At 38.7% G+C, this 72,089-nt stretch overlaps 3 protein-coding genes across 4 annotated transcripts; all 3 read left to right on the forward strand.

Annotated features, from left to right (window-relative positions):
* The first annotated feature begins 2,071 nt into the window (after nt 1–2,071).
* On the forward strand, nt 2,072–30,309 carry kcnk3a (potassium channel, subfamily K, member 3a). The gene is made up of 2 exons (XM_038727300.1): nt 2,072–2,453; nt 27,716–30,309. The coding sequence occupies exons 1-2, from the start codon at nt 2,171–2,173 to the stop codon at nt 28,639–28,641; spliced, it is 1,209 nt and encodes a 402-aa protein (XP_038583228.1). The 5' UTR covers nt 2,072–2,170; the 3' UTR covers nt 28,642–30,309.
* Nucleotides 30,310–48,868: 18,559 nt separating this feature from the next.
* Nucleotides 48,869–56,542, forward strand: slc35f6 (solute carrier family 35 member F6). Its single transcript, XM_038727139.1, has 6 exons — nt 48,869–49,047; nt 51,929–52,001; nt 52,600–52,771; nt 53,177–53,392; nt 53,634–53,744; nt 55,169–56,542. The coding sequence occupies exons 1-6, from the start codon at nt 48,971–48,973 to the stop codon at nt 55,654–55,656; spliced, it is 1,137 nt and encodes a 378-aa protein (XP_038583067.1). The 5' UTR covers nt 48,869–48,970; the 3' UTR covers nt 55,657–56,542.
* A 9,478-nt stretch (nt 56,543–66,020) lies between these two features.
* Nucleotides 66,021–70,078, forward strand: hlx1 (H2.0-like homeo box 1 (Drosophila)). 2 transcript variants are annotated; one of them, XM_038727198.1, is made up of 4 exons: nt 66,022–66,610; nt 67,176–67,355; nt 67,502–67,686; nt 69,166–70,078. In XM_038727198.1, exons 1-4 carry the CDS (start codon nt 66,175–66,177, stop codon nt 69,490–69,492), a joined length of 1,128 nt encoding a protein of 375 aa, XP_038583126.1. In that variant the 5' UTR covers nt 66,022–66,174; the 3' UTR covers nt 69,493–70,078. The 2 variants fall into 2 exon arrangements, with proteins under 2 accessions (XP_038583127.1, XP_038583126.1); XM_038727199.1 differs by lacking the exon at nt 67,176–67,355 and having other exon boundaries at nt 66,021–66,610.
* Nucleotides 70,079–72,089: the final 2,011 nt, after the last annotated feature.

A 72,089-nucleotide genomic window follows, 5' to 3' on the forward strand; every position in this document is an offset into this window, starting at 1 on the left:
TGTACGCCATAGGTTGGCAAAGATACGGTTAAAGATATGTTTTAGGTGGTGAGGATGTTTTTAATTCTTTATAATGGCACATTTTTATTACCCATGAAGAATTTCAGCCTGGTACCATCAAATAGGTGTAGAAATATCACACCAATGACTCACAATGGGTCAAACAAACACAGGACGGAATGCTGTTTATGTCTCATGTGTGACCAAAAGTCAGCGTTATTTTAACTTAAAAGTTAACTATCATGACATATTTAACTTAAGTCAAGTACGTAACGTGACTTAACTTACTTATTTTTACCACAAGCATGATCTTTTCCAAAACCTAACCTAACTAAAATACTGTCTATACGCTATTGTCCTCATGGAATACAAGGCAATGAAATCTGATTGGGATTGCCTTGATTTCTTCATAGCGTTCCACACCAAACAGAGTCTCCATCTCCCACTGACGTACAACACATCAGGGAACCACAGACTGGAAACCAGTGACACTGAAGGTCACCAAATTTGGCCTCAGTTTGACTTTCACTTGACATTTTGTCTCTTTGCGTCAAATCATCATAATCACGTGTTTCTCCTTCTGCTAAACATGCATTCAGTTCAGCTAAATTGCCAGACAGTGTAAACATACAAAATTTTAACAAGGTTGGAAACTTTCATAAGTTTGAAAAAAAAAGCTTCTGTTATTGCCTTGTTGTCTGGGGGAAAGAGAAAGTCAAAGAGCAGACATTTGTGTTTTCCTTGGAACCAAAGTAACAGCTGGATCCTGTAGAAGTTGGGTTGGTGAGTCATGTAGAGAGCATCACTCATAAATGGAGAAGTTTCCTTATTAGAAAAAAAACTAAAAGGAAAACTCTCACAGGAGTGAATGTGAATGAATAACTAGGCTTTTTATTCCCAGCTGCTCTGCTTAAGTAGCTCAGTGGTCACCAGAACAAGGCTGCTGTAGTCCTCATAATCTCATAGGAATTTATTTAATTTCAAAAAGCAAACGATTTTATGTTATATCCACTGAAACGTGACCCCCCTGCTATGAGATGCTTTTTTGTGTTTGTTTTAGGGAGTTGCGATTAGTTAGAAGTCAGTTTAGTCAGAAAATAGTGATAAATGTACACAAAAAAGAGAAAAGCTGCAAATTCTCACATTTGAGACAGGAAAGATTTTGGCCTGAAAAATTAATTAAATGATTAGTTGATTATCAAAATAGTTGCCGATTCATTTTATGTCGATTGACTGATTGATCAATCAACACATTTTTATGCAACTTTATGTGTCCACAACATCTCAGAGACAGATTATGTGCATTTTACTCCACTACATTTGTCTGACAGCTTTAGTTCCTAGTTTCTTTTTTTGGGTGGCAATTTTTCATACTCTGCCTATCCAGCGGAAACCATGTATACCCAACTTTAATGTTTGTTAAAAACTGAACTGACTAAATGTTCCTTTAACGGTTGAGAAAATACTATATATAATAATAATAATTATCTGACAGAGACCATTTTTCTGCAAAATTAACTTTTACTTTTGGTAATATAAGTAAATTTAGTTATTAATACTTAAATGCTTTTCCCCTAGAGACATCAACAAAGTTATCTTCTTCTTAAGTAAGGTTTTGCAGGGTATTTTTACAGTGTTATTGCCACCTTTTCATACCTAAAGGATCTGAGTACTATTTCGTCCACAGCTGATGATGAGTAGGGTTTTAAGCATATTTATCATACTTATCATACTATTTTGAATGTAGGACTGAGAGGGACCTTTACTAGTATTTCTATTTTTACATTGTTGTATTAACATTTACTTTAGTAAAAGATGTGGATGGTTTCTCCATCACTGCCGCTAAAATATGTAACATGCAACCAAGTAAAAAATGAAGGGAGCACTCTGTCCACACAGTATTCTGCACGCAATATTTTGTCTGAGATGGGAGGGCAAAGACAGAGAGATAGAGATGGATGGATGGGTGCAGGGGGAGGATTCCTCCAGTAGGAGGGAGGGAGGTTAAGGGAGGGAGGGGTGGTGCTGAATGAACAGCTCCTCGGCTCATAAAGTAATCAGAGAGCCTGTCTGCTCTGTCAGAGCAGCACAGCCATGAGCCAGCCGAGCTCCCCGTCCTCCAGACCAGCGCTGACACTCCATCCGTCCCCCTGACACACACCACACCACCATGAAGAGGCAAAACGTGAGGACCCTCGCCCTCATCATCTGCACCTTCACCTACCTGATAGTCGGCGCCGCGATCTTCGACGCGCTGGAATCTCGGAAGGAGACGACTCAGAGGAGGGAGCTGGACCTGAGGAAAGCGGAGCTGCTCAGGACGTTCAACTTGTCCACGGAGGACTTTGACGAGCTGGAGAAGGTGGTGCTTCAGCTGAAGCCGCACAAAGCCGGGGTGCAGTGGAAATTCGCCGGCTCGTTTTACTTCGCCATCACTGTGATCACGACCATAGGTAAGAGAGCAACACAGAGATCATCTGTGGGAACTTTGACTTTTATTTTACTGCGGGAAAAAAGTTGATATGTTGGATTATACGTCTGTTTCTGACCAAGCCTTGACTGTAAACCCTTTTGATATGAATTATAGGTTATAGTTATGGGCAAGCATGCATGCTTTGAACAACATCACAGTAAGTCTCTAAATCCTGAAGGGAATATTGTAGCAGACACCGCAAAATAATTTATCTTCATGAACTCACTTTGAAAACCGAGGTCTGAAAATGAATACTTACAGGAACATTATATAATAATTTGAGTAATAACCACAGATTGAGGATATTCGTGAATTATTAAGTACAACAGGTGAAAAGTAACAGGCCTGAATATACAATAGTGAAGGAAGTGTTTAAATAGATACTTAATTATCAGATATCCTATTTACTTAAGTATAAGTAGTAACATTGCAGTGTAAAATACTTAGCAAAATGTACTCAGGAACCAGTAAATGTTTCATTATTACATATTATATTATTTTTGTATTGCTGATGACACATTTGTGTGGAACATTTTACTGTTGTAGTTGGTCCACTTGCAGATAATCTTAACAATTTTATCCACTTGGTATTTAAATTTTTTGACAATGCATCTTAGTTAATAAGATGCATTGAAACTAGTAAGTATAGCTGTCAGATAAAGGTAGTAGAGTAAATAGAGCAATATTTCTCTCTGAAATGTGTAGGAGTAAAAGTACAACATTTACATTTATCTGACGCTTTTATCCAAAGCGACTTACAATTGCTATACATCTCAGAGGTTGCACACCTCTGGAGCAACTAGGGGTTAAGTGTCTTGCTCAGGGACACAATGGTGGATGTCTCTCAGTGGGAATGTAACCCAGGTCCCCCACACCAAAGGCAAATATCTTATCTATGCGCCACCACACAAAATGGAAATACTCACGTAAAGTACAACTAACTTCTTCCTTAACTTCCTGTTTACATGATTATTATATGATTATTATAGTGACAGCAAAGAAGGTTTAAAATACCATAAATGAGATAACCTTACATAATCTAAATATTAAACATACCTGACACAAGGTTTTCATATCAGCATGAGGTGTTGGCGGCATTACTGCAGTATAAACAGTTTGTGTATTGCTTTACACAGACTAAGCAGATAAGCAGATTTTTATTTTAAGAAAAAAAGTGAACACAAAGAAATATGTTCTACAAACGTTGTTACAGCCTTGTCACAGCCTTTTACAATTTTTATTGAATTGCAGCATTGAAAAGGGGTCACCTCAAAGTCAAATCTGCAACAGCCAAAGAGAAGGACGATTGAGGACAAGCTTCTCTCCAAATAGGAAATTCTGCTGCTCATAACTAAGTGTTGTCATTAGAGAAGATGCTCCCGGAAACTTAAGTTATGAGACATACATTTGCCTCTTCTCTTGTGCTCTTACTCATTATTCCTGCTCCAAAAGGCTCTACAACACCACAAGGCCCCCAGCTCTTTATTCACTTAATTGCACAGACTTCACATTTAGCCTGTTTGCTTTAGTGATTTAATTTGAACTCAATTTCGCTTTGCTTATAGCTGCAACTCCAAGCTTAACTTAGCCAGACATTTTAAATTTTGGAAGATGAAGCAAAAAAGAAAAGGATGCATTGTTTACTTCACCTGTACTTGTAAAGCAACACTCATCACCTGCTGCTTAAGAGTGTAACAGCAAACAATGTGGCCAAGTGGTAATTGCAGGACAATGGCACACCACAATTCTCAGTTGCTTTATAGACATTGTTTTAATCTGTGACATCCTAAAATATTGTGTAACAGGAATACAAGTACAAAAAGGGTCATACAGTCAGGCATTGTATTAATTTATTTCAGTTAAATATTGTTAAATATTGTTAGGGTTAGCCAATATTGTTAAATATTGTTAGGATTAGCCAGCCACCATAAGTTGATGGTCATACCAGACCAAGTACGGCGGTGTAGCAAAACACCTGAGTGTATTGCACTGAGAAATTGTTCATTTTATTACTTTTAAATTTAATTTTTGAAGGAGATTTTGATATTTGTTGTCACAAAAGTAACATCTTCTGTTTAGCTTATCACCTTCTCCTTGTCTGAGCCTTCCTTATGTATTTAGTCACCGGGGACCAGTTGTCAGTGGTGACCTGTGACTTGTAACCCTATCAGATGCAGGCAACTAATTGCACACTAACCCAACCCCAGGTGTCTGTAACTGCATTCTGTAATTGTGAGCTCCAACAAGCACAGTGATTGGCGTTCCAGCCTGCCATTAAGTATTAATGACAACACCAGACCCTTGCTGTTCTGGCACACAACATTAACACTGTAGAAACTGTACTGTACATATATTATCATGCAGCCATGACTCATACTATTATCCAAATAATGAGCCACAAAATGTGGGTGCATCTAATTTGTTAAGATTTTATGAAGCTAAATCTGACACAATGCTGGGATTTATAAAAACATTTCTGATGATAAAAGAGACCAACCGAAGTAAAAAGAAATAGATTTAAACCTCTTATTTCCTGTCATATTCTATGAACTTATATTTAAAGTAATTTAAGAAATGAGGACTCAGGACATTTAGATCCAACACAGGACACAGCCAAGGACCAGAGTCCTAGAGTCTGTGAAAACAGCGTTCTCTTTATCAGGCAATGAATCAGCCTGGATTCGAACCATTTTGAAATTCATATTGCATATAACGCATTGACTGTTGATTCTATGAGGACAAATAATATCCTGGAAAGTTATGAATAAATAAACGCTTGAATTCACATCTCTAAGCTGCACATCTGCCAGTGGAAAGCAGCTAACACACGACAAGATCTGGCCCCAGCATGCTCTACTAATAAGAAGAAGGGGGAGAAGCTGCAATCACTAATCAGTCATCACTTTCCACAGAGGAAAGGGCAGGGTGTCCATTTACTCACCCACTGCCAGGGGAAAAGGTTTAAGCAATGTGAGAAACATCACAAGGGGAAAATAAATTAGCTTAGAGCGAGAAAGCACTCTCTAGATGGTGGGAGATTAAGGGAGCTCCTCTGCAAAGTCGGGTAACTGGGTGTGATAAAAAGTCTGGGGCTCAGGGGGTTCTCCTTCTGGGTACAAAAACCCTCACCCACCTCTAGGGGTTTACAGCTTGTCACATGTTGGTGTATGTGACCACAGCACTCACAGCTGCAGTTCAAGGTCATCTGGACCAGGTAGAGGACAAATACACAACATGAAAACACTATGAGACGTGGCTCAGATGCTCTGTGTTTTGTCTGATGTGCTGTATGACATCTGATATGGGCAGGAACATGTGAAGCAGTTGTTGTGTGGGCAGATGCCTTTTATTTATTTATCTTTAATTACATTTTTTAACAAGTTGACAAAGTCTAGTAGTCTAACATGCAATCTGATATCACATTGTGTTTATACAAGTTAAATTAAAGGATCAGCAAATTACACATACAAAAGAAATATATTTTCTCAGTTACGTCTGGTTCATCGAGCCATGCATAAAGTTTTGATTCTATTTGGTCAGGTTTTGAAATTTTTTCTTCCACCTCAAGTCATTAACCTTCCTCTTAGGCTCATAAACAAAACATGACTTTTTAAGAGTACGACCCTTTAAAGTCATCATATGGTTGCAGTTAGAGAAACATTCCTTCAAAATCACCAGCTTTGCTTGCATTTTTATTATTGTGAATCACCTCTTGTTAAATAGTTTTTGTTCAAAGATCATTTGGCCATTTGCCTGTTGCTGATTCAGTAGACATGAGGTCAGTGCTTCACTCATTGTCTGTAGTACATGAACAAATTATGGAATCTGTTGGAGAGAAAGAGAGAGAGAGAGAGAGAGAGAGAGAGAGAGAGAGAGAGAAGAGAGAGAGAGAGAGAATCCAAATGCATTCAGGGCATGCAATCTGTATGAGTCGCTATAATCCCAAAAGATAGCATCCGGTCAGTGTTGGACCTTGGACTGGTGAGGAAAAATCTGCTGCTTGTTTTGCATATTTAAAGTGGCTTGGATCAGACAGCAGAAGCCCTCCCAGCTCTGGTTTAGTTGCTCTGTCACCACCAGTCCATCAGGTGTTGATGTACTGGGAAGCTACCAAGTGTGGAAGCACATTAGTGTGTGAATGTGAAGCAGGCTGTCGCTGAAAAAGAGCAGACGGGCTCAGCAAATCTTCTCTGGGTCAGTGAACCTAATGTTTCTATATGTGGCCTGACAATGAATCAAATTTATAATAATTCTTCTATTTTCATCGCTGACAGAGACTTAGATTTGGCACCAGGCATGAATGCATTCTCAGCCTTTGCATAATTAGAGGACACATCCTGAATTATTAATGGTAATTACTTATATTAGTATCATCAATATTATTCAGTCAGCTTAAGAGGTTAGTGCAGTAAGAGGCTGAGTGCACAAAGAATATAACTCTTACCAGCTATTTCACACGGGCACCTATCATCATCAGACAGACAGAGGGAGATGGATACTTGAGCACTTCTCAGAGGAGAGGTGGGTGAGTGTTGCCATTGCAAATAGATTTAAAAATGTGACAATACAAATAAAGTATTTTTGGTTCCCAGGCAAACAAAACCTGCTCAAAAAGTGAACAAATTGTGAAAATGTTTCATGCAGCCAATCTGTAATGAATCATTTGGGAATGAAGCTTTATAATCAACCAGAGCAGTTTCGGTTTACAGTTTAATTGAATTGGGGGTGAATTGATCCCAGGCCTGCTGCTGAGCTGCTGCTGTGTTTTAAGTGATTTGGGAGATAAGGTAACTGTAACTCTCCCTGGTGCTTGCATAAAAGGGTCCCAAAACAGAGTAAATTAACCTTGCATAACCCAGCGTCGTGATCTGCAGTGAGGCGCTTCCCTCCTCACTCATCATGGAGACACACTGAGATGTAATGTGACATAGAGCTGCTAGCAAAAAAAAGAAGACATTTTTCATGAAAGAAAAGAAAGAAGGTTCTGTTGAAATTTACGCCAGTATATTTCTGAAATTACACAACAGACTTTATAGGTTTTAAGGTCCCGAAGGTAACAGGACAAACTGTGCGTGACATGTGTGCATACTAGCAATGCATTAGTAAGAAAGACTACTGGACTCACGGTCTTTGAGTCACTGCTACCATGGGCTGTCACTGAAAACTTAAAGGACTGAAAGGATGACTAAGCTCTCTTTGTTTGCTTTGCCCAGCACTGTGTCACCAAGGTTACAAGATCACTAAGTTCAAAACAAAGACAGCTATAAGTGTGCAGCTGAATAAGACTGATTGTTGTGGGAGAAAAGGGTCAAGGAGGTTGGTATCCACAAGAAAAAGAAATATAACGTAAAAAACCTCTCTGCAGGTTGTTTGGTAGCTCACCAGGCCTGACAAGTTGACACTCTGGCAGGCCTGGATACCTCAGAAAATATGAAACGTACTGTAATGACGTACTGTAAGGCATCATAAAGAGTAAGTTGTGTTGATAATTGATCTTCTCTCTGGATGGAGTGCTCATCCACTGCTGTTTTAGATTTGTGACCCTTTAAAATGACACAAGTCAACTCACAACCACATTCTGTCTTTCTATGAGATGTGAGCAATTTAAGCAAGAAAAAAATGTATTCCCTTTGAATACATTTGAGGCTTGAAGAGGTAAAACTATGACACTGTCCTCTGGAGGAGAACAACAGCATCAGTCGTTTCACCAAGAAAAATACCCTAGTGGTTGTAGTAAATATGGCAGGAACAAAGGAGGAAGTCAGCTGACGTAGCTGTAGAAGGACAGTCCGCAGAGGGACGAGGTCGGAGCGGTTAAGCAAACATCCGACTACAACACATGAGGTCACTGTTTCCTGATTCAAACAGGGAAAACACCGTTGTTTTTTAAGCATGGCCATTAAGGTCACCTAACCTTAACAAACTACTTATTTTAACCCAAGCCATGATCTTTTCCTAAACTAAAGCAAGTCGTTTAGGTGCCTAAACCTAACCAAACCTTTGCCATATCGTCACATCAACTGTCCTTCCAACAGTTTTGGAAGGCACTGACCTAATTATGTCTTCCTGCCAATAGTGGGGTCAGATCAGAGAACACTTCACACAAAACACACCTGTCGTTCTAGACGGTGTGGACAAACTACATAAAAGAAACATTTTTCTGGATGAGAAAAAATATTCATGTTCATCTTGCAACGTTTCCAATTGATCTTTTGACCCCGTGTGAAACTCTGTAATGACTACTCTTACTTTTTCTGTGTTGTGCCCATTTGGTCATGTTAATACAATATATACAATAAAGTTCCATAATAATCTCGGTGCCTATAATACATGAGCCCTGTTTGCATGCTTGCACTAAAATACAATATGTTATGCAATAGTAGAAAAAGAGATTTACGGTACCGGTGCTTGTAGAGGCCAAAAAAACTCATAGTTCACTACTCATTTCTCACATTTGATATACTAAATAAAAACAACACTATATTACACACTATATTATAAAACTTCCAAATAAGTCCTAATGTTATAAAACTATTTCCCTAATAGCTTTGCTGAGAGGCGCAATGTATTTCACTTCAAAATATTCCTTGCTATGACCATATTAAATCCATGATGTGATTGTTGATACCGGTACCGTAGCTGCATGAATAGATGTGCATCAAAATCCAAGCGGTGGATGGCTTTACAGCGTTTTCACAAACGACGGTTCACTTGAAAACAGGCAAAAATCATTCTACATGCACCAGTGCAAACACAGCATTCTTGCATTTACTAAGACGCCATTGATTTTTCTTGCTCCAGTTCTGTCTTCCCCACAGATTTCAAAACTCCCCTTTACTAACAGTGGATGTTGCCAAGCTGTCACTCCAATCAAGACTGGCCATTCGAGGCTTGTCGTCGGTCCCACCCGCAACATTTTAGATTCGCAAAACCTTTGTATTCACAAACAAAACTTTTGGAAGACATTTTTAACCACAAATTTGTAAACATGGATAGTTTTGCTTTCAATCCTAGTCTTGATAGCATGAAATGTCTAGTGCAACTTTACGAGACTCCTCTGCTCTTGATTTGTTTGTTAAAAGTTTCTTCTAAAGTTTCCGAGTTTGCCAAGTGGACCTGAGGGAGCCACACATTTTAATGAAGACAGCAGCACTTTAGCATTTTAATAGGTTCTTTGTTTCGTAACCGTAATTACTATATTGAAGTTAATGAAAAGGGCAAATATCACAGAGCCAAAAGAAAACACACCTTAACTCATTTACAGTAAATAAATACAGTCAGTCCATAAATATTGGGACATCGACACAATTCTAATCTTTTTGGCTCTATACACCACCACAATGGATTTGAAATGAAACGAACAAGATGTGCTTTAACTGCAGACTTTCAGCATTAATTTGAAGGTATTTACATCGAAATCAGGTGAGCGGTGTAGGAATTACAGTTTGTATATGTCCCTCCCACTTTTTAAGGGACCAAAAGTAATGGGACAGATTAACAATCATAAATCAAACTTTCACTTTTTAATACTTGGTTGCAAATCCTTTGCAGTCAATTACAGCCTGAAGTCTGGAGCGCATAGACATCACCAGACGCTGGGTTTCATTCATTTTCATTCATTCATTTCATTGCTCTGCCAGGCCTCTACTGCAACTGTCTTCAGTTCCTGCTTGTTCTTGGGGCATTTTCCCTTCAGTTTTGTCTTCAGCAAGTGAAATGCATGCTCAATCAGATTCAGGTCAGGTGATTGACTTGGCCATTGCATAACATTCCACTTCTTTCCCTTAAAAAACTCTTTGGTTGCTTTCGTAGTATGCTTCGGGTCATTGTCCATCTGCACTGTGAAGCGCCGTCCAATGAGTTCTGAAGCATTTGGCTGAGCAGATAATATTGCTTGAAACACTTCAGAATTCATCCTGCTGCTTATGTCAGCAGTCACATCATCAATAAATACAAGAGAACCAGTTCCATTGGCAGCCATACATGCCACTACCACCACCATACTTCACTGATGAGGTGGTATGCTTTGGATCATGAGCAGTTCCTTTCCTTCTCCATACTCTTCTCTTCCCATCATTCTGGTACAAGTTGATCTTTGTCTCATCTGTCCATAGGATGTTGTTCCAGAACTGTGAAGGCTTTTTTAGATGTTGTTTGGCAAACTCTAATCTGGCCTTCCTGTTTTTGAGGCTCACCAATGGTTTACATCTTGTGGTGAACCCTCTGTATTCACTCTGGTGAAGTCTTCTCTTGATTGTTGACTTTGACACACAAACACCTACCTCCTGGAGAGTGTTCTTGATCTGGCCAACTGTTGTGAAGGGTGTTTTCTTCACCAGGGAAAGAATTCTTCGGTCATCCACCACAGTTGTTTTCCGTGGTCTTTTGGTGTTACTGAGCTCACCGGTGCGTTCTTTATTTTTTAAGAATGTTCCAAACAGTTGATTTGGCCACACCTAATGTTTTTGCTATCTCTCTGATGGGTTTGTTTTGATTTTTCAGCCTAATGATGACTTGCTTCACTGATAGTGACAGCTCTTTGGATCTCATATTGAGAGTTGACAGCAACAGATTCCAAATGCAAATAGCACACTTGAAATGAACTCTAGACCTTTTATCTGCTCCTTGTAAATGGGATAATGAGGGAATAACACACACCTGGCCATGGAACAGCTGAGCAGCCAATTGTCCCATTACTTTTGGTCCCTTGAAAAGTGGGAGGCACATATACAAACTGTTGTAATTCCTACACCGTTCACCTGATTTGGATGTAAATACTCTCAAATTAAAGCTGAAAGTCTGCAGTTAAAGCACATCTTGTTCGTTTCATTTCAAATCCATTGTGGTGGTCTATAGAGCCAAAAAGATTAGAATTGTGTCGATGTCCCAATATTTATGTACCTGACTGTAAAATAATACAAAGCAAACAAGTCCTTGTGTGTCAAAGTGCTCAGTGGATTTTGCATGTGAAAACATTCAGACTCTTTAATTAAAAGCATCTAATGCATCACTGGCCCCAGATTCACTGAGCTGTAGGTACAAAGTGAGTGAGAAACACTGAAATATCCACAGCTATTATTGGCTGAGAGAGAATTTGTTGCTATTCTGGATCTGAAAAAGTAACGTCTGAGAAAGTTGATCGAAGTGACTCTCATTGCTGCTGCTGCTCCGTTCACATGACCAGCGAATGTTTACCTATTGTACGTCTGCTTTATGCTCCAATGCCTCAATGGAAAGTTGAGTGCTTGCCTGACTCACTAAACAAAACATAACTTTGTATTCATTAGACTTCATAATCTAGCCAGGGCTGACTGGAGTTTAACCAAATAAAATAGTACACAGTAGTGAGATCTGAATCTTGTTTCCTGCTGATTCTCCTTCAGAGTATTAATAGACACTGCATGATGTGTGAAGTCTCAGCTATACTGTAGTAAACTGATTGCTGTGAGGCTTATTTGATCAGAAATGAGGGCTATTTTCTCTGAATGGACGAATGCCTATAATCTCAAGTCCTGGAATATTGAATTATGTGGCTCTCTACAACCCAGAGCTTTTAGTGAGGGACTCAGGCGCTCGATAAATGTCCTAATCCTTCCATTTGAGATTAATTGAGATGTGTCGCGGTGCTCCGGACGCTAAATATGTGTTACAATTCCATCAGCACTGCGTAAAGGAAAAATACTACCTCTGTTTATATGAGAAAGAATATGTAGAATTACATCTTTTAAAAGATAATTCTAGTGTTATTCTATACTTTTCTCACTGTCAATAAATCCTGTGAAAAGAGCAAAACAAACAACGTGCTAGTTTGCCTCTCAACACTTTCTGATCCCCCTACCATGTCTGCGATAGTGCAAACACATTTAGTTCCTACTGAAGACGTGAATCTTTAAAGAATGAGTCATAAATATATAGTTTAACTTTTTTGCTGCTTGTACTTGTAAAGCTACTTGTACGCATTTGTAAAACAGCTGGGTATTGTAGATTTTAGCAAAACACTACTTGAACTGGAGTAAATAGGGCTTTTGCTATTGCTATAACACACATTTGGTGCTCTAGTGAGTATTTACATCAGAGGAATGATGTATATGGGATTAACTGCAAGTAAGATACTTTGCCCATGTTTGTAGTTGTTGAAGGAACATGTCACGTGTTTTTAATGGTGTTTGGACAGCACTGCTCTATGGCACAGAATAAGCTATATCATGCACATACATGTATTGCATACATGTATTTCTATGGTCTATATTTGTGTGCATGATATATTATTTGAAAAACAGCAAGCTTAGTCTAAACCGTCATAAAAAACATTTTTTTCTTTTAAAAAAGATCATCAGTGTCCAAGGACTGACTGAGGCACAAAGGAAAATGAGATATGTAATGTGCACCTTGGTGCAGAGTAGACTGACTGGTTGTAAAAGTGTCATAGGGCTGTCTCTAGAAGAAGGCTGTGTCACTGTGTTTCTCCTCTCTTGACCTGAAAAGGAAAGGTATTGGAAACTTGTTCAGTGCGCAGATAGTTCAGATGGGATGTGATTCCACGAACAATGCTGGTAATAAGGCTGTGGCTATTGTGGCACTTTGTTTTAGCAGTGGAGTATGTGCTGCAGAGAAGGAGGCATTACAGGGAATGTTCAGGATTTATATAAACTTTTTGTACAGACAATGTTGCCAAACTGGAGGATTTCCACCAAAATAAGATATATATACATTTTCCCCTCACGGTGCGACCTCAACAAAAGAGGTTAAAAAAAACACGGTAATAACATGACAAACAGTCTCACTCTGTAGTTTTATTTTCATTCAAATCAAATGCAACTATGCATTATTGTAACCACAGTTTGGGGATTGCCATATACATTTAAAGCAGAAGTGTCTTAGGAACAAACCAAATTTTTTATCTTGCACGTTGAGGGGGTGATTTCAGGGGCCGGATTTCTTCCCAGCACTACAGCACACAACACAATCATGGTTGTTGTCCTGCTGCAGTTCATAGGCCATGAGAGTGTTAATCATCCGCGCAAGCCATTTCATATCAACTGACTGAAAGGACATTGTGTACATTATGCCTTGTACATAATGCAGAAATGGTGGAGAAGGCACTGATAAAAGCTTCTAGAAATTTTCCTCAATGATGCTTAAGAGACACAATGTAATAGCCCACACTGAGCTGCAAATTGCATTCATTTCATCGAGAAATGTCTGAATGCTGATGGGAAGTGTGCACAGAGAAGTGTCCATATGTGTCCATATGTGTGTGGTGTGTGTCTGTGTGTCCTTGAACCCCATTCGATAAGCATCAGAGCTACTGTATAGAGCCACAGTAGTGATGTAGAATGTAATCCCACAACACAACACACAAAAAGCTCAATGTACCAAAGTCAATTCAAGCAAGTTACTCTGAGAACCGATATTTGAAACACTACAACCTGATAAATCACCTGACATTTATCCTTAAATATCAAAGCAAAAAAGCAACTTCACATTGCATATTTAATCAAATAGCAGTTGAAGCTATGTGTAGGCTGCATTGCAGGGCACAAATTACAACTAACCTCTGCTGCTATAAAAAGCAGATACACAGCTAGTCACACGACCACACCAGAAAAACTCTCCCCGAGGAAAACACTATGTCATGAAACGCACTCTCGCGCATTTCTCTCAGACGAGGAGGGGGGGTTATACCAGCCAGCTGACTGTTGATTATGGGCCCAAAAGCGCTGAGCTGTCTCCCCAGTGCCCAGAGATGGTGGAGCCTCAGTAGCCTTAGCATTTCTGCCTCAGTACAAACTATGTGTCAAACAAAAAAATAATACTATTTCCACGTCGAGCTTGGTAGGCTTCTCAGCAGTGTGGCTAACGTCTAAACACCGAGGTGAGGGTGAGAAGCTATTACTGCATGTTTATGGTTCACAGACAAAACGGAGCGCTCTCATTGCCGTCCTAATCATAACAACCTGAAGTGATTTGCTCACAACTCACCGGCTCCTGACGACTTCAACCTTCTCCAAGTCCAGAGAGGGGGACTGTGTTGAATGCTTTGGTAACCCGGGTGTTACATTAGCTTATGCTACTCTAACTGGCTCAGAGCAGTGGAATTATTTGGTCAGACGGCGCCAAGTGACTTTAGCTGGCCTGGCACATATACTGTCTCCCAGGGGAATTTGTTTTCCAATTTGTTTCCAGCATCTGTTTAATCTCTTAACAAGCCAACCTGGATGAAGTGAACTGTCACACACAAGGGCCTAATGATAATAACAATAACAATGATAGGTGAGTCATTTTTACCCCCAAAGGCTGCGTTCGGAACGCGAGCTTATGAGTACACATTTAATATCCTTACAAAAAAACACCCTGTGACCACCTTGGGCTAAAACAACAGCCTGCTAACCTATTTTCTCTGGAATAATCGAAAAATATCAAAGCTGTCAGGGGTGATGTGTCTGCTCCCCATCCACATGGTGGATGTGTGGCGCCGGAAAACAGTGCCAGAGTTTCTTCATGGCAATTTACACCAATGGGAACTGAGGCAATCCAATAGATGCGTTACAAGCATTCCAACTTTGTTGATTGTACCTACAATGACAATGGCAGCCATGTTTTTTTTGTTATCACCAAGTATTGAGTTGTGCTTTCTCCTGTTTACAAAGAAAACCTGGTATTCACTTTACTGTGAAAAAATTGCAAAAGAGTTACAGGATATTTTTTCCTGTGTCCAATTTTGGTCAAATATGATTGAGAAATCTTATATATTTGTTTTTACTACGCTACACTAATGAGGCAGCACCTCCCACTTTGGAGTGATCCAAATACAAAAGCAGGGAGCTTTTGAACTCCTTCTTTGGTGCTGGAACAAAAAGACATTTACACTAGCTTGCCAGTAAATCTACTGGTTATCATTGCAACATTTAAATGTAATGACCAGTGATATTATGGTCTTTGGTTACTGTGCTCTGTGTCACCCATCAGAAGAAAAACAAAACAATTTTGATGTACTCTAGTTTTAGAACTAAAAATGCCAATTTATGAGAAATTCAACCTGCTGCAGGCTTCATGTATGTCCCTATACACAATGACGTTTTTTGCCTTACAGAAACTGAAAACTGTAAAAAAAAAAAAAGAAGAAAAAAAAAAGAACTGCTTTATGTCAGAAGATGAGTTTCACCACTTTATCTTTTGTTTAGTTAAATCGTTATCTAGCGAATCAGTGGGACAGTCTGTTTGGGCTCCTACTGAATATCAGGCTGGAACATAAACTTGAGTGCAGTGACATTTGTGTGTCCTTATAAGAGTAGTTTTATTCTCTGTAGGGTCCAAGATTGTCTGAGTTTGCCACAGTAGAAATATCACTGAACAACACAAAGTTAAGACATCAGTTAAAACAGAAAAAGCCAATTACACGCTGTTTTCTGATACTAAAGTTCACACAAAATTCAAGATAATAAATTTTACTTTTTGTAATAAATGACCTGCGTGGTACATACGTAGGTAAGTAAAATATATCAAAATCAAAAGATGGCACTGATGCAATAAACCTCATCCATCCAATTCTCCAAGTAGGTTAAATCAAATGCTGCAAACGGGTGGATTCGCAGATACTGTGTGACCCAGGTCTGGTAAGGTGAACCTGCAGATTGAGCGGAGGTGGAGCTGATGCTCTGCTCCCTGTCTGTCTGTCTGCTCCCGCCATATGGGCAGCCTGAGGCAGTGGTTACCTCACCAAGGTGACAATGAGACCTGACAAATTGTTAAAACTGAACGGTCATTCAGTAGTTTGGACAAAGTCATAACACTCTACTTGGATTGACTGGGAATTGTTCCACAAGTGCGGCCATTGTTTGCATGTAACATTATGGGCTGAAAGGCGGAAGAAAAAGCAGCCAGGGCCTCAAGGTCACTTCAATAGGAATGTACACTGTGGTGATTAAAATTCTGACCTTTCAGGTGAGGCTCTCTGATGAAACAGCATTAAGTCAAATAGCTTTTTGCTGCTATCATTTTTTTTTTGCACCAGATAAATAAAATAATCAGAAGTTAACAACAGACAACATAATGTGCAGTACAGAGAATCCAGAACAGCAGGCAGTGCAGTTAGGGGTTCATATAACACCTTAATAAGATCCATTACTTGATATAATTGCATCTGGTCATTAAGCCAGGTGCCGGCATTGACATGACATATGATAGCTTTACAACGTGGCAACGAGCCCCGTCGAGACACTGATGGGCACTCATGTCTCCAGTAGAAAGTATTTGTCAAAGGACCACAAACACTCCTGCCTTTGTGAGAGTGTTGATGTGTGCGCTGTGTGTTCTGATGCACCCAAACATCTCCTCATGGGCATGTGTGTGTATCTTCAGTGTTTAATATCGGCCTCCTTTTCTGTAACTTACGCATAGCTAGTCATGTCCTGACTTTGTTAAAAAAAATAGTTTGACATTTAGTGAAGTATACTTGCTACTCTCATAACAGTCCATTATATATGAAGCTACCATGAGGAGACCATTAGCTTATCTTAGCATACAGACTGGAAGCAGAGGTAAACAGCCTGGCTCTATCCAAAAGGTAACAAAATCCACCAGCACCTGTGAAGCTCACAAATGAACATGTTATTTCTTGTTTTTTCATATATTTGATAGAAAAATAAATGATCTATCTCCTGGCTCCAGCTTCATATTTATGTACACACCACACAAGAATGGTTTTAGTCTTTTGATCTAACACTTGTCAAAAAATTTCCCAAAATGTCACACTACCTGTAACCTGATGGTACTGGATTGTTGGGAGTAATACTTGTATCAATATTTGAGAGTTTAAAAAGTTTAGAGTTTTAAAAAAAACAAATCAGATAACAACAATATATTGGGTGATATTTCTTTTAATATGGGCAAATATTTTCTTGATAAGGATCCCTTAAATTTGGTTATAAAAGAACTGTGAGCAAGATATGTGCAATTGAAAAAGAAAATTGTCAGTTTCTAAATGTCAGTTTCTTGTTAATAACTGGATAGTAGATAGAACTGAGGTGGGGGGGCTCTAGTCTGAAAACCTTGACCAATTTTTTTTTTCTTAAAAACATTGGTGAAGGTTCTAAATGACTCTAAATGATAATAAAACCGCTTATCTGTGCAGGGTTGTCAGGGCGCTAGAGCCAATCCCATCTGTAATTGCCGGTCGCATTGCTCAATTAAAATTCTTTGTGTCACCAGGCACGGATGTTTATTTTTGTTCCTCTGTCCTCTCATGTATCCAGGGCATTTCTATATTGTCTTACTTTTTGCTGAGTAAACTGATCTGTGTGTGTTATGTGCCAGCGTTCAGGTGCCACTCCTTCGCCAGCACATGTCATTTTAGGAAAGCATCTGCTGCCTGAGAGCAGCTGAACAAGCTGAAGTGGGGCCAGAGTGTGTAAGCATACATACATCATTGGAATCAGGTGACAGGGGCAGGCGACTGTGCTGCACAGGCTGCAGAGAGAGAGCAAAGACATATCTTTGAATTAGACAGTAAGGGGGCAGAGAAATAGAAAGAGGAGAGGGTGAAAAGTCAAAACTGCACAGAAAATAAATGTGAGTAAGGAAAAAGACATAATCAGAGGAACAAGATAGCAAGACAAGCAGCAGCTATTTTTAAAAAGAGCATTCAACTGAATAAAACATGAGCCTGCTGCAGTCCAAATTACCAGAAATCACAAGGCAGGCGTGAAATAACCATGTCAATCGTAGCAGGCTTGTCACATATGTTTTTGTTTTTAATGACAACAAGCTGGACTGTTTTCACATGCAATATCTCATATGCTGGACCGGAGAGACCCCCCTCCAGTGTGTCAGGACTAACCACCACAAAATTGTTGTTTATGTTCTACAGTGTCAGCTATCCCTTCATCGCCATGTGTGGCAAAAACAAAACTGCCGTTTGGAGTGCAAAATGAATCAAAGTCAGTTAATAGTGTGTGAATTTTAGCAATCGTCTCCTGATTCACACTTGGCCCAGTTCCTAGCCTAGATGTAAGTGTGTCTCTGCTCTTTTTATATTCCACAGAAAATGATCCTTGTCATCCTCACCACCACCACCACCATCAGCAGTGACATCTGTGACTAATTATGTACACTGTAGTCTAGGCAAGTGCCTCCCGACCTTTTCTGTCGTACCCTTGCAGTCCTTTCAGATAAACTCCTTCATTGACACCACGTCATGTTCCTCATTTGTTGTTTTGAATGATTTTAAACTGGATGATTCTTAACTTTTTAAATAATTGATCTCAATATTTAGTTCAGTTTGGTCATGTTTGCTTTGGAAATACAACAACTTAGAGTTTATCCATAAGCCTATACTCGGAGCTTTCTGTTTCAATTGTTTGTACACTACTTTTAGCTATTACAAACAAATATCCATTACTTTTAGCTAGTTCAGCTACTGCTAAGTATATAGCCTATTACATGAATCATTCATTTATTCCAGCAGTCATTGCATGTACCCATTAGCGATTTAAACTGTTAATCAATTACTACTAGTTAACTATTTTACCTGTTTACTTTTTACTGTCTATTATGACCATTTATCTATTAAAAATATAATTTTTTTATCTAAATAACCATTTATCCAATAGTTTTAGCTATACCATTTCCATAACTTTTAGCTAACTAAGATATATCCATTACTTTTAAACAGCTATTTAAACTGCTCGTTCATTATTTTTTAGCAAGCTAAAACCATTAATCTATTTTTTTTTTAGCTAACTTTGGTATTTAAACTGTGTATCCCTACTTTGTCAACCATTTATCTATAACTTTTATTTAGCTTCCCATTAGCTACATTTTACTTTTAGGTATGTATAGCAAATAATCCATTATTGACGTAGCTATTTCAACTAACACTTTAGCTTTCTGCTGTTTTAACCTTTCATCAAATACATTTAGCTTACTGTTTCACATTCCCTTAATGGCAACATGTGGTGTTCAGGTGTTACTGAATATGTGGATTTCTTTTTTAACCTATCATTTTTTTAAGTAGTTGGGCTACTCTTTCCATAGTATCCCCTGGAGTACAAGTATCCCTGGTTGGGATTCACTTATCTTGGCTCAACATAAAGACAGTGGTCAGGTAATAGAGCACATAAGCTCAGCAATATGCCTTTATTCTGTGTATCCCTACTGGTTTTGATGTGTTATCATTCTTGGCAGTGATAGGAAGGTATGTTTTGCTGCCAGTCGTTTACCACAGGGAATGATCATCTCTTCCCTAAAGAAACAATTTCAAATTCAGTATCATATTACACAACATGCTCCCGCTTTCTCTTCACTCTTTCTCTCTTCGTGCCCACACAGGCACACTTTTAAAGCAGATAGCCCAAATGGAGCACTTGAAACAGATACTTCTGTTATGTGAGTTGATCTCCTAAAAGCCCAGAAAGAAATTCCTACATTAGCAATGCCTACGAATGAAAGACAGCTAACCCTTTTTTAACGTTTAATATTCTTGCTTTAAATTTCCCTTTATATTTCATCCATCCTGTCCTCTCCTACCCTTTCCTCCTCTTCCTTGTCCTCCCCCTACTCCCCTGTTGTGTATAGTATCTACATATGCAAACCCCATTTTAGTCCAGCTGTCCAGCTTGTAAGTTTTAAAACAACTCCTTATCAATTGTGTATCAAGTACATAAATCACGTGATTTATTTAATTAGCCAACCCTCCCGCAGATCTCACACTCTGCTTGGAATGCCTTGCTGACTGACCTCATGGAAAACTGCGGCCTGCCAAGGTTTCCTCTCATATCCCCTAAAAAGGAACCTAAGGAGTACTTTTGGAAATAGACCCTGATAGGGATTTTTTTTTCACAGTGAAAGCAAAACATAAGACTAGGGTGGCCGGACACACACTGACACAGACTGGTGCTTTTGAGGGCGAATAAAGTGCTTCTACATATAATGTGTAAATGTTGTGGGTGCATTGAGCATTGATGAGAGGGTTTTACTACAACACAGGTGCATTCAAGGTACAGGCAGCTGAGTCACAGCTGTCCGATCTAACCACTGGTCACTTTGGTCTTCAGGCTTGTGATGCTTTAGTGTTTGGGCCTCAGCTGTGAGCTGGATGAGAGCACATGCTCCCAGGCCAGATTTGGAGCCCACACAGGGGTAACCGAGTTAAAGTGAACCCAGACAGACGCTTTGCCAATGTGCTGTCTCCTCTGGTGTTACATCAGATTGCTTGTGATGAATACATCCTGTATCTTTCTCTGTGTTTCTCTCTCTCTTTTGTTACTGGCTGGACAGGCTCGTTGTTCACTGTCGAGGCATATAATGAAAGTCTGATTAGAGCTATTATTCTTATTATTTTACAGTCTGCTGACAGAAACTACAGAATGATTAAGAAGTTGACATAGCAGAATATACGAAAGTATGTCCTGAAAAGCCAATGTATTTCCAGAGTTATTGATGTCCAATGTCATTTAAACGTATCACCAGTAAAATGTAAGTATCTTAATTTGGTACATGGTGAATAGACTGCATTTATTTAGTGCTTTTATCCAAAGGGATTTACAATTCTTATTCGCCCCTGCACATGCTCACACAATGATGGCAGTGAGCTACCCTGCAAGACATTTGCCCACCCATTCAAACCATGTCAGACAGATTCAAACAGAAGGAGCTTGAGATTGAACCCCCAACCCTGCAGTGGACATTACTCTACCTGTCAATCCATCATTACATGTAATTATATTATAAAAAATCAACTTTAACTGTGCCAAATTGTGGAACTTTTGTGCTCTTTTTGGTGACATTAAACCTGCCCCCTTTAAATGATTAGACTAAACCACCTGCTACATGTTACCATCCATCCATCAATTCCTACAAATATACCCTCCAGAACGACACAAATTAGCATTTTTTGTAGCCAAACGCAACAGGTACCACAATAACATTATATAAGCCATACACATGTTTTCGGACCTGACACACTTATCGGCAGCAACATAAATTTAGTGTCTTAAAGAATTTTCTGATCTGTTAAGCTTTGGTTAGTTTAAAGCTCTTGATTCAGGAAAGATAATGGTTTGGGATAAAATAACTACTTGCCCAAGGTCAGGCAATGATCATCTTCATGATTAAAAGAAACCAAGGTTGACTGATGGTAAGAAACCTTTTTGGGCATTTGGTGAAATGACTGATGCATCGTCTTTCTTGGGACAGTGTTCATCCATCACACGCTTTCTCGCCTTGATTTGGTTAATCACAGTCTAAAAACACCATGTTCGTTTATCTACAGCTGATTAGAAGCTGTCATCACCAGAAAAACAACAGCAGCTTTTTTGTTTAAACACATAACACGTAATACAAAGTGCCATTGTGGTCAAGTAAATAAAGACTGGTGCATTAACTAGGAAAATTTTAATATCCTGAATATGTTAAACCAAGGGTATGATTTTTGTATTTATTATTTCAGGACAAACTAACTTGATTAACTGATAGCACTGACATATGCTACTCACTGTTACACCTACTGAATAATATTGTACTTAAATGACATCAAGGCATTAAAACTGCAGAAAAGGCTTTCTTTCTAATCGATAACTCATCTACGCTTCTTTTTTTCTAGATTCATGATTGAACTCATTGAATTTATTTTTCCCCCCACCAACTCAAACGTATTCCTAGAATTCTTTGCTTTCACACACATGGACATTACACAGCAGCTGTCAGCAAGACCTTGTGCTTGTGGTTCAAAAGCCGGACGGAGTAATGGAGGGAGGCGGGAGGACCAGAGCTGCGTTTGAGTGCCTGAATAAACAATCACGGGGTCGCCTGGAGTTTAAGGTGTCTGTGGCTGAAAATTGATTGGGGTCTTCGAGGCCACATTTGAGATGGAGATGGGACATAATTCGTGGGAAATACTGTATCATAGTCGTCTTTTAATGTAACATCTTTGGGTGTTATCCATGGAAATGCTTGATGCTTACAAGTGGACAAGAGTCACAGTTTGTCGGGTCGTGTAATGATATCTTTGGCCAGACACAGCTGGAGATGAAAGCAAGCTGTGGAGAAGGCTTGCTGGGAAGCAGAATGGGCTGCTGCTCAAAGACAGCCTGTACCAAATGGATGACATGGTCTGTGTTTATTTGCACAATTGTACAGAACATTCCCGGATCTGCGCAGCATTTCAGGGATGGCGTAAGCACAAATAAGAATGACGCCATGCCAGGATGGCTGCTCAGGCCACCTGTACGTTGAAGAACTAGGCTAACCATATACGGCTGAATGTTATGATTCTGTGTAACACCTCTGAGCACACTTCAGCATTGTAGAAGGATACACACAGTCATGCCCTCATAGTAGAGCTGTAAATTATTACAACTACTCCAGTTATTTTGCTTCAGTAGGAATTTTTAACTGGCTGCTGACGTGAGGAAAAGTTTCTGCTTGTATTTCAAAGATGTCAAGTTGTTGTTTTTTAGTTATTCAACCCTGATGTCATAATTCCTCCTGGGTGTGTGTAATCTATATTTCTGGAAAGTGTTTTGATTTTCAAAGCTATTTAACATCAGTATTTCTCTCTCAAGGTCTTTATGGTTTTAGTTTGATTTACTCACTTCAATCTCTTAAAGCATTATCCTCATAGTATGTAACTCCCATAATTCAGATGAGAGAAGCTCTGAGTTGATCAAAATGTTGAAACGATCATCTGAGTTCAGTTATTACCATGCACTCACAGCAAAAAGCTTTACAAGCAGCAGTGAATGCTTGGCCATAACCAAAAGCACAGCAACCAATTTCATCATAATTTGTTATATGCTAGGTTACAGATTTAATGTTCCCTTTTGTTTGTCGCACCTTTTTGATTTTCCTTTTTGTTAATTTTGCTGTCTAATTAATGGATTTCTATCTAACAGAATTAGGATCCAAATTAACTCTACACTCAACACTGCTCATATGGTTTAAAGTCAATTTGTGGGATACATTTAGCATAGCAAGGCACATTTATTTATATAGCATGATTTATGCATTTGGGATGTGCCTTACAATTTAACTTTAACTAACTGCCCTTAGGTAGCTGTAAGGTTGCAAAAGGCATGTAATTCCACACAATCTAATTTACATTTTATCAGGGTGTTCCTCTCCACTGAAGCTTTATGATGTTCACTAAGTGGCATATATTCAAAACCAAGACTCCATGGTTTTCAATGGCTACACTGTTCTTGTTTTGTCAAATATAGTAGATAAACAGCTCGTCATTTATACATTTAATCTTTATAAAAGATTAATCTATATAGATTTGAACAATATTTAGGTGCAGAGCATGAGTTTGTAACTGCAAAAAGCAGAAGAATTACACAGGTGGGATTGCCCTCCTTTCATTATACTGTGCAACTGTGCAACTATGCAAAGACAACAGTATCCAGTCAGCTACTGTTACACACACACACACACACACACACACACACACACACACACTGGTGAGTATATTATACAGTGTGGCACTGGCAGATCTCCAGGGTGCAGGGATGTCTGAGGACATTATCAGTCAACACTGAACCCCAGGGAGCAATGAGTTTCCTCTCTAGACTCTGTGGAGACTTTCCATCTGGTTAGATATATGTGTATAACATGCAATGTTTCATAACATGATTTGTTATCCCTTAGTGGTTTTTTGTTTGCATGTTGTGGACGTTTGAAAAATGGGTGCCAACAGCATCTCCTTTTAACAAATTCCTGATGAATCAGCCCCTGATAAATGCAGTGCCTCTTTGAGAATCCTGCCCCATTAGGCGAGGTGATGTGCTTGATGAATAGGTTGTGCTCCTCATCTTGTTGGCGAGAATAAATTGTGCCTGATAATCAATGAAAATTGAATTGAGTGACAGAGAGCTGGAGCCCTAACAGGAATAATATGCCATTCTTTGATGTATTTTGAAAGCCTGTCTTCTCTATCTCTGCCTAATTAATCAGTATAATGAAGACTTTAGATGCAGTGGGTGATGTGGGTGATGTGGGTGATGTGTTTTACAGGCAGAAATCACGGGGAAGGAACTGTATTCATTGAGGTGTCATCTTTGGTGACAAACTAGCAATCACAGGACCAAAAGGTGAAATGACAGACAGATATTACTTGCATTGCTACAGAAGAACTGTGTCGGAAGATAATGGCCATTTAATTTAGAAAATGTGACACTGCACACCCTGAATAAAGCTGTGCGGCCATCTGCTAAAATTAATGTGGGAGGATTCAAAATTGTGGAATGAATTAGTGAATAAACACGTGTCACAAAGTTAATACTCAAATCATAATACTGGCAGTGTTGTAGAATGGCAAAGATATCAGAAAGGAATATTTCTCCTCTCTGTGAAATGATTTGTTTTGAAGCATTTAAATTGGGGGCTAGCCTTTTGCTAGAGGCTGTAGCTTAAATGATTGGCTGTAAATTATGATTCCCTAATGAGAGGCAGCAGCGAGGAGGGAATGTTTAGAGTATCATGCACCTGTGTTCTGCTGACATTTATAAGCCTCCCCTGCTTGTTAGTTTTGCCTAATAAGTCTTTTAAAGGCTCTTATCGCCTTTCAGTATTATGCAATTTTCAAATTTTCTTTCTGATGATAATTACAGAAATTAGGTTATGAGACAATCAGCCCCGGGTTGCGGCAAACTCTTTGATACTGCTTTTATATGTTGCAACAATCCTTACACAAATCAAGAAACTGTTTCCTTAGGAAAAATCTGATAGCCTGTAATTTCCCAGATGTCTCCTCTATGTTTTTCCACATCTCACCATCAAATATGTGCAAATAGCTGCACCCAAACGTGTTCAGTATTAATGCTTCAGCTACAGACAGGCGGTGCATGAGTCTGGGGTTCTTCAGATGTCAATCAAACCCCTTTGGTCCACTGTTTTTTTCACCTTTCAGGGCGGTGAGGCTGCACTTTTCCTCTGCCACTGGCAATGACTGTAATCCGTGTAAACAGAGCGTGTGGCACTGGTGGCTTCATCCCCTGCGTGCCAGGACAAGCCGCGGAGATGTCCTGTCTCATGATAACTTTGTCACTGTTGTGGGGAGCGGGAGAGGCTCGGGGAGGAGACGGGGAGGATGAGCTTGTCACACGGGCCTCGCCGCTCTCTCACACAGAGGCGGGACTGCTGGCCTTGTCGCCTCCAGCTCCTTCGTCTGCTGTTGATGAGTGCGTCTGTCACTCCGGTCGTCCCTGTGTCTCTATAAGCTGATCCCTGCTGCTGACAGCTACTGACAGCTCTGCAGCTCTGCCTCTGCCTCTACCTGAACACACTGTCCTGCTGTTTCTAAAAGTGTATTTACCTTATTTACTTTCAGGCGTGGACATAGCAAATACTTCTTAAGGTTAGAATAACCTTTTAAATAGATATAATATTGAATAAACAGTTGAAATATCTATCTTATGTGGATAAACAGTTGAAATAGCTAAAAGTAAATACTTTTAGAAATTTTGACTTCATTAAATAATTGAAATAGAAAGCTTAAGTAATGGATAAATGGTTCAAATGTCCAGGTTTCCATTTGTTCGCAATAAAAAAAAGGTATGCTTCAAAACTAGGGACCCTTTACACCCTCTTCAACACTCCTTTCAGGTACTCCCAGCAGACCACCACTTCAGAGCACCTCTGGCCAAAAAGAGAAGCCACAAAAATTCTTTCATTCCTACTGCAACATCCACTTCAAAAAAGGTCAAATAGACTCACACTACTTTTTAATACAGCTTTGCACACCTGCTGTTTTTGATTTATGGAATTGTTTGTGCTTTACTTGACTTTACTTGAATTCGGTTGACAGCGCTGCACTGGTACATCAGACAAAAAAAGGTTGGAAGGCACATCCACAGATACAAAAGTCCTCTTTAACGTCATCAATTGGCAAGACTATCAGCCTCTCTGGTGAAATGAACTCGATATATAATCGACTACTAATCAGAACAGAGTACTCGTCAGTCATCTCTCTGGCATCAGTTAATGGAAGAAATTTCCTTGTGGGGATGAGTCTAAAAATAGGCAATGCTACTAAGAAGCAAAATGTCTCTTTGCTTGGTGAATGGGTCAGGTTTTTCCTTCCACAAGGAGATACATCAGTTGTAATGGCTCTCATTTTGGCGGGACAACTGGGAAAGCTTTAAACAGATTTGGCACCAGACAGACAGATGGCTCAACCGCACGGATCAGTGTGACAATAAAACCAGAGCCCAAAGAATTAAATCAACCCCCGGAGTAATTACATTCAAACTATTGGTCAATCTTTTCCATTTGCTGATCCCATTGTTATCTGGGACATCACCTCTCAGCTCCTGTGTGCAACAGGTCCACATGTGAGGAAGATATTTAATGATAACGTTGCATGCGAAGGCGCCATAACCTGTGAGGAGTGAGAAGATGACGTTATGAGACAAAAGGTTGACGCTTAACCTGAAATGTGCCGGAAGGAAGCTCAAATACATCCTGAAATTCATGAGTTCTACAGTGTTAGTGCATACAGAATCACCCAGAGTCAGTGTGAGTCATGCCATATCTGAAACTGGCTGGTGGTGAGCAATCACTAGTATATTCCACTTGGCCATTTCAGTAAATGTGCATGTCACTGACAACAATATGTCTGTATAGTAAAATGGTTATCAGCCATTGTCTGTTTCATGGAAAATAAATGCAATTAATGCAAAACTCCTTAACTCTTTTTTGGGGGCTGTGTCACTGTTCAGAAGACTCAGTGGAGCACGCACAAACCACACTGCTGAGCTTTTCCATTATGCTACATGGGTTTCATAATCTGAAGACTGGACTGTATGACAAAGAGTGATTTTATTACATAAACAAAATAAACACAGATATTTGCAACGTACCCTATGCTGTCCTGTTTATGTGATCTGGAAAAATTTAGAGGACTAATTAGGTGCAAATGCACTCATTAGCTAGAGCCACTCCACAGAGACCAATTGTCAATTAATTATTCAGACTCTCTCTCCCAAACACGACATCAATACTTGGCCATTCCTGCCTCTACACTGTTGGGCATTCTTGTCTTCAATTGCATTCTGCCGCTGTGAAATGAAGAGTCTGGATCTATCTGAAGTGCTGCTCAAAGAATACAAATCATTTATGTCTGTCTACTCCAGGTTTGACTATATTACCCAGCCTTCAGCCTTCTTTTCTCAGACCCCTGTCCTCTGCACTGTAGATTTAATTAGTTCTGCCCCAGTAACCCTGCTCCTTTCTCCTTCTTCCCCTCAGGATATGGCCATGCAGCCCCCAGCACAGATGGAGGGAAGGTGTTCTGCATGCTCTATGCCCTCCTGGGCATCCCTCTCACCTTGGTCATGTTCCAGAGCGTGGGTGAGCGGATCAACACATTTGTCAGGTACCTGCTCCACCGCCTAAAGAAGTGTGTTGGCATGAGGCGCACTGAGGTGTCCATGGTCAACATGGTGACCATCGGTTTCATATCCTGCATGAGCACACTGTGCGTAGGGGCGCTGGCGTTCTCCCACTTTGAGGGATGGAGCTTCTTTCACGCTTACTACTACTGCTTCATTACACTGACCACTATCGGCTTTGGGGACTATGTGGCGCTGCAGAAAGAGCATGCTCTGCAGACCAAGCCGGAGTATGTAGCATTCAGCTTCATCTACATCCTGACGGGCTTGGCTGTGATCGGAGCTTTCCTCAACTTAGCAGTACTGCGGTTCATGACCATGAACGCCGAGGACGAGAAGAGGGATGCTGAGCAGAGGGCTCTCCTCGCTCATAACGGTCAGGCGGGTGGACACATCCACTGTTCTGTAGACCCGGCCTCCTCCTCCTCCACAGCGTCAGGGTGCGGTGGAGGAAGCGCAGTTGGAGGGAATGGGGGAGGTGGAGGGGCAGCGAGCCGGGGTCTACGTAATGTTTACGCTGAGGTGCTCCACTTCCAATCCATGTGCTCCTGCCTTTGGTACAAGAGTAGAGACAAGCTGCAATACTCCATACCCATGATCATCCCACGTGACCTCTCCACCTCAGACACCTACATGGAGCAGGGAGAGGGTTTTTCCAACACCCTGCACTCTAATGGCTGTGTGTGCAGCCTGCAGCGCCACTCAGGCATCAGCTCAGTTTCCACCGGTCTGCACAGTATCAGCACCTACAGAAGACTCAATAAACGCAGAAGCTCCATCTAAACCAGGAAGAATTCATGCTTCAAGGTCAAGTCCCACTTGTGTGTACCCTGTGGTGGGAGAGAGTCCTTCTAATATGGTACTATATTAGCTGTTGACATCAAGGGGAACACAACTTCAGTCCTAAATAGACACAGTACTCCTGATGTTTGCTTCTTTCTGGCACTGAAGAGCCTGCTGCTGCAGTCTCCAGACTCCAGTCGTGTATTTAACTTCCATTAGCTAAGCACAAACCATTTAGGACTAACATCATTACTGATGTCACTGAGAAATAACGCTAATGGTTGTTTAAGAAGCATTCGCCACACAAACTCTGAAATGCTACACAAACTAGAAGACAGGGAAGTAAACACATGCGGCTCTCTCCACACCTCTGAATTGTAATATTAAATACAATACTGAACTCAGTATTTTCTTTGTTCAGAATGAATTTCATGTTCTAGTATGAAAAGGGACAAAGTACACTGTGAGATATGTTTGGAGGTGTATCAACTGTATATAACGCCCCGCTTAGAAATATTTTATTTAATAATCTTAAATCCACTTTCCAAAAGGAAACTTTGGTTGTAAGTATCATACTCACTTAAGTCAGATAAAAATGTGTATATATTTGCACAATTCACTAGTAGGTGAGGGAAAGCCTATTTTTTCATTGAAAGTTTTCAAAAATATTTTGTTTCTTCTCCTGTGTGTCTGTAACTGAAGATCAGGTTCATGCCAAACTTTCTCATCCGTTTCATATTTTCTGTTCCCATGAGAAAACTCAGATTAATGGCATTTGGGTGACATCTTGTTTTGATCGCGAATGATCCGGCAGGTTTGGCTTAAATGTCTTGCTGAAGGACGGGACACTTGTGTTGCAGAGGTCCAACTTGTGAGAGTGTGTCTAACCACTAGGTCTCCCTGCCAACCCTTTCAGACCTCACTGTTGTATTATAAATCGCTATGAATTTCTTTTTCATAGTTACTGCCTGTACTTCAAACTATTTTCTTTAATTGTTGCTCGTCATATGTTGTCATCTAGCACAACTATATTCTGATTGTTTAACTGAGAGCATGTAAGCTCACATTGTGCATAGTAGAGTCATATCATATTCACTGCTGCACCTTAGAAGACTGTATGCTTAGGACACTGGAAATCAGTGCACCATTTTATTTAATTTCTTTTTTTAATGGAAAGAAGTGATGTTTTGTTACGTAAATGATACGCCCTTTCTTGTGTTATCAGTCTGAAATGTTTGACCTGATACTCTGTATTATTGATGATTAAGAATAATAGCAGTACACCTCATTAATAAAATGGCCTCAGAGTTTGCACCTCATGCACTTAGGGGGTCTTTGCTCTAGCCCCACCTAAACACACTTGACTGACACTTTGTTCTTGTTTTAGACCTCTGGAGGAGTTTTCTTACATTATCCTTATTATATTGTATTTTATTTTTGTAGTTTTATTTTACGATGTCTCTATTTTTTATTCCTGTCACTTTCCTTTCAGTCACATTTTCATCTTTTTTTCTACTGGAAAATTCTTATGAACTGCAATATGCCTGTTATCATTGTTCAGCACCTCTCATGAACCAAAAGAGGGACTGTAGTTGGCTATGTGTGTGGCTATACATTGACAGTATATATTTTTTCTTTAATCATAATAAAATATGAATACATTTAAAACAGTTGTTGTTCATTTGAGTTTCAACTGATCTAATGTGTTTTTTGATTATTAATGGTGAAATACACATTTATTTCATTTTGCATATTATTTGATATTAGTAGTGTTCAGTGTAAAGCTTCATTAAGGCTTTCTGTAGGTGTAATGAAAACCGCTGTTAATCACTCAAATTGCTGAGAAATCTACCGTAATGAGTATTAAAATAGAGCCACGGCCTGCTGAAAACTACAAGAGAAATCATGGGACGCCAAAATAATTCCCTAGAGATACAAACACCTTTTTATTATGTCATGTTGCAGTAATTTTTTATACACATTAATTCTATATAGGTTTACATAATTTATCATTCTGTCAATAAAAATGTGCTCATTGGTTACTGTTAATCTGATGGCACCTAATGTTTCTCTAGTTTTCTCTCATTTTTTGAGAACTGCAAACTTTTGCCATCAGAATAATTACATACTATAGAGATGCTATAATCACATAAAAAAATCCACACATAGTTGCTATAATGGCGTCAGCGAGTGTGTTCACATGCGCACTTGTATCCTGGTTATGATCAGGTGAGTGCGCTGGTTATGTGTTATGAAACGCGTTATGTGTTATGATATGCTACCTATGAGTACTCCAACAGAAACCAGATTCCTGAGACACCTGGTCTCTTCTTTTAGATACTGTTAGGAGTCATGAATAACCAGGTTTCTCTTGTTCCATGTGAACATCATGTCCTGAATAAGATCAAAAACAGGATTAAGCTCAATAGCGCATGTAAACGCACTCATTGAGAGTAGAGTTGTGTAGAAAATTGGAGCTCTGTGGAATTCCTAACAGGAGAAAACTTTTAATATTTTGTTCACAGTTTTTGTGTCGTTCTGCCGGACTTGTTTCTGCTTCTGTTTCTACTTCCTGTTTTGCTTCTGTAAAACACAGAAAATTGCTTTCTAATTGATCAAAACATGCTGCATAAATGAAGCTTAAACATTTTAGGGAACTCCATCACCAGTAAATCTCTGGATTCATATTCAACTCTGTCACTGCTGCTTTCATGACGGCTAACTTTTCAGCCGCATTACATAACCAAAGTTAGGATAGTTCTAAGTTTAATCACCCCTCTTATGTAACTGTCCGAGTCGCACCTTTATAGCTGCAAACCATGAACTCTTCCGCTCCACTTCCAAAGGAGAAAGTTCCCAGACGATCAGCTGAGATCTCAATGTCCCTGATTTACTGACATGTACTGTGGCAGCACTCTGCAGATCAACAGCTACACGGTGTTCGTCTACAGTTCATCCTTACATCACCTGTCACTCTGATTTATACATGACTACCACACACAAGAACACATGTAACCATGCAGGAGTAACAGAGTTGTAGAAACTTTCTTTGTCTTTCTTGGTCGCTGTTTCCCAGTTGGCAGTAAGAGTTTTGCGCGCTGCTAATGAGCCCTGTGCGCCTCATGTTTTAAATGCTCGGCGTGCCTCACGTTTTTGCAGGAGCAAAAAAACAGCAGGCCTGGAGGCACATTAGTGTGGTGCTTGAGATTTCAGGTAAGTTGTTTTCATTCATTTTAACTTTAATAATAGTTTACTGGCAGCATGGTTTGTGTTAAACTAGTGTTAGCTTACTTTCATCAATCAACATTATCGTCGTAATGTTTAGCTATGTAATGTTACAATGTAGGCCTCACATCACCTGTCAGATTTTTAGGGTTTTAGATAAACAGTATGGTAGCCTAAACCCAAAATATAGCGTTGACATTAAAACAAACATAACCTGCCAAAAAAAAAAAAAAACTCCCTGTAGTCGTCATTTTGTGACGCTAAGTCCGACGATTGACAGCAGATTTTCAAACTGTCCTCAGCTCATCCTAGACTCTGCCTGGCCATAATAAAGTTTTTTTAATGGCCATCAAAAAAGTGTGTCATGCGTTTTTGTTGTTTAAGTTTTTGCCATATTGGTTTGGGATGTAAAACAGTCAATTTTAACAAAATTTTAACAAAATTGACTCAAACATCTGTAAGAAACAGGCCTAAAAGTCTGCTCCTGTCCCAAATTCCCTGAAAGAATACTGAGAACACCCTGTCCTCTGTGTCCTCGGTGGTAGCTGCAGCCCTAGTCATATTTTTAATGTGTTAAGTCTTCTAGCTCTGTACTGTTTAGCCAAGTGTTGCAATACCATTCAAATCCTTTTGTCCTATTCTCTGTCCTGTTTGAAAACTACTGTTCTAAAGCACTTCTTTGGAATTGTGTACTCTGGGCAAGCTGCAGAAAATGCATGGATCTACGGGTTTTACAACACAAATGACATCTGACAGGCTGCAGTTCTTCATGCTTGGATGGCCAAGTATTAGAAAAGGAAAAATTCAATCTGAAGTGATGCTCATATTAAATCATTTGTGCTGTGATTTTAACTTGTATAAACACCAGAAAAGGTTAATGACAAATATAAACATAAATTTTAATTACAACGACTATTTTGCCTGTTTTCTGAAATAAGGCTTTTCTTCACTAAAAATTAAGATTCTTAGTAGTGACAGATGAGTGGAAAAATAATATGTAAGACCCAATTTCAAGTAGGCTGAATCTTCCAGTGTAATTAGACAGTAGTTACTCTAAATGTTGTACTCTCTGCACAGAATTGCTGCTATACATCCAACTCAAAAAGCCATTTCAATCAGCGTCATCTTTATCTCATCTTGTTAAGGGGCAGCGCTGCGTAATCAGCATGCTGTCAAATCAAGTAAGTGATTTTGACAGAAGAAGCAACACTAGTGTTCGTAACTTAACATGAAGGCTAAAAGAGGGCTGTCAGGAGACGAAAAACACATTCCTCATAAACAGGGCATATTTTCAAAAACATCTGATGTATTTGTGCCTGAAAATGTGCCAACTCTCTGTATTATTCATTTTGCTTCTTAGGTGAATGAGCAACATTTGCAAACACACAATGACCACCTCCTTCATTTTTTTCACGCTTTCCCTGTCACTCTTTTGTCTCCTGAGGTTGGCTACTTGTAGAATACACTGTCATTATTCCGCAGAATATTCTCTGGATGAGTCCTTTTCAGAGGTAGCAGAGCATATTCACAGGAATAAATCAAAGTGGAGAGGATGGCGGTGGTTGTTTAGTGGGTGATGGGTTTTCTAATCTTTGCAGAGCCTCAATCTCTGGATGTCAAATATTCAGTTCTTGTCACATCTCAATCCCATTGCTTTGCATTAAACCGACTCATTTTTCACAAGAAACTGGAAATACTTTATTTCACAAGCAGACAATGCCATTAATGGCCCACTCCACTCTCAGTTGTTAATCACTGGTCTTTTTATGTGCTGAAAACCATCTCTCTTGAGGAAAGCAACAAGATGGCATGTATTACAATCTGACATGTCAAAATCAGAAATTGCAAACTTTCCCGTCATATTTATTTCTCGTCAGTGTGCATAGTGTTTGATCTTTTAAGCACATGGCCACTTTATTTGCTTTCATGAGACTGACAGCAAAGAAACACTTAAATATCACACTAATTGTTGAAAATCATGATCATGATGTCAGCCATCAAACAGACCTCTACACATCACTTCCAATCTGTGAAATGGGAATTTCTCTTTCTTTGTGTCATTATATTCTTTCTCTGGAAGGTGTTATAAATTCTATGTGTTCGATTCTTTATTGTACTATTTTTCTTACCATTCTTCTCTGTCTCACAAAGACATTGCAGTAAAGATGAAAAGAAACCAGCAAAGCATTAATGTCCTATTAAAACACCATTGCTGATATAGGCCTCCCTCAGAGCGTATACCAGGTATGTATTTAAATATGTAACTACATGTTGTACTGCACAACTTTTGCTTAATCTGAAAATTTGTTCTCAATCAGCCTACCTAGTTTAAATAAAGGTTGTTTTTTTTTTACAATTTGAGAACAATACATCAATTTGCTTTTCTTGCACATATGAGAAGTTTGACACCAGGCTAGGTTTTACCCCAGTTTCCAATATGTAAGCTTAGCTAAGCTAACTGGCTGCTTGCTGTAGCTACGTATTTGCCGCACAAACACAAAAGTGGTATCCACCTTGTCATCTAGGCAAGAAAGCGAAAATGCATATAGGTTTTCTTTTAACTAAAGATAAATGCATTGTTTAACCATGATAGAAGTGTTGGCTTTACTGTTTAGTGTTTCCATTTTACTGTCAGCGGACAGCAAGCTCAGACAGTTGACTGATGTTGGCACTGCAAGAACATTTTGATGATAACCACATGTTGATACAACACCAACTCCCGTCAACACTAAAAGCCCATGTAAATAAAGCAAAATCTGAATTAATACAAAGTACATAAGCATCCATTGTTGCTCCTTGTATGTTTTTGTGAAATCCAGACATGAATATGTTCTGTTCTTGATGTCAGTTCACAACAGTCAGCGCTGCGATGTCACTGAACATTTACTTTACAACATTTACAACAGAAAGAGATGCAGCCAACCATGGTTTCTTTGTTGTTTGTCTCTCGGCCTTTGAATTTAATTATTGTTCAGTTCAGATGGTTTTACTGGCAAGAGATGAGGAATCTACAGTGTGTTGCCAAAACGTGATTTAAAAAAATGAAATCTAATAATTGAGTGATAATGCAAGTTTGCAGTTTTTTTTAATAATAAGGCCTATTCAGGTAGGATGATTTCTCTTATTTGGTGATAATTAAAGCAACATGTCCTCATAACTAAAACACAGAATAGGTGGTTTGTCAATGACTCCCAAAACAACATACATGACCTTCATCATCATTGATGTTATGAAAGAGCTGCAATTTGGATAGGCACCAAAACTACTTGGTTAGGTTTAGGAAAAGATTGTGGTTTGGGTCAAAATAAGTATGTTATTAGTTAAGTTATTTCACTTACTAAATCAATAAGTCAACACTGAATTTTGGTTTCACATGGGACATGAACACTGGCCTCCTGAGTGAAAGTCCAGTGCCTAACAATAAACATAAATATAGGTCATAATAAGCTTGCACAGACGACCTATATGGATGTTTGTTGGGGGCAGGACAGTCTGATCTCATTTTCTCCTCATACAATCTGGAGCTTTTCTCTCTCTGTCAGCAGATAACATTTTGGGATGCTTGTCATAATGGCAGGTAGAGTAATTAGACAACTCACCACTTACGCTCCTTCTCTCATGTTTAACTCTGATTTTGTGCTTTTTTGTGTGTTATTGCTGAAATGTAAAGGCAATAACAGGAGGAATCTACATGCTTTACATGAATCAGAATCAGAAGGAGCTTTATTGCCAAGTAGTGTTATACACGAATTTGCTTTGGTCATAAGGTGCTACACGTAGACAAACATACAGTTGACATAAATAAATGTAGAAATATCTAAAAGTGGAAATAACAAATGCAAGTTCTATAAGAATAATAAAAGAATAGAGAAAAATAATAACTAATAATGATAATAACAATAACTATTTGCAAAGAAGAACAATGTGGCAAATATTTACATGTGCATTGTACAAGTGAATGTATGTGTGTCCTAATAAAATCAGAAATAGGAGCTACAGAGATGATAGATAGGATTTTATGGCACGCTTTCAAAGAAAAATAACATTTCCAGTAAAGTCAGAACATATTGACCCGGTTACATCTTCATTAACTGGACACACTGATTTGAAGCGTGCAGTTTTCAGATCAGCTGTAATGTGATTACTCCAACTGATGTAAAGAGAAAATGGCATCGAGCAACAGCGATGCTGGGGAGGGTCTCATCTTATGTGATGGGCTGACATTAGTGGTGTTACATAACTGTGACCTCAGGCTCTGCTGCTGCCGAGTCTGGTACAGTCCCCCCCACCCCCACCCGCCCACCTCCCATCTCCTCTGTAATCATTCTGCTTGCATGGCTTCAGACATGAACCCAGCTTTGTGTCCAAACAAGCTGTTGGCAGTTGTCAAGATGTTCTTCTTATCAGTTGATGCCGTCAGCTGAGACAAGCAGAGGCACAAGCCATAGAATGAAGAACCAGACAAGGAGTCATGTTACTGATTTCACTACAATCACTGATACACTGTGCTACAGTGCAACTATAAAGCAGCGTGAACTATGATCTCCTGTCTGTGACTAACATAAAGCCGCTACCATTATAAGGAAGATATTTTTATTTTGGAGTTGATGCTTGGTACAGAAAATGCTGAATGATTCATTTCACTTGTGCTGTTACTGGTATATTCCGCGGCCCTGTACACAGGATAAGTGGTTGACGATGAGTGATACTGGTATATACTTTTAAATCTTTTGTTCCGATTATATAGAAGATAATTAAAACAAGAATTAACATATGGCTCCACCACATGAATTACTCATAGTGAATGGTTGGCACCTTTATAGCACTTTTCAACCTTTTCAGACAAAGTGTGTTTACAACTTGCCTCTAATTCACCCATTCACACATGCATAGTGGCGGAGCTGGGATGCAAGGCACTGGTTTGGCAATCGGGAGCAATTTGGGGTCCAGTATCTTGATCAACGACACAACGACAGGAACAGTTGAGGATTGAACCAACCACCTGTGAGAAATGGATGACCTACTATAACTCCTGAGCCACACCCGCCCCTCATTGATCCTACATGTTAGTCTAAAATAAGTATGTTAGCATCGAGCAGTTTACCCTCTAATACAGTAGTCCCTATAACCTGGGGGGTGCTAAACATATTCTCCTCTTAAGACACAACAGATGCACTGGTCTTAATATAGTAAAGCAGTATCTGAACTTTCTCTCTCTATATATGGTTAACTGAATTTATTTCAGACTTTTTGTTTGTAGCAACATAACCTTACATTGCCAGAGAGGCAGGCCTGGAAAGTCTTGAAAACCCCCCAAATCAATTAAACTGCAAATTATTAAAATTTCTTAAAAGTCCAAACATGTGTACGCATCAAACAAGCAATTAAACTTTTAAACAAGTGTATGTGTGTGTGTGTGTGTGTGTGTGTGTGTGTGTGTGTGTGCGTGCGTGTGCGTGCGTGTGTGTGTGTGTGTGCATGTGTGTGTGTGTGCTGCTCTCCCTCTGCTCAGCTCTCTGTTCTCCTTGTTCAGTAATCTTTTATCTATACTGAACTGTGTCATTTCTCTGTCTGTAAATGTGCTGCTGCCGTTTCAGCCCAGGAAGACATCCTTTGTCTCAACACACCAAGCCTGGTGAAGAAAAGCTGAATAAACAGTGGAAAAATATACGAATAGGTCTTTGTGTGGTTTAAGTATCTGGTGTTGGATCATCAGTGGGTCTGTGCATGGAGTCAGAGCTAATGCACGGCTAATGGGGAGGTTTGCCAGGTTGATTTGGTTGAGCAGCATGGCAGAGGGACGATCAAAGTGCTTCAGACATCAAAGAACAGGTACTGCACCTCCTGCATCAACACAGTGTTTGGCTCGTTATCATTTAATTAATTACTCATCATTACTTACTTATTATGTTATTCTTTTTTAATATTATTACTTTACTTATGACTCCCTGCCAACAGTAATTCATTACACTACTCATTATATTTCTTCACGTCCCACAAGATTCAGACTTTTCATATGTAATCGCTGGTAAGCACCCCTAAGGCTTCAAACTAGCAGTTGCCTTTGACAGTTATTTTTTGCAAGGATCTGTCTGAAAGATGGAGAGTCAGTCTTGGAGAAAAGCAACATTTCATCCACCACACATATCCAGCCTCAGGCTTCTTTAGTACTTTTTCACTTGCACAGCCTGATGTCCTCAATTAAGGTGTTTCAGGAGGTTTGAGGTTGTGTTCTTTGCAGTGGAAAGAGCACAACCTGCACATAATTTATATTTGACAACAAACAAGGTCAAATCAAAGTAAGGGGAATATTACCACCCGCTGAATGTAAGCCTATCCATCTAAGATGGCTGCTTGGTGACATGCACACACGAAATATTATGATAATAAATCTGAGGATGTGATTGTATTGTCGGATTTTAAATCAGTAGAGGGGTGACAACAAAAATGAGGTTGTAACAAGTTAGTTTGGGGGGGGGGGGGGGTTTACTGGTAAGTAGTTAAACTAATTGTTACTGCAGAAAGTAATAAAATTACCGTCCAACAGTGAACACAGTCTACTATATCTGCTAAAGTAGAGTTCTGTGACAGAAGGCCATACATTCATTCAACCAAACCAAACTCATTCAGTATCTCTATTGACAGGATTGAGGCTGTTATGGAAGAATTCAAGTGATTCAGCAAATGTATTTCTGTTTCATTCCTTCATTCAAGTCATGTAGGATGGGGTGGTGATGGTGCAGTGGATAAGATGCATGCCTTTGGTGTGAGAGACCCGGGTTCATTTCCCCACTGTGACACATCAGCCAATGTGTCCCTGAGCAAGACACTTAACCCCTAGTTGCTCCAGGCCTGTCATCTCTGACATATATAGCAATTGTAAGTTGCTTTGGACAAAAGCATCAGCTAAATGAATAAATGTAAAGCAAAAGTGGGTTGGATGTTGGTTGCCTATAATTTCACCTGTGTTTCTCATCTTTTATTCACATCCTGTTCTTAATATTTTTAATATCGTACTTACCTATTCCTTCTGAGACTTTTCCTCTGTGTCACAGTGCATTGAGTTCAAAAATTGAAAAAGCAACACCCTCTTTTACAAGAGTAGACAGAGCTTCAGGGAGGCTCTGTCATATGTCAACCTTGGAACCTCAGCTCTGCTATGACAGCCAAAAGAAGAGTTCATTGTGTTTTTGTTTTATACTTTTTTAAAACATCCTCACCACATGTCTTACTGGTATAAAGTTAAGAATAGATTCAGGTAAGGAAAAAGACAACATGTGAATCTTGAGCCCATGTTAACACCTTACATAGTGACATGCACACAAATTGTAAGGGATCAAGAAAAGCTTATATTCAATGCCAAGCAGAGCAACACATACCAGAACAACAGAGAAACCCTGCACAGATACAAGCTGCTGGGTGCTGGCAGATTTCCAAGCATGACAGTAAATTACTTTGATGCATAAAGTGAAGGATTTTTTACTCCTTACTCCTTGCTTAAGGTGTGTGTAAATGACTGAAATAGGTATCACATCACAGCCTTCTTGGCACAATTTCAATTGTGCCCTTTTATCTAGAAGGAATGGCTGAGAGCCTCGGAAATGTTTCTGACTTCACTATGGATTAACATCAAATCGGCAGTGCTGCCCCTGTGTCACTTGTGATTAGGTGTCCTCCAAGAAGATCTGCAGGAAAATTTGCAAGACCCGCCGTGTCCCGGCCATGTCGCCAAGCTCCTCGAAGGTTAGATAATCAGCCCAGATATGAGCTGAAGTAATTGTTGTGAAATCCATACACACCACTTTTGTAAGATCAACACCATGGAGTGTGACGTGGATTCTGGACAGTGAATTACAGGGATTAATGATGATATCAACCCCACTAGTAATGATCTTTTAATTGTAGTCACTAGCACAATTATCATACCCAACAATATTTCTGTAAGACAAAAAACACTTTAACCACACAGCTTATAGATATGATTAAGGCTCTATTAATTAAGGAATCACTCAGTGATAAATGGGCAATCAGAGTCTCAAAATCTTCTGCAAAGATTCAAAATAGCCCCAATGAAGCATCTAGTAACAAAGGGGTAGCAGTAGAAAGAAACTACACTTTGCATTTAAAAGAAAGTGCCTTGACATACCCTTTTTATCTATCATTGAGCACCTCTCTGATGATGTTAATTTAAATTCAGAGACACTCAACTTTCAAAACAAGACATGTGGCACAAAAATGTATTCTTTAATTGGAATGAGGCATTCTAATCATGTTGTATGTTGTATTTAAAATGCACATTGCTCAGCAAGGAAAAATTTTAATTAATTTGCTCCATAGCAAATTAGCACTAATAGTCCTGTCTCAACAAGAAACCAACAAATGATATACATTGACAAACAAGGAAAGTGCATTCACTAGGACGCCATCAGTGAATTTTCTTTTCTGTCTCAAGAATAATTTACATTCAATCCTTCTCTGGGCCTACTGAAATCTCTCAAAGGGACAAGCTAATTAATAATTTCTCTAAAGCCACAGGGGGGTTGATGGCCTCTTCAAGAGCGCACCGGGTCCAGCTACTAGCACACTGAGCACCACTGGAGAGCGATTGCATAACGAATGACAGCCCTCAGCGGCTGATGAATAATCACGACAACTGTCCTGGTGTGTTGCTGATACAGTAGATGATAGTTACAGAGAAGACAAGTGGACAGGGAAGACAGTGGGTCACAGGTCAGGCGCATCTGCGTCAGAGATTTTGTCATAATTTAAAATGCACAGCATATCAAAGCATTTTATTAACATTCTGCAAAGCCAACAGGAAAGTTGCTGTACAAGGTAAAATGTCACAGCATGCAGTTTGTGAAACAAAAAATATGCAATTAAGCAAGATATTGTGACTCTTAAATTATTTTTTGTAACAGACAGAGAATGTAATGTCCTTCCTGCAATGATTTCCATTTGATAGTTATTTCTGTTCAGGGTTTAGCCACGTTATAAATCAAAGAAGCTGTCATCAATCATTGCTTGTCCATAAAACACCAGTAACATTTAACCAGTCCTGTATTTTCAAAGCCAGCAAGTTTATGCTGAGGCAGATTTACAGTCCAGTATTATTATGGTGATCTCACCCTCGCAGAAAGACAATCTGTCTTTGTGTTACTGTTGCCAAATATGGACTTGGGCTTCTGATCTCACTCGTTTTGCTGCAAGCCATGCTCTGTCATGGAACAATGGTGAATAATATCTCAATCATTTTAATTTCAAACTCCCTTAAAGTTTTCTGTATATAGTTTAGCTACAGATTTTCAATCTTAATTTGATCTTTATCCCTGAATTAGCTCCTGTCTTAACCTTACACTTACACCTAAACGGAAAGAATTAGATATTTAAAGGAATAGCTCTGCCTGGAAGTCTTGCTTTGTGTCTGCAGAGTTCATGGTAGCTGTAGCTGTGTGCTATCCTGGTATTAAAAGCTCACACAATAAATTGTAGTCAGGTAAAATGACGAATAAGCAATGCCAGTAATTATGAGCCACTTTTTCAACAGGAAAGGCCATAGTGCAGTCACAGGATGACTGTACACATCTGAAAGTGATCACACAAACCCTACAACTGACACTTTCTGTTTGTTCTTTTTGCATAAGTGATGATAAAACTTTACTTTACTCAACAGTGATTCCCAACCAGGTGGTCCTTCTACAGTTGCCAGGGAGTACGTGGAAAGAAAAGGTATACATTATGATTTGATTAAAATAAATTTGAAAACATATTTGCGTCAAGAAGGAATAAATGTGATACTGATCTTGTAAATTTACAATTATCAGACGCTAACCATCAACTTCAGCCAGCTGTAGCAACTAATATTAACATTATACTGTATGTTGCAATTAAGACAGCATGAAAACTAGATGTGTGCAGATTCAGGTACAATACACGTTGTTAGTAGTGAATTGTGAAGCAACCTAAAAACTCACAATTTTATAAAAGAAAAGAACAGTTTCTTATGAGTAATGTTCTGCCTCTGTAAATTGCAATAATCTAAAATGAATTTTTGCACTAATACATCTGGCATATCTGGTATATATGGAGGAAACATATATTAAAGGGTTTTTAATGTTATTATAACCATACCTTGAGCTGCAGTCCAAATGCAGGAATTTCACGCAAACATCACTGTTTTTATTAAAATCTCTCTTTCAAATGAGAGAGCAGCCTGCTTCACAACATATTTCATTCTTATACCCCCCAAAATAATAACACATACACATAATACTGGCCAATAAAAAAAAAACTTGATTGTATCTCCTTGTTTCTTTAGACATTAAAGTGTATTGCTCCTATTGGATAATATTGCACAACCACTGATCCTGCTGACCTGAACGGTTAATTAAATTATTTGATCTTAATCAATATGGCTCCGGGTCTCCTGGGCCCTCCAGGTAATTTGCTGAAACGAAAATGCATGAGGATATTGAGCGGTCAACAGTGCCAGATGGGTCAGATGAATAATTACATTACACAAGCACTTGAGGATCTGTTGTGTCATGGAAGCGTTTAACAACAGCACAAATGCAAACATGTAGCATTGTCTCTGCTATTAATGACTCTTTCAAAAAAACTGAACCAAGCTCCTGACAATGTATTGCAATGCCTACTATTTTCCACTATAAATCATAAAGAAAAATTTGAACCCAGCTCTCAGTAATCTGCATGGTACCATCATGTTAATCTTTTAAAAATGAATTAAACTCAAGTATATGGACCAATAGTACAACCACAAAAATAAAATGGAAACTTTTTAGAGACAGCAGTAAACACTTTCAGTAGTATTGCTGTGGATGTTTATATTTAGGTGACCAGTCAAGAGAAGAAAATACACATCAAAGCAAATATAAAGTAGAAAACAATTACATTGATTACAGAGACTTGAAAAGTCATCAAACGGGTCTAGCAAGATGTGCAGTAGCTTAGCAACAGAGTTGATTAGGTTAAAGCCACTTGTTCTTAAAGGTGCACCGTGGAGTTTTTTGCAAAGAAATTGTGTTGTTATATTCAGTGTCACTAACCAAAACACAGTGGGCCTCGTTCGTTAATATGTGCGTAGTAATGTTATTAGTTTGCACACAAAATAAGTGTGCATGAATAATTGACACGAGCGCAAAGAAACATGTGTGCCCAGAGGTGTATCATGGAGAAAGCAGTGAAGATGTCCTAAGAGAAAAACATTTCCAGCAAAGCAAAAAAGCAAAAGAATTTCACAACTGAAGAAACTGAAACAATACTGAAAACACAGTACAAATACAGAAAAGGCATATTATATTATTCACTTTTGGCCAAGTCAATAAAACCAATGAAAGCCAAAACTGTTATATTTTAATATGGACACAAAAAAGTGGAGGGAAAAAAGTTCATATTCCATTGTAAGCTAAATTGAATATTTTACTTATGACAATAATTGATGAGGATGAGAGGGTGTCAATTTCATATTTAGTTGTAAATATGTTCCCAGAGTATGAACAAATTCAGGTATGAAAATAGTGATGAATCACAGATTTGCAGTGAGGCCTGTTGTGTGTATCCTTGAGGTCTAACATTGAAGTATTTTTAAATACTGCAATGTTTACATCCATGATTAGATTAGATTGCAGTCTCCTTCTTCTACAGCCTCTCAGTGCAGAGGTCTTAAACTCCACAGGTAGCCTTTGACTACCATCTGTTTTAACCTTTGTAGGACCAAACACACTTAAGACCAAGGACAGCAGTGACAGCTGATTTTGAAGGGTTTGTGAAGATATTGATGTTTGAATGCTTTCAATCTTTACAAGCCAATCAGCACGGTGCTTCCCCAGCTTCATTTACAGACTCAATACATCAGCACGACGTTTTGAGATGTAGCACTAAAATCAAAAAGTATTGTGTTACAAGGTTTGATCACGTCTGCCCAAGGACAGCAGATGAGAAGTTGATTTTAGCTATGTCTGGTTCAATGCATATATCACCCTTAGACGGGGAAAAAATGTATACATGGAAATTTTAATTGTTTAGTAATGGGTGTATCAACAACTATCACTCCTCATTTGGGTATTATTTTGTATAAGTACAACTCTGTGATACCAGTATTTGTGAAATTTTCCACATGCATGTGGAAAACCATTTTGCATCTGAAAATGACATGTCATAAACGTATTTAATTAATATATAGTTGCTGATAAATGAATAAATACTCCTTGTATCTGCTTAAAACAACATTGTAGTGTGTTACAAACTATCTCATATGGGTTTATAAACTGTTTATAAATATTATATAGACAAAAATAAAGTCTTGCCAGGTAACCCTTGACTAGATATTATTTAATTACAATAAATTGTTTTTAAAATAAATGAGATTTTAGTTGCATTGTAGAATAAAAACCATTCTGTGATATAGGTTTCTTAGTTTTATTACACAACATACTGTAGGCTTCAAACCAGTCACAAAGTAATTAAAGGTAATCAGATTATAGCATAGATTTAAAGCCTCCCAGGGATTAAATTACTGATCACATTTGTCAGCAGAGGATCTTTGAACTGAACAGCCCTGTGTTTGCTCTGCACACTGCAGATGTTACACGTTATATAACAGCACAGAGTCGCAGGGTCACCAGTGATATCAGTGTTAAGTATGCACAGGTGAGCATTGCTGTGCCAGTGATAATGAACAATTCTGCTGTCAGTTCACCTTGAACTGTTGAGCTGCAGAGCAGAAAAGTGGACAGTTCCCCATGAAGTTTTTTAATAAACTGTGACCCGCCTCACTCTGCTCAGCTGACGATGCCATGTGACATTTCAATGGCCGCAGTTGAGCTGCATGCACACAAAGTGCTCCCTCGTCACCTTTCCCTCCCGCAGGTCTAACCTCACACCACTGGAGATTGGCTGTCAATCAAATGTTTCCAGGCCATTCAGCATGAAATGATAATGCTCCTGGGCACTGGTATTTTTTTATGGCTGCCACAAATGTTCTGACTCATTCAAGGGCACATTTAAAGAAATACAGGTTCACTGTAGATGATGTAAAGCCAAAATTTTGTGCAGTACATGCATTTAATAAATGGTTATTGTTGCATGAGTGGTTGATGTATGTACACAACAGCAGCACAGAAGCAAAGAGCCACTAAAAATTAGAAAAATTAATGTCTCCAGAATGTGATCAAATGTAAGATAGATAAATTTGTTGAGTCTCAAATTTATTGCTGAAGACTTTATTATTGGTAGTATCATTACTTTAGGTATCAATCTGCCCACCCATAGCAGCAGGATTCATAAATGCCACTGTTGGTGGGGGTCTTTGTCTGTTAGTTCATCTTGTTTGGTCCAGTGCAAGACATCTTAATAATAACAATAATAATAAACTTTATTTAAAAAGCACTTATCAAACAAATGTATTTAGAGCTTCACAAAAGACACACAGAGAGAAGATGACACAAAATACCATTGTGAAGTTTTAAATGCTTAGATAAACTAGCATAAAAACTTTAAAAAATAAATAGCAGCTCAGATAAAGTCAGGATAAGCCTTCTGATAAAAGTGTGTTTTTAAAAAGATACTTAAAAGAAGACACTGACTCTGAGATCCTGCTTTCCTCAGGTAGGTCGTTCCAGGGCCTCGAGGCCTTTGAAAATAATCCTTTGGTTCTCAACCTGGACACAGGAAAAGACCCCTGTACAAAGATTTTAAACTGCACAGAGGTTCATAAGGAGTTAAAAGATCTCAAATATTAGCTGGAGCCAGGCCATAGTGAGCCGCAGAAGTAATCAATAAGATATTAAAATCAGTCCTAAAACAGAAAACACACAGGGAGCCAGCGCAAAGAAACTAAAATGGGTGTGATGTGATCGTACAGCCTGGTTCTAGTTGAAAGCCTAGCTGCTGAATTCTGTACAGTCTGTGATCATTTCAGGGTTTTTTGATTAAGGTAAGAGGAAAGACTGTTGCAATAATCAACGTTCAACAACAAGTACTACTTTTTCTTGTTATTTAAAAAGATTTATTTGAATCTAATCGACATATTAATGCTGAGGATGAACCCTTTCCTTTTTTAACACACTATTTTGGGTTTGGTTGTGCCTTGTTCAGGTCAAAATGTCAATTTGGCACATGTGATAGCTCATAATCGGATTAAATCCTGCTGCAGTAAAATTATCCAGCACTTCAACCAGTCAGATACCCAGGAATCGTCATTACAAGTACATACCAGTTCTATGAGACACACATGTAGGAAATCTAAAATAAATCAAGTCCAGATCAGAAGTTTGCTGTCATGGTGTGAGTTTATTAAAGCTTTCCCGGCACACTGTTGAACTCACAGACACAGAGAGGATCTGAGCAAATGAAATGGACTTCTATACCATGAAACAATTTGGCAGTATGTATAAAGTAGTGATCAAAGGTTAAGGTAAGGCAGTGATCAGGTGGAATGCAATTACAAATGGAAGCAAAAGGCAGGAAGTGATGCATTTGCATTCAGACCTAAAGAGGGTCACACAGTTTACAGAGGACAGAGGGCCAAATTAGCAGGGGGGCAGGAGGCGGAAAGGACACACTGAGGGTATATGACAAGATCAAGATATGACATGATCAATAGGCCAAACCAGGATGTTGCTCTTAGAAGAGACGTCAATTGATTAGTAAGTCTACAACTGCCCAGACGTGTATTTCTTTTGATCAAGTCACAAGACAGCCCAAGTTTTTTTGCCTTCATGACAGCACTTGAACAGAATTACAGTTACTAAATGTTAAGTGGTGAGGAGCCAAGAGGTTTTACTGCTGTCTAGTAGTGAGATGAGACACTTCACAAAGAGTCACTGAGCAGATGTCTCCTTGATCTCATCAACAGTCTGGGAAGTCACCAAGAATCCTGTTTAGCACCCTCTAACACCAAAGGAATGGAACAAGGAGAAGAGCTCATAATAAGCCCATTTCTTAATTTCTTCAGCAAAGAAATGTGTGTGTGTGTGTGTGTGTGTGTGTGTGTGTGTGTGTGTGTGACACATCTTAATTCCTTCCAGTTCAGTGTGTGCAGCCTCAGAGATGATCATTTTAAAATCCTTTTCTTTCATGTTCTTGTGGTAGCATTTATCTCCTATGGAACATATGGATTAACCTTTAACACACATACCTTAACTTCATTTCAAATCAGATAATTTATTTCTTTAATTTTATAACTTTTCATTTGTAGGTTTTGAAAAGCCTAAAATTGATCTCATAAGCGCTAAGGGACAGCATCCTCATGGAAAGTGGAGTGCATGTTCTAATTTTAAGCAATGTGAGGCCACAGTGGGGGAAATTTTGCTGTGGTCCCATTTTAAAATCCAAGAGGGTTCATCTGGTCTTTGACTCCCCCTGCTGTTTATGCTTGATGCATACCGTGCTGCCTTAAAGGTCCACTCGTAAACGACTGTTTTATTTAATTATGACCATAAAAACAACTTGCATTTAAGTGTATTGGGAAATAATACCAAACAAACCTTACCACTATTTTTATTGCAACAACACCAAGAGAACTCCTGCCAGTATGATGAGCAGAAGTAAAGGATCACTACTACTGCAGTTTTCCTACTTCGCTTGTAAACTTACTAGAGTCTTTAAAGCAACAGTTTTAGGCTTATTTATGGTTATAGTTGAGGTGGTCCGGGTAAGCTTCTGCAGTCCTAATCCAAGAATGTCATAGTAGTAAGTATGATTTTTACCAGCATAATAAATACATTGACTGCATATTACTCATCAAATTTCACAAATTGCATACTAATAAGACTATTGTTAATGAGAGGAACAACATCTCACCATAATGTCCATTTAGCTTTTGATTGTCATCTTCAAATTTAAATTTTTTCCCCCCCATTTCATTGAAATGTTTGTAATTACATACATTCAATGGCATGACAACTGTTCAAATGCCATCTACTGATGAAGATCATGTGATGTGATCAAAAACACCAGACTACTACTGAATGGACCTTGTGTTGAGATTATTTTCTCAGCTTCTGTTTCCCAGGCCAAGAAAGAACTTTGTACCTTAGCTAAAATTGTTATTTTAATATTATTATTCATTTCTTTTGCTGGGTGTTGCTTTTTAAAAAATTAGATGTTGGTTTATTAAACATTGCACATTTTACTAAACTAAACAAAGTTAGGCAGTGGGAACAGGCCGATACAACAGAAGACCAAATAGCATAAATATCCATCCATCCATCCATCCATCTTCATCCGCTTATCCGAGATCGGGTCGCGGGGTAGCATAAATATATACATATAAAAATATAACTAACACAAAGGTTGTAAGTAAAAGCACAGTTTTCATAGTCTTAAGGTTTTTGGAAAACTTTGTCATTGTATCAAGGTACCTTTTTGAATCTTGTTTAAATACAAGGCAAGGTAAGACAATTTTATTTGTATAGCACATTTCAAAAACAAGGCAATTCAAAGTGCTTTACATAAAACATAAACTCATTATAGGTCAATTTAAAAAAGACATTTAAATACATTTTTAAAAGGGTCAAACAGAAAATAAAAACAGGATAAAATCTTTTTTAAAAGAGATAAATACAGCATAAAACAGGACAGTAGAAGTTACAGTGCAGTGTAAGTTATTCATCTACAGCCTTGAAATTGATTTAATTAAAGGCAGTGGTAAAACGAAAAGTCTTCAGTATTGATTTAAATGAACTGAGAGTTTCAGCAGACCTGCAGTTTTCTGGGAGTTGTTCCATATGGAGCATAAAAACGGAACGCTGCTTCTCCAAATACAGGGAAGAGGCCTAGTTTTACAATTCTGTTTAAAATGTGGTTATTAAAATGTATTAATTATAAAATATAACTTTCATCTTCCTGCTTGTACGTAAATATTTGGTGTCTTCGTTGAGTTTTTACTGAGACTCTCCTTTTGATCTGGTGTGTTCCGTCATTTCCGACATGACCTGAAGGCAGCCTGTAGTTTGCTCTGCGGTCAGCTGACTCTGAGCTGTCATGTGGCGTTTAGAGGCAGAGCAGGTCTCACGGACAGAGTCACAACAACCTGTCTCAACTTGGTGATCGTCGTTTTGTCTGTCCTATTCTCACGTCCAGCATGGCTTGGACAAAATACCAACTGTTCCTTGCGGGGCTTATGCTCACAACGGGCTCTATCAACACGTTATCGGCGAAGTGAGTAGATTAAATTATGTGTTTCTACTGGTGTCATGAGTTCATAGTTAATTTCACTGTAGGAGTATCTGCTAAAACAGAGCAGGATCAGTGTTTCACTTGGTTTCAACACAAAAGGTGAATTACCGTTAACTGCTTATCAGCTAGCTAATAAGCTAATTAATCGAGCTAATTCGTTTATTACGTTTTTGTTATAGTTGTAGCTAACGTAACGTTACTGTAACGTTATCTAAGTTACTAGCAGGTAACGTTAGCTGCTAAATACCAAGCTAATGGCTTGTTAGCTTGTCATGCTGATGTTAAACAACAGCCGTCACATAAAAGCTACTTTTCATCAACCGTTGTTAACCAGTACAGATACTTCCTTCTGGTCAAAGACGGAAAACATAAACCATTGTCATTCATAAATGACTTAAGATGAGACGCATGCTTTCAAATGGCTTAACGTTAGTTGCAGCTACATGTTTCTTCTTTGCGCGGAAGCTAATACTTATCTGAAGAATGGTTTATCTGAAGTCAAATGTTGCAGTGACAGTGCAGTTATAGTAAATAAACTGACTCTGAAGCTGTGTAGTGTCATTATGAGCTATCTTTGTTTGAAATGTGTGCTTTGATGGGACATGACTCAGGCATTCATGATCTGTCAGACATTAAATAATAGCTTCTTTGTAGTTCGCAGGTGACTACAGTATCTGGCATCTGTCCTTTATTTATTTTAGGACTGAAACTAACCATGAATTTCATTATCATTTTGTCTTAAAAACATCAGAAAAATGACCATTACAACTCCCTAGACCACAAAGGGTCATCTTTAAATGGACAGGTTTCTCCAACCAGCACTCCAAAATCTAAAAATATTCAACTTAAAATTACTTAAAAATAGTTTAGGCCGATTTAGGTCGATTAATAGACTAATCATTCAGTCCTGAAATTACTTCTCATATATTCCAGGGCTGCAACAAACAACTATTTCAATTAAGGCAAGGCAAGAGTATTTATAAAGCATAATTCAGTTAATTGATTAATCATTTGGTCTGTAAAAAATGCCCATCATATCTTCCAAGCCCTCAAAAAAGTCTTTAAATTGCTTGTTTTAACCAAGATATATAAACTGTAAACTCACATTTGAGAAGCTGGAATCAGACAATATTTGGTATTTTTCAGTGATAAATCACTTTAAGTATCAAATGACTAATTGTTTCAATATATATAAGTCCTTAGTCGTTGTTGTCTCAATAGGAAGAGGTTTAGTGAAACAAGAAATTCAGCTAATCGTACTTCTCCAATAATCTGTGATGTCAGCTCTGTTCTGCCTGACACACACACTTCACTGTCCTTTTTGTGGGTTTTGTCAGCTGAGCAAAATTCAAATCTAGGCACACCGTGTGTGTGTCAGATGAAACAAGCTGTGTCATGTTAGAGAAGAAGAGAATACAGCGACTAACAGGTGAGGTCGTACTACAGTCACCCGAAACCTGCTCCGTCACAGCGCTGCCTCGCTGGTTTTAAAGCCCTACAGCTGAGATCAGTTATGGCGTGTCGGTTGATAGTTCTGGTGCAAGTTCCCTCTTTTTATTTCATGTAAGAATACAATATGTGAAGATATTCGATCCAAAACACAGTGAGCACAAATAAACGTGATAGTGACAAGAGATGTGGATCAGTCACAGGCCCGGTCTAGTTTCTGTCTGGATGAGCTCAGAAGTTATTGCATTTGAAGGAAGTGCTGTCTCATCACCTTTATGGACCACATTCCCTTGTTGTGCATTTTGAAGCAGACAGGACGCTCACATGCTGGTCATGCTTCCTCTGACTGTAAAAGTCAATGGGTTATGCTTATATTTAAGTACTTATTAACTTTACAAGTGACAAGCAACTTAATCATGTTTTGTCTGAGTGTACAGTTTTTTACATGAGGGTGCAGTGAAGCAACCTTCAGTGTATTCAATGAGAAAAGCAGAAATCCTCTTCACACCTGTGTGTCAGTTTCTTGCTCGCCAAACGCAGACATAATGTGGAAGAATCCAAAATGAGAAAGAGGTTCAGTGCAGTGCAAAAGTCCAGACCCACCTTGTTTTTTAAAACATGCAGAAATAAGTGGGGGGAAAAGTGGGTGTAGAGCAGAAATTGCAATTATTTTAATTATTGATTAATCTGCAGCAGAATTTAATTAACGTTCCCTACCATTAACATGTAGTAAAAATTTAGGAGGAGGGAGACACTGGTCGATTCTCCTGTGTGGGCCACTACTACATGTTTAGATGCCTTCCGTCCCAAGTGCAGTTCAGCCCAGCCGATTCCTCATGAGGAGCTCCCAGGAGCTCGGGCTTCTGGGTTAGGTGTGAAGGCACCCTTACTTTTAATATTCTAATTACATTCTGCAATAATACAGTCATTTCACTGGAAACAGAGTTACTTCCACAGTGTGGTATTGGTACTTTTACAAAGGAAAGGTAATAAATACTTCATCCCCCACTGTTGACTAAAGTTTAAAGGGAGGTTCAGGCTTACAATTGTACCCACGATACACTCAGTTATTTAACAGCTGCAGGTAAAATAGTAGGCTTAGTTCCTTTGAACTGGAACTGTTCTAGCATTTCATTTTAATGATATAACTCAGTACTGTCGTCACGGACTGTGCTGATTAGAATCACATTTGTATACTGCAATAAAATACAAATTACGCCTTTGTCTGTCTGCTCAGTTTCTCCCTGTTTTCTGAATTGCTTTTTAAAAATACTTGCAGATGAATTGACTAATTGTTGCAGCTTTCGCTATGTGGGAAACCCCTTTTCTCATTTTAGCGTTTCCTGTGAATATTTGGTTAAATGTGTGTAAAATGTCTATAATAAAGTTGTAATAATGTCTTCTTGTCTGACAGATGGGCCGACATGTTCACAGCGAAAGGTTGCCATGATGACCCTACACACTTATTCTCTCACCCATTTTTACAGGTAAAGTCTTGAACATACAAAAGTATGAGATTTTTGGTGCAATAAGCTCAGATAATCTAAAAAAATATCATAGTTTCACACTATACACAATTATTGTTGTTGTTATGTCCTGACAGATATGAAACTTGATATAAACTTGAAAAATATATTTTTAATAACACTAATACAGTAAAATACAATGACATAAATAAGCAAATGTACATGGTATGATGACTGTCAGTTTTCACACCACAGTATACCATGTCACCCAATTCGCACAATTAGTCTTGATGATTGCTTTTTCTTTGATCAAATAGTTGCTGATTTAAGTCAAAAGTTTGTCAGTTTTAGTTACATAAGGTCTGACAGCTGCTTGTGTTCAGACATTGAACTTTTTAAGTTTGGCGTCTTTTATAAAATGGCAGCAGAGGTGTTGTATAAGCGGTAGTTTTCATCATCATTTTCATAAGATATCATTTTTCAAAATGCTGCTGACCCTTTTGAAAATGAAAAGTGATTCTGTAAACAGTATATTTTGTTAAATTTTCTGTGAAGCAAAAATCCAATCAGTAATTGGTTTCTCAACATTGTCTCTCTGTCTGTCCATCTACGTGTCCAGGCGGTGTTTATGTTTCTGGGTGAGTTAAGCTGTCTTGCAGTCTTCTACATCTTACTTCACCATGACCGACGTAGCCCAGAGCCCAGGGTGAACCCGGGCCAGAGCTTCAACCCTCTCCTCTTCTTCCCACCCGCCATGTGTGACATGACAGCCACCTCCATCATGTATGTTGGTAAGTGGGCTTTAAATTTTCAGAAAACCTTTTTAAAATAAGCTTGTTTAAAGTGCTTATATGTTGGGGTTTTTTTTATGGTGTTTATGGTAGACATGAGCGTACGTCGTGCTCTGTTCTCGTGATCTGCCCTTCAAAGGTCAAATGTCATGAATTCAGTCCCACTGGTGCAGCCAAACAAACTAGATTATCTACTACTGTTTAAAGAATCATTTCGTCAGGAAAAGAGATAATTAAGTCAAAGATAATGTTTTTTTCTGTGTTGTGCAGCCGCTGCCTTTCAGCTTTATAGGGCAGTGTGAATTGTTTGTGTCATGGAAAAAGAAGCCTGTATTTTTAGATGATAAATGTACCAAATGAACATGTGTCCGTCCTCTTAAACCCACCCCTTTTGTTCACCCCCAGCTCTCAACATGACCAGCGCCTCCAGCTTCCAGATGCTGCGTGGAGCCGTCATCATCTTTACTGGTCTGCTCTCTGTGGCGTTCCTGGGGCGACGCCTGGCGCCCAGTCAGTGGTTCGGCATCCTCACCACCATCTTGGGCCTTGTGATAGTGGGCCTCGCTGACTTCTTCAGCGGGCACAGAGACGACACACACAAACTCAGTGACATCATCACAGGTAAGGTAGATTTTTAGTAATCACGTGCTTTGTTTTCGGCACTAATCGACCCTGTATTTGATCCATGGTGTTGCAGTACAACAGCAAGAAAAGTCTTAAGTGATAAAACAAAGAGAAGTAATTGTTTGGTTAAATATTTAAAATGAACTCTAACCTCAGTACAACATTGAAAATGCAGTATAATATTTTTCCCTTCCTAAAAGAAGTAAATAAAACGCCACTACTCTCTTCTGTCCTGCAGGAGACCTTCTGATCATCCTGGCTCAGATCATTGTTTCAGTCCAGATGGTCCTGGAGGAAAAGTTTGTCTACAAACATGACGTCCATCCTCTTCGGGCTGTTGGCACTGAAGGTACAGCTGTTATTCATCTGCGGTTACATGTAACATGGTTTTGTAGGTCGGAGCTTAGTTTGCAATTTTGCAAGAATACCAAAGAGAAGGAATGTTGACTTAAAACTCTGATAATGGTGAAGAACCTCGATGGATTTGAACCCCCTAAACCCACAAATAAACAAATGGACACAGAAGTACATGAGTAGCCAAATTCCTGACCTGCCAATGAAGATGATGAGGAATGCAAAGGTCAATCAACTGCAGATAGACTAGCTTTATCATTGTTTGCATACAGATACAGAAATATCTATAATTAGTATATTAGTATCTATAATTAGAGCCCGACCGATATGAGATTTTTAAGTCCGATACCGATTTTGATATTTGAGGATTTTCAAATCTGATAGCCAATAAATCGGCCGATATTCTTTTCCCCCTTATTTTAAGAAACGCATAACATAAACAAAAATTATCCCTAACCTTTGTTATTTTGAGAACTCACTAAGATACCATAACATAATGCAGTTTAAAAATAAACTTGTATTGTTAGAAATAGTACTTTGAACAAAAGTACAACAAAATATATTGAAGTTTTAATAAATAAGAGTCAAATGTATAAAACTACAGAATTTTTTTTTTAAATATCTGATTTATTTATAAATTATACTACTACTACTAAAAATTATAATAATACCATATATCATCTCTCGTGTCATTGCTATCGTAATAATGATAAACAGGGCTCTACTACATGGGCAAATAATAATTTTTTTTTTTTTCATGCAGTAGTTATTAGTAGTATTATACAAAAACAGGAACTTTCTCTACAGTGTACAAAGAGTTTGGCCGAATAAATGGCTTGATGTGTTAATGGGCAAATGTGTAGTACCACAACATATTTATATGTTAATAATCTGTCACTGTTGTGTTTGTAACATGTGGTCATCAAAAATCAATCGGTGCAGCTTTTGAATAATCTTTTCAAATATATTTGGCCACAGGGTATCTACGATTAGTTTTACTTTTTTTACTCTCTTGTTTGACCATTTGATTATTTTATGTCTCATTCTTATTTCATGTCTGCTGTTTATATAATGTTATTGCCCTTAATTATAGGCCTATGGTTGGGGCCCCCGCAACGGGTCACAAGATAAATTAGAGAGATTAGATATTATAGATATAGATTACATATGATAGATTAGAGATTATTAACAAGACAAGAAAGCAGAAAAAAAGAAGTATGTTCACCAAAGTCAGGCTCTAATCTTTGCTTTTGTCTTGTGAATAACTGGATATTTTTATTTCTTTAAATCACTCTTTGGTTGGGCTGATCTCATGTGGTGATGAATGGTCACAAGAAGACTTGATTTTAAGGGGTCACAAGCTAAAAAGTTTGGGAACCGCAGTCAACGGGCATGTTAAATTCTGTTCTCTATTTCCAGGTTTGTTTGGATTCGTCGTGCTGTCGCTGCTTCTCATCCCGATGTATTTCATCTACGTTGGCAACTTCAGCGACAACCCTCGGCACGTTCTGGAGGATGCGCTGGATGCCTTCTGTCAGATCGGGCACCAGCCTCTCATCATTTTGGCTCTGCTGGGCAACACAGTCAGCATCGCTTTCTTCAACTTTGCCGGCATCAGTGTCACTAAAGAGATCAGCGCCACCACCCGCATGGTGCTGGACAGCCTGCGCACGTTGGTCATCTGGGTGGTGAGCCTGGCGCTGGGTTGGGAGCAGTTTCATGGCCTGCAGGTGCTGGGCTTCCTGGTCTTGCTGCTGGGTGCGGCGCTCTACAATGGCCTGCACCGCCCCTTGCTGGCCAGGATACCGTGCTGCGCTGAGATGGTGACCACAGAGGAGGAGAACAGCCCAGAAGAAAGCGAGAGACTGCTGGGTGACGGCAGGGTGCAGGCCGCCGACGAGAGCTAGAACTTGTTAATAGTCGACACACTGGGCACAGAAGGCGTCCCAATGTGCTGGACTGTCTGTCAAAGACACTGCACCTTTCATGTCAACCGTCAGTGACGGTTTTTAAAAAAAAATTTTTTTATTATTATTTTTTTTTTGTTCACGACTCAGATTTTAACTGACCTCACACAATGTTTTAATATGTGGAAGTGTGCAAGCTCTCTTAAAGGAATAGTTTTGGGAATCAATTATCAATTATTGGCAGGAAAGCAAATGATTTGAACTTATTGTTAAAATATTCTTTCAAAGAAACAGACCGTAGAGAGGGCTGTCTGAAGGAACTTTTATATTACAACACAGACTATAAAACATTTAATTTAATTTCGAAATGGATAGTTTAGTCACGACCTTCTGAAACAAAAGATAATTTTAGACAGTTTCATTTGAACCTTTTGTTTTTTTAAAGAAACTTGAACTGACTTAGTGTGAAATCACTAAAGCACAGGTTTATAATTTTTTATGCAGATTTTCTTAAATTGATACATCATTGTTTCTGTTAATAATTTTAATATCTGTTCAAATGGTCTTGTATTCAATGGTCTTGTTATGACTCATGAACGTTTTTTTTTTTTGCAGGTGTGAGTATGATTTTGCCAAAGTGTTTTCAATATGGAGATAATTGTGCACTCACTGTCACTTCACTGCCTTGTGAAGGCACAAATGAGATAGTTATTTTCACAATTGAATGTAAGGAAAATATCAGAGCTCCTACAACAAGTGATTTGCAAAAAGTTTGTAAAAGATTTTCTAAATTCTGCTTCTCCTCTGTTTAATAGTTTAAGCCGTTGGCTGTAACATACATTAAGAAGAAAGGGAACTGTCATTAAATCACAATTGCTGTATGGCGTATTGGCTTTTTACTCAGGCTTGTGTTGACCACCTAACACTTAAACAACCCACATTAGTGTTTGTGTGATTAGGTAGGTACAATATTGTATTGAGCTGAATCAATTTGTCGATTAATGGATTAGTTGAGTGACAGAAAGATCAATTTATCATCACAGTTGTAAGCCCAAGTAAATAAGGCAAATATTCTGTTTCTATGTGTGGTTGACCGATATGGGTTTTTTAATGGCCGATGCTGATATTTAGAGATCAGAACAACTAAGGCTGAAATAAAATGCCAATATCAGAAGAAAAGTAATGTATAATTCCGTTATTCTATGCCTAGTACAACCTAATATACTAGGTTATCTTAGCCAGCAATATGTTGTTTTAGATGGAATTTTTATTAATTAATGAAATAGAAACATATATTGAGTTATGGTGACTGGTGTTTAAGGGAAAGTGGGGTACAGTTTGTCAGAATTGACGTAATTCAACTGCAGCTTCTACAGTATACCAGTAATGCTTTTCAGATTAGAGTAGCTTTCATTTATTGTGGGAGAAACACGTTAACATTTAGAAGAGATGATGGTGACTGAGGAAATTTAGGGCTCCAGACTAATGTTTTCACCATCTTCCCAAAACTCACAAAGATAACATCATTTTTTATTTATCGCTCTCATGAGTGCATGCATCATCTATTCGCCTCTCAAAATGCTAGATATTGGTCTGTCACTTGTTTATACCTTCCCAACTGGTAATTTGCTGCTTTTCTGTGCATCAACAAAAAAGCAGCTGGTTATGAGTGAAAGTTTAATGAAAATAATCATTAGTTGTTTTTAGGCCCATTCTTGATTCGTGACACAGATTAGATGGTTCTCATACGGGACAAAAAAGAAATGAATATGGATAATAATTATATATGGTGATGTAATGAACACTATGAAGTGGTGTTTAAATAAATATGTGTTAAATATGCATAACCATTAACTTGAATTAACACAGTTTTTACCACACTAATAAGGTAAAGCTTGACAACGCCACATTGTGATGAAAATATGACAAAGTATGACTTTGAAGTTCAGCAGCAAAGAAAATACCAGCTCAGTGGAGTGAATAGCCAGTGAAAGAGTCCAGTGTCACCAGTCCCACCAGTCCCAACACCAGCAGCTGACACCTGCCTTCACTTCCTGAGTCAACCCAACATCCTCCCTAAAGACCTGGCCTTATGCTTTACTGGAGGTCAAAGGTTAAACCAGGAGTCCCCTGAGATCTACACACACGACCCCGTCCAGCTCTGGAAGAAGGATGAAGGAAATGTGTTAATTGACCAAAGACACACTGGTTTATGTCAATTGACCACATGAACACATTGATTAAGAACTGAATGTCACTGCAAATATAATCAGCAACAAATGATAAACTATCCGTAGTTTTTTTGATAGGTCTGTGCCTTCATTACAGACCACCTTATACAAGGTTCAAAGTATTGCAACAAAAAAAGGCTCACCTTAATCATCTGTAAGGTATGTATTTAATGCATTTGCTAGTGGGCTGCTGGCAGTATAGAAGAGAGCTATTGTGGGTACTTGTTGATTTTAAATTTTTTGTTACTTGGTTGCTTTGTGTTTCAGTCCAAAATCACACGCCATGCGCGCACACGATCTCCCACAGCAGGCCAGTTTAGAGTCTGTCAGTAATACACGACATGTCCGCTAGATGGCGACGTTTTGCTTGAAAATGAAACGCAGCTCTTCATTGTGTGTGGCTGATTTTAGTTATGAGCTGCTACCTGTCAATGTACTGAGGAAAAAAACATATTACCACAGTGACTCCGTTGTAAATAAATAAATACACCATATAGAAAGATTACACAGGCTACCGATTGGTTTCCTTTAGGGACAGTTTGAATTTGAAGCCAATTTAGTTAAAATTTTAAGCTTTTTATCAAAAAAAGCCATGCAGAAATGTGTTCATAGTGCAGCTAGAGTTGAAATCTCTCTATTTAAATACATAAAATAAGATAAGCCAAATTTACAAAAGACACTCCTGGGACAGAGTGGAAAAACATTTCCAGTAGCTGTTTTCTGGACAAAGATGTCCCAGTGCGATCTGTCCTCCCCTGAGACCAACTGATCTGCTAAAAACCCAGGAAATAATAAGCCAGTGAAATACTGGATAGATAGATAGATAGATAGATAGATAGATAGATAGATAGATAGATAGATAGAAATAGGCTAAATTTTTCTTTTAATAATCTTCACAGTCATTATGTTGTCTTGTAATATACGTTTGTTTATTTATTTATTTTTTATTTCCTCATGCAGCATGTTTGGGGATTAAACCTTTCTGCTTTGCACCTACAGACCTGCTGCTGTTTGGAGTTTCTCGGCTGATGAATCGCATTTTTCCACCGCTGCGTTAAACAGCAGCGGACTAATCTGGCCCGAGATGTGAACTATTAAAGCTGCAGGGTGAGCTGCTCTGCTCTGCATCAGCCTGCTGTGAACATACAGCCTGGCTGACCTGGGTGCATCTCCTGAAGCATGTCAAGTCATTTTGATTCTGCTCTCTTTGTTTGCAGCTTTTTGACACTTTCTGTTGCTTAAAGTCTTTAATTAACCATTTTCTCTTTTATATTATCTGCTTCATTTTCCCATTGTTAAACCTTCAAAGTCCTAAACCACGCATGCTCACTTCTAGGATCAGATTCTTCACTTAAAGATATTTATTACTGCACAGATATTTCAAACATATCTGACATGAATGATTGATGTTGATGTATTATTATTTTTTACAGTGGTTTATGCTCCTTATGGCAGCTCGCCACCCCGCTGGAGAAGCAGCAACAGGCCTAATGGTTTGTTATTATGACCTTTTGTGTTTCCATTAGTCTCTCCTCCTGCAGTATTTAGCTCACAGCGCTGCTTACAGTATATGTGATTTAACAGTGTGTACATTTGCACACTGGAGCTGTAGAGGGCCCTGAACCTGCCGCACAAGAGGCGACTTTAATCTGTTTTAATGTAAACACATGGTTTTGCTCAAAGGCACTGAGTCACCATCATATTTAAAAGCTTCCATTAAAGCAGCTCCTTTAGGTTGTTTACAGCAGAGGGCAAGCTGGGGTGAGTGTGATTAGTCTACCACTCCAATGTCCAGCTAATGACCACTTAATGTTTTAAACTCTGGCTGTGCAGAGCAAAGAGTAAAAAAAAAACCTGCTACCACAAAAGGAAACAGAGATGGGATCGAATTTATTGTCAACAGCCGTTCACTCATGTGATCAGACTCAATGTGGATTAATTTTCAGTATGTCTACCTGCAATATTGGAGATGAAGAAAAGGCCACTTCAGAGAAATAATTGAGAGTTTACACCTGTGTTCCTCTAAGTCGACTGAGTCAGTGCAACACTTACTGTATTTTAGAGCCCTGAGAAACCTTGTAAAAACTGTCCAATCAACAGGTATGAGGTACTTGTACTTTGCTGTATGGTTATTAGTTACTTGAAATGGATTAAGATATTCCATTAAAAACACTTAAAAGCCTATAAAATACAAGAAATTGTTGGAGATTTAGCCAGTTGTTGGTAGTTCCACCAAAGATACGTCTCACCTTTTAACTTTCTGAGACGGTTTTATGGGCAAAATGATACAATATTTCACATAAAAAGATGAAAGAGACTAAAACAAAATGAATAAAAACCCACGAAAAACTCACAACCCCTCAGATTTATTTTTGTGACCCTTAGGAGGGGCTTAACCCTTAGAAGGTACTGCACTAAACTGTATATGAGCTGGAAACAGCTCCACCTCTATCAGCTGGAACAGTGCTATAATCTGATCTATATTTATGTCAGTTTTTCTGCATGAGTACTTTTTCTTTTGCTACTTTAATTATATTTTGCTGATAATACTGCTGTATTTTTACTTAAGTAGAACTGTGATATTATCATCACAATTTCACATTCAGAAAACAGAAGCCGACATGTATATATTTAATATCTATGAGAATGATCCCTTTTCTGTCTGATATAAGCTAAAAAAAAAAAAAAAAAACAAGCTACTGATTATAAAATGACTCAAAAGCTCTCTCTCTTCTTTCTTCTCTCCCTTTGAACATGACCAAAGAGGAGGGAAGCCTAAATCATGCCTACATATGTGTTGCCTCAGCAGGGATGATATTACATGAGAAAAGTTGATCTACAGGAGAACCATCTGAAAGCAACACAGAATGCCTGAGAGCTGCACTGCATTGTATTCTGCTATATTAATATATTTTGAAATGTCACCTGTTACCAGATTTTTTTGTTTCCTTTTATATAAATAAAAACATTTCCACCATAAATTTGTGCAGAAACTTTCACCAGAATGCAGGAATTGAAGTGTTTAAAGATCAAAATTCTCTGGGGGAGGTTCCCCCAGACCACCCGCTCATATATCTCTGCATTGAGGACATATTTAAAACACTGTTTAAGGATCTTTTCATCTCGTTCTCATGAAACTAATATTGCATATCGTGATGTCTCGCGAGCTAAGTGTCTCTTCACACCCCTAATCTCAGCCCCTATGTCCCCACCACTTTTCAACACAAAGTGACGCCCTTGTCTAACATAGTCCATGTTAATGTTAGAATCTCTTATTTTATTTTTTATGTATTTAATTCAAAAAAAAATTTTTTATCTGTTGTCTCACCTCTTTGTCTGTAATATGTGGAATTTACCCTCAGGATTCAATATAATCTTAGCAAATATTTAATTATTCAACTTAAACATAAATATGATGCATTTTTATAGCTGAAACTAAGAGTATAGGCCTAATAAAGTAGTTCAAATCAGCTACCACTTGACCAACTACACCAGTAAAATTCTACTTATATATTAATGAGACAATAATATTGATTAATTACTGAAAAACACAATTAAATAAGACTCAGAGGGGCCATTTCCTGCATAATGAATACTTGTGCTTTTGATACTTAAAGTAAATTTTGCTGATAATGCTTCTGTACTTGGTGGTATTGCTACTTTTACTAAAGTAAAATATCTGAATACTTCCACCACTGTCCAGAATAATGTTTAATGTGAGCCAATGATGAAATAATGGAACAAAGTCATTTAAATTTTATTTCAGTTATACTCACTAAAGTACATAAAACTGAACAACATAGGACCACTCAGTCACTGTCAGGTTTGACATTTCACCTCCTGCATGCAAATGACTCATCTCCACCTCAGAGAGAGTATAGGGTTTGGAATGCATTGGATGTATTCAGGATCCCATAAACGGGGACAGTCTTGTTTTGAATTGACTATAGACATCCCTCAGTTCTTTTTTTTCTCTCCCTCTCTTCTCTGTGGAAATGATGGCAGGGTGCCATACAGAAGGCTGTGTACAATGGCCCAGGTCCCATTAAATCTGCGAAAGTTCCTTCCTGAGGCAAACATTGCCAGAAATAGTAATCTTGGCTTGGAGCTGGAGTCTTACAGAGGGGGGGCAATAATTCTCAGCGTAATAATGGAAATCATTTAATTCTGTCCTGCAGCCCCTGATCCAGCACGACTACAGTCCGAGCTGCTCATTCAGTTTTTCCTCCGCCTGATAAGGCTTCCTGAAAAACACACAGCAAGCAATCAGGCAACAACAATGGGCTCCGTCAGATGCTTTAAACCTCAGGTAGTCAACAGTGCACAGCAGCACGGCTTTGTTTTCATCCACAGTGAGCATGTGACTGATAAATGCTTTGCATTTTCAAGGTGCTTGTTTAAGCTGTGATAAGCTGTACTGCAGAGTCTGTAAAGTAGAGCTGCGGTCTCCTGACCAACTAATTAGTTACATGTTTGTGTTTTAGTCAGTTGGTCATTATGGTTTAATAGCTGTTAGTTATGAGGGGAAAATGTCTTTCACAAAAGAATGTTCAAAAATATGTTTTGGTCTTTAATAAACACAGGATACTGTATTATGAGATTGTAGCAGTGGTTGAAGAAGATCCTTTGTTTAAGTGAAAGTACATAACAACAGTGAATAAACACTCTATTACAGGTAAAAGTCCTGCATTCAAATGTACAGAAGTATTATCAGCAAAATATATTGATATATAAAAATAAAAATGTCCCCCTTCACTGATGTATTGTTACATAATGGCATTTTTATATTGTTAATACTGATTCATCAATGCATGCTGTACGCAGCATTTTACTGTTGTGGTTTGTTGAGTTGGAGCTACTTTTAACTACTTTATATACAGTTACTGTATGTAGTTTAGTAGAGGCCCCTCCAGTGGGCCACAACATATATCTGGGGGGTTGTGAGATGATTAAATGTGGTACAAAAAAAGAGAAAAACCGAAATTCTGCAACACAAGCTTGTATCAATTTCACACATTACTTTTCCAAAATTTTTACCCTTCTGTGAAATTTTAACTGTTGGCGCCCAAAACTGTTATTTAAATAAAAGCCTAAAAATCTGTAAAATCTTAATTTGAAAAGGAACCTGTAGCTATATCTGCCAAATATATATAGAGGAGTATAAATAATTCAAAATAATTCTCTCTGACATGTAGTGGAGTAGAAAGTATAAAGTAGCATCAAATGGAAATACTCAAGTAAAGTACAAGTATTTCAGCATTACTTGTAAGTACACATCTGAACCTTATCTGATACTATATAAAAGTCACTAAGATTATGAGATGATTAACAATTTATTTAGTGGACAGTAAAGCCTCATGTCTAAGGACAATATTGTGTTTCCACACTACTTCAGAAGAAAAAGAGTGGATATTTACTTTGAACTTTCTATTGTTGAAGACAGATTCAAGTCTCGAGGACTCACAGTACCTTAACCAGAGACAGGAGTAGCTGGCACTGGCAGTAATCCCACCTGCCATTATTTATACAGCTCCGCAGAGGACTGGCTCGGAAAAGGGAAATAAAGGTATATAATAGTAACCAGCAGGGCTCTTGCTGAAAAAGTAATATTTCAGTTTTTGCAGGTGATTTGTGGATCAAACGTGGACTTTTTAAAAAAAATCTTTTTAGAATATTACATTTTCAGACCTGAATGCATTGCTATGAAGCCAGGAGCAATCAGTAGTGTCAGGTTTATTCTTTCATGCTATATTTCATGCTTAAATGTCTCTCTCCTCTGAAGAGCAACCATACAGTGCTTGGTGCTTTAAAACACATACACATATAATATAAAAGCGAGGTAAAGGATAATTTCTATTGACGGGAAATGTAACAACAAGAAAACAGGAGCTGCATGACACTATGGTAATTCGACTTTTAGCTTCTGAAAACTGTTGTCGGTGGTACAATTTCTGATGGTGTCAGGAGCACATTTACCTTCTGCATCCTCCATACGTCTGCAGTCATCGCTGTGATTTTCCCCTGAGAAAAGGAGATTATCTGTCCAAGCTATAGAAACAGCTCCTTTTCTTATTGTGTGTAAATGCTATTAAACTTCAGCTGTTGTATGGGTAGAGAAACTGCACCTTTTACAGCAGGAAACCATACAATGTTTGCTTAAAGTCTGTGTCATGGCATGATGAGTGGTATGAGTTGCACTAAATCCTTACCTCATTATTTAAATCCTGTGTGTATGTGTGTGTGTGTGGACATTTAAAATCAGCAATAAAAGGAGTCTATGGCATCTTTTATCTCTGGACACTGAAGCAAATTAAAAGATGTTTTTGCAGAAAAAGGTTCACGGAGTTTAAGTAAATGACAATATGTATGCTCCTCTGGCTTTAAATTCTTAATAAATTTAATTAAAATGTTGTTCTCATTGCTCCATGTGCTGTGTGGCATGCATTTCTATCTTTCCACTGTAAAACCCCATTTCCACAATTTCCTGTCTTCCTTTGATTGGCTGACAAAGGACAATGCACATCCATTACATTTTCAAAACAGCAAGGAAAACATTTTATACATAAATTAAACAGCAAATGCTCTCCTGAACTATAAATTAAGATCATACTGTAGCTGAAAAGATACAAACTTGAAGCTAAATGTATCCCTCTCCCTGGCTGCAGCTTACCCGTCCTGTTATGCAGCAACAGGGCCTGTGCTTAAAGGCTGATCTGAGGCCTGTTTTTTAATGCTTCCCACTGAAAAAGCTCATCAGCACCTGAAATAACTCGAGGCGTGCTGCGGCTGCTACATCCTCTTCCCTGGATTGTTTTGACTGCATGATGGAGGGCAAACGTTAAATCGCATTTCTAATTTTAACCCGGAAAAGTGTCACTCGAAAACAGCATGATAGGAGGCAGTCAGGGTCATCAGCCCTTCCGCCCGCATGAATCAAGACTAAATGAATGCGGGCTTCAGAAGCCATTGTTTCAACACATGCAAGAGAAACATGCGATCCAAGACTTTTGGACGCAAACAGCAGTATCAAGGCACGGCAGTGGGAAAGGTGGAGAAAGCGAGAGAGAGTTCATTTTATTAGACAGTTAAACAATATAGAAAGTATATTTCAATTATTATTGCAAATATATATATATATATAAAGATTTCAGGTAAATTAAACCTCATGTTAACCTCATGCAGGAAATTTGCATGTGTACAATTTAATATCTTAATTATAAAATTTCATTGGCACAGGACCCAACGTGTGAATCTTGAGGGGCCCTGCGGATGAAGTATCGCCTCTGAAGTTAATAGTGTTTTCGTTTTAGAGGGGAATAGGTTTCCTCTGTTTATTATGAGCATGGGGACGGATTTGCGTCACCATGCAACTTGCAGGTCGAGATAAAGTTGCACAAATATTGAAAAAGGGAAGTTCTAACAGTCATTATAAAAGTCCCCCCCTCTGCTCCGGAAGAAATAAGGATTTCTGCTGTATCCTAAAATACTAAAGCAGGTTCTATTTTGGGGGCAAATCTAGCAGGAATATCCGCTCATTTAACACGAATCACAGCCCATCAAAAACAGGATGAGTTGAAACTAATAGAGGCTCTCCTGGGCGCGGGGTTATATGGTTTCACGCCGATTTTGTACAGTTAATTATGAACTAAATATGTGTTATTGCTATTTTATTATTCTATATCACCACGTGAGCTTTTCCATTAGATTTTATTTTGCATTTTTTGCAGGTTTTATTAAAAACCAGACAGATCAAAGACTTTCTTGCAAATATTTGTAAGCCCACTGCGTGAACACTTCTGGAGTGAGACATTTATTTCCAAAATGAAAAATCTAATTTACCATTTGAGTTCAGAGTTCATATGTGTGTGTGTGTGTGTGTGTGCGTGCGCGCGCGGTGATGGGTGGAGGTTCTCTTTAGGTGATCAATCCATCATCTCAGGATCAAAATTGCACCGAAATGTCCCGGTCGTGTGTGTGTGTGTGTGTGTGTGTGTGTGTGTGTGTGTGTGTGTTACACATAATCCTCATTTGCAAGGGCGTGATGTGAGTAAATGTAAGACACCCATTGGCTCAGAAAGCAACCAATCAGTGTCAGCGGAGGAACTTCAGAGTGGAACTGCAGGGTTTGGATTTCAGAGTTGGGAGAGCGATTCTGGCACTGACACAAAGAGGACGGTCATCTATCCCCCTAAAACGCTGCCCCAGCTTTTTTTTTTTTTTTTTTTTTACATGTCTATCCGTTTATACTTTCTTCTGATAAACAGTAAGACGCATTAGAGGCTGCGGGATGTATACTGCCGGGCTCAACCCGTTTTACGCGTCAAACTTTAGCCTCTGGTCTGCGTACTGCGCAGGGGGCTTCGCTGTGGATACGATGAAGAAACCCTCGTTTTGCATCGCAGACATTTTGCAGGCTGGAGATGCAGAGAACATCCCGGGATCGTCGGCCCTCATGGTGCACATGGGACACCACCACCGTGCGCACTCCGGCAGCTCGCCGCTGCGCCCTTCTCCTGTTGCGCCGGAGCCGTCTGTGTACGGTACGAGGGTGAGTCCGGCGTCTCCTTACCACAGGCACGGACTACAGCTAACATCAGTCTCCAGAACGGCATTTAACTCGCAGCAAGCTCCCCCGCCTTCAAGCAAAGACCTCAAATTCGGAATTGATCGGATATTGTCGACAGACTTTGATCCAAAAGGCAAAGAAAAGTCGTCATTAAGAGGTAAGAAGATTACCTCTTTTTTTTACACGCTAAATTTCCAAAGAGATGTGTGGTGTATATAGAGAAGCTTCCTGTCATGACAGCAAATAACACTATCAATATGGGGTGTGTTTTATGATCTTGTTTTTCTTTTTAATAAAATAATTAGTGCCACATGCAAATCCAAACTTAGAAACTTAGAAGCAACAAACAAGAAGCAACTATCAGCTTCTCACATGTGTATAGTCAGTCACCTAACACTGACAGACTTGTTCACAGAGCAGTACGAGCACAAATAGCCTCATAATGTGCACTTTAAGGAGCCCTGTGGGGAAATCCTCTCCTCTTTTGCCCCCCTAAACAGAGAGGTCAGAGGTCAGGTTCAGCTACAAACAGCAGCAATGCAGCTGGAAGTTTCCTTAAACACACTTTTAGCAGTCACACTTGAACCCAGGCTAGGACTTTGCAGGATGGTCTTTGTAAAAACTAGACCATCTTGTCCCCCCTCCCTCCTCCCCAGGTTGCCTGTGTGTCACTGCGATAACTCTTTCCTGACTGAAGCCCATCATCTCTCGCTCTGTAACAGATCTCACGTCCATCGTTAGCTCGAACCGTCAGTCAGGGATCCACATCCCCGTTCAGCCTCCGGCCAGCCAGTACTTCTCCTCCATAGACCACGGGATGAGCGACGCGTCCTCCATGATGAGTTCACTAGGCAGCAGCAGCAGGCAATCAGGCCAGCATCAGTTTCAGGACACCTTCCCAGGTAGTCACCACATGTAGGACTGTGACAGACAGGAAACTGGCCTTGTCCAGCTCTCTGTTTAGAGGTGTGAGACACCTGCAGTGAATGTTCCTCCGGTTTCTCTTCTCTTTTTTGTTTTAACCTCATGTCCTCCTCGTGTCTTTCAGGTCCATATGCTGTCCTCACAAAAGACACGATGCCACAGACGTACAAGAGGAAGAGGTCGTGGTCGAGGGCAGTGTTTTCCAACCTGCAGAGAAAGGGACTCGAGAAGAGATTTGAAGTACAGAAATATGTCACCAAGCCGGACAGAAAGCAGCTGGCTGCGATGCTCGGGCTGACAGACGCTCAGGTAAGATGCAGCTCCAGAGGAATTAAACACCTGCGCACATTTTTACATGTGGATTACATTTTGCGTGAAAGATTCAAGGTTTTATACAGTCTATTATTTTTTGACACATCTGCAACTGAGAAATAGCTGAGGAGGTAATTCTTTGAGGCAGGCCTCAATGAACTGAGATAATAATAATAATAATAATAATAATAATAATAATAATAATAATAATAATAATGATGATGATAATAATAATAATGATAATGATAATAATAATAATAATAATGTTTACTGTAATATGGGTGTGCAGTTGTTGATATATGTTGCCAAGGCAACTACTTGTGCCAATACAAATAAACAATTAAACACAGCCCTAGCAAGGATGTTGCAAATACTGAGGTCATCATGAACCTCCTTACCCGCCCTTAAAGAATAGACCAGACATCAAAAAGAAGGTTTCAAATTTTTTCTTCTTGTTTGTATTTTGTAATGATTAATAATTCAGTTTTTACAGCCTACATATTTTCTGTTTATTCTTACTTTGTCAGGTCTAAAGTTTGCCCTTTTCACCCAGCGTCTGAAAAAAAATATTTGGAACAGCATATAAAATACCTACCTAAAGCTGGTTGCAGGTTGCTAAAAGACCTCAGTAGCTCCAGTAGGAGACAAACCAATGCCTTGAGATTAAATGAAAATGCTTCCATGTTTGAGGGACACTTGCACTCACATTCTTTATGTTTATGATGTCAAACATAAGAAACTCCTGCATGCTCATTCATTGCACAGATTCAACTTAGTTGGGAACTTTTAATTTCAAAATTAATTAATAGTAATAATTGACAAAAGATCCAGACCTTTAATTGAAAATTGGTAAATCATGACTGTATGGTGCAACCTAATTGGCTGCGAGATGTCCCAGTGAATGCCAAATCTCATCATATCTTGAGCAACACCACACTGTACATTGCATCATTTAACCTACAAATGTCAGAGCTACTTCATCTGAATGAAAACTGAGGCAGGTTATCTTATTTATCACTATTTCCAACTAATAGCCTATTACATTAAAATATTTGTACTCCAGGTACTAACAGTTTCCTGTAGTGTACTAGTGTAGTACTTTTTGCACTATATTTACACTTTTGATGCTGCTGTCTTGACCAGGCCTCACACCTCAGTGAGACTTACCTGGTTAGATAAAATATTCCTGGGCACTTAGCTTTTGGTAGCCTCATGCCTATAATGCCTGTTTTTACTCATTACAAGTTTACTCATTACATTTCTCATTACAGTAAGAAAAAAAAGCAGCTTTGGATGCATCATATACAAAATATTTAACAGTGAGACTTAGATCTAACTGATCGACATTTCAACTGGAAATATAATGAGCATATAGGACATTAAATACAGTGACTCTGCAAAAAGGCCGCAGTTGTGTTTTGCTGCTTTACGCAGAGGGAAAGATTAAGCCAACAGTGTTTGCATGTGTGTTTCCAGGTGAAGGTGTGGTTCCAAAACAGGCGCATGAAGTGGAGACACTCCAAAGAGGCCCAGGCCCAGAAGGACAAGGAGAAGGAGCAGCCGGACAAGAGTGCGACTGAGTCCGGCGGCAGGGAGCCCAAAGAGACGGTGGAGTCTGAGTGCGAGAGCGAGGGCAGGAGCGAGTGTGAGTCCGACGAGGCTCAGGAGGAAAACTCTGACGGACATTTGGACGTTTCTGAGCTCAACAAAACCAGCGTGATCATAAGCGGGAGCGGGCCGGCGAGCAGCGCGGAGGCAGCTCCCACAGACACAGGCACGCCGGCCTCACAGATACTAATATGAAGGCAGCGTGTTGATTGAGTTTATGAACTATAAGAACGAGTTATTATTATTATTATTGTTTTGACAGAAGAACGACAGTGATGTTAAAACGCATCTGGAGTGGCAGTAACAATTCAGTAACACAGAAAGGTATGGCAAGCCTAAAGTCAGGTTTAATTCCTGGGAACAAGTGGAGCCACCAGACAGTATTATTTGTTCAATGTGACACATTCGTTTAGCCCAGACACGAGGAACACACGTACCAGTGAATGTGTGACTTTTGTTAGATTTTGACCGCATTTTTCCAGCCTCTCATTATAAAACCAGGCCATTTCAATTTAAAAATATGACTTCCGGCCACCTCCAGTGTCTCCTTACTGTCTCTTTCCTCTCCAGAGCTTTTGTGTGCATCACGTTTCCCTCATCTGAAGGAAATATGCCGTTGTGAATGTTATTTTTAGGTTATGAACCACTCGTTTCACTTATAAATGAAATCTCAGAGTATCACGGCAGTATTTTTTTTGGTCCAGATATATAGTTGTGCTATTTTGTTATTAATAATTTGCACTGAAAATATTGTAAATAAAATGTTTCTTACTTTGAAAAATTGGATTACAATTTATTATTATTATTATTATTATTATTAATAATAATAATATTATTGAATTGTGGGAATTTGCAGGTTGCTCACTCATCAGGAGTCAGTCATTTGGCGAGGATGCTACAATATAACTTAGTTTAGTTTAGCTGTTAATTTATTTTATTTTATTTATGTATCTGATTGTATGGTTTTTATTTTATTTGGTTTTGCATTTAAAAGCAAACTAGAAAATAAGTAGGTGAAAATAAAAGCCTCTGCAACAATAAAAATAAACAGGATTTCAAGGAGAAGTTGCACAAACGTAAACATACAACAAAATAAATAAATAAGCTTACACATCTAGTGGAAACGGGAAACTGAGAGTGGCTGCTGTCCAAAACGGGTGTTTTAGTCCACAAAGCCAAAAGATACACGTCATTTGCATACATGCATATAAGCTGATAATTATTTGCATACAGGACCTTGGTGTGCAGCGTACTGGGTTCAGCTTAAGATTGTTGTTTTGATAATTCCTCCTCAAAAATATTATTATTGTAAAATTGATTAATTAGTCTGATTCAAAATAATGTAAATCTTGTTTTTTTACTTTGGTCAACGGACAAACAGTCTAAATCGTTAAGTGGACTAAATCAAAGCTCCATGATAAATGTAGCCTATACATCTTAATGTAACTCGGTGAACTTAATTTCTCCTGAAGACCCTGCGGCTGTGGCAGCGAAGAAAGCGAGAGAGAGAGTGAGAGAGACGAGGGAGAAGAGAGAGCTAAGAGGGTAATTTATAGTTTGTATACGTTTATTGGCTCCAGATAGCAGCGACGACCCGGATGAATATATTTTATGTTTCCATACACAGACACAATCAACATCTCCTCCATTTATAGTGCTGCTCCCAACCTCCCTCTGCAGTCCCTCCCAGAGTCCACCTCAGATCTGCTCTTTTTTTATTATAACTAACAAGAACATCATGTCAGTCATAGACTAACGTAAGAAGACAGGGTAGTGTTGAAATGCCAAATGTAATTTCCCAATCGGCCTTATCACGATGATCAATGGTGACTGCTCAAAAATTATAAGATAGAAGAAATCTACATTCTTGCTACATCCAAACCCACATGCACAGCACACTTAAACCTGTTTATGTCAGCTAATTGTTTATTAATGTGTGCATGCATCTATTGAAGAGCTCCCATACAGGATATTATACATCATTTTTGGGTTAATCTTTGGCACTATGCCACCTATCAAGAGGTTTGTTGATGTAAAGATAAACCTGATGGAGTTTGGTACAGCTTTCACTCACGTTTAATGAGGTTTGCATGAAAATAAACAGCCATTTCACGCTGATGTGGAAGAAGTGTGCAGAATTACCGAAGCAAAAATAGCAATACAACACTGGAACCATACTCCATTACATGTAACAGTCCTGCATTTATGTTTTTACTTTAGTAAAAGCATGACAGTATTGGAAACAGGCTGTACTTATGAAAAGTATGCAGAGTTGGTTCTGTCAGAAGGGCCATAACCATGAGTCCCCCGAATGAGGATATTTTAACCAGACATCAAATGGTGTATGTTATTTTGTTCAGGAAAAAAGTTTTTTTCAACCCTTAGCCTACTTTATTTCATTCAGTTAACTGTTCAGTTATATTTTCTCTATATTTCTTTTCCCAACATGAAGGTCTAAATGCTATATTGCCATTTGTTCACATTGTTTGAATACATTCTGGCTAGTCTTTTATTCATTGGCCCAAAAGTGGTCAAATTCAATTCTACAAATATTGTAATTGAAATACCAACCAAGTGTCCTTTTTTATTTTACTCCACATAGGATCCCAAAACCTTCAAATTCTTAGAATACAAGACAAGACCTCAGTATCAGTGTTGAGAAGTGGTGGAAAGTAACTAAGTACATTTACTCAAGAACTGTACTTAGTATTTCCTTTTTATTTGAACTTCTGCTTCACCACATTTCAGAGGAAAATATTGTTCTTTTTATGCCACTACATTTTTTGACATAC

This window comes from Micropterus salmoides, unplaced genomic scaffold, assembly GCF_014851395.1.
Source record: "Micropterus salmoides isolate LMB-PRFRI ecotype aquatic unplaced genomic scaffold, ASM1485139v1 Ms_hic_scaffold_18, whole genome shotgun sequence".
Classification (NCBI taxonomy): Eukaryota; Metazoa; Chordata; class Actinopteri; order Centrarchiformes; family Centrarchidae; genus Micropterus; species Micropterus salmoides.

What these genes read in the sequence shown, in the direction of transcription:
- kcnk3a (XM_038727300.1), top strand. Translation starts at nt 2,171, where the DNA reads ATGAAGAGGCAAAACGTGAGGACCCTCGCCCTCATCATCTGCACCTTC. An exon ending in CACTGTGATCACGACCATAG is followed by an intron (nt 2,454 to 27,715) that starts GTAAGAGAGCAA and finishes TCTTCCCCTCAG; the next exon opens with GATATGGCCATGCAGCCCCC.
- slc35f6 (XM_038727139.1), top strand. Translation starts at nt 48,971, where the DNA reads ATGGCTTGGACAAAATACCAACTGTTCCTTGCGGGGCTTATGCTCACA. An exon ending in ACTCAGTGACATCATCACAG is followed by an intron (nt 53,393 to 53,633) that starts GTAAGGTAGATT and finishes TCTGTCCTGCAG; the next exon opens with GAGACCTTCTGATCATCCTG. An exon ending in TCGGGCTGTTGGCACTGAAG is followed by an intron (nt 53,745 to 55,168) that starts GTACAGCTGTTA and finishes CTCTATTTCCAG; the next exon opens with GTTTGTTTGGATTCGTCGTG.
- hlx1 (XM_038727198.1), top strand. Translation starts at nt 66,175, where the DNA reads ATGTATACTGCCGGGCTCAACCCGTTTTACGCGTCAAACTTTAGCCTC. An exon ending in GTTTCAGGACACCTTCCCAG is followed by an intron (nt 67,356 to 67,501) that starts GTAGTCACCACA and finishes CGTGTCTTTCAG; the next exon opens with GTCCATATGCTGTCCTCACA. An exon ending in TCGGGCTGACAGACGCTCAG is followed by an intron (nt 67,687 to 69,165) that starts GTAAGATGCAGC and finishes GTGTGTTTCCAG; the next exon opens with GTGAAGGTGTGGTTCCAAAA.